The following is a 58,797-nucleotide window of genomic DNA, read 5'->3' as shown; positions in this document are numbered from 1 at the left end:
TGTTTGAAACTCATGGACCCTTACATATTGAAAGGACAAAACGTGATCACTGACAACTTCTTCACATCACTCAAACTGGAGGAGAAATTAGAAGCAAGGGAAAACTAGTATAGTAGGAACAATGAACAAAAACAGGAGAAAAATTCAACAAGCTATCAAGATGATGAAAATTTTGCGCCATGGTATAGTAGGAACAATGAACAAAATCAGGAGAAAAATTCAACAAGCCATCAAGATGATGAAAACTGCGCCATTCGACAATGATATTACGAACAAGAAATACGACTCTGAGGGTATATCAGGCAAAGACTTCAAAGAATGTTCTTTGGCAAAGACTTCAAAGAATGTGCTCAGCAATCTTCCTAACTCAGTATTTTGCTGTGACAACCGTAAGAAAACTCCAGGAGTCGATGTCCTAGACCAGAAGGCACGTCATTATCCATGCAAAGTCCCATCAAGACGGTGGCCGCTGCAAGTGTTGTATAATGTTTTGGACTTTACTGTAATAAATGCTGTTATTGTTTACAATAAAGTCCTTGGAACTAGAGTGAACAGGTGCAACATTTTGTTGATGCTCATAGTAGAACTTCACAAAACCCAACACCAGACACTGCAAAAAAAAATCATTCGACAACAATTTTGATGCGGAAATAGAAGAATTACAGCTTCCAGGATCAACAGTGACAGAACTGTGCTGTGAAATGTACAAAGACAAGCAAACACTGCGACAAATGCAAGCGTCCCATATGCGGGCAGTGCATCGCCACCAAGAAAAAGATAATAACTTACAAAGTTTGTAAGGCGTGATAATAATGACATTATTATGCTACAAGTCATTATTATACATAGTTGAATGATACTACAAGTATTTGGTATAATTGAATTAAAAAATTCAATGGAATTATTAGTCATTATGTCACCATTGTGTTTTATGTACATTTGTGTGACAGGTACTTCTTTAATTACTTCAACCTGGATTTTCGAGTATTTTAAATTTTATCACAGTGAAATTAGCTAATTTACATTGGATTTTATTCATTAAATGGAGTTGGGGGAAAAAGAGACTTATTTAACTATTTGTAACGCATGAGGTCAAATGATCTCACGCAGTGATCCTAGGTATTGCACAACCGCGGTGCTTCTAACAGTAACTATCATACCTGTAACGCCTTCCTCGAAGGACGCTCCGCCTAGAACGGTTCGGCACTAGTTACACCTCCTGACGTACTGAGCTCTAGGCTTGAAAGGAGGTTCAATAATTTTATATTAATCAAGTTCCTTCATTTAATAGTGAAGAAACTGAACAGTTGCAATTATTCAATATATCTGAAAAAACACGAAAAATGAATGCATAAATACATAATACAAACTCTGGCACGGTTATGACAATTATAAGAGAATCTCAAAAAATACACCAGAAAATACACAAAAAGCTTATGAACTAGGAACACCAAACAGGTAAAGCGACCCTAGTCGCGGACAGAGTAAAAGTGGCCGGCGGAGATACGTGTCCGCAATTGCTAATTCTAGCAAGTGTTGCCATATGGGCATTTCGCACTACATAATCCCTAAATTAATGAGCTGCGGCTACAATACCCCATCACCTACACGGCGATAACAGGGTTCAAAAATACTAAGAATTTCCTAGAAGCTATTACTGCTAAAATTGACACGCTCAATTCGTGACCGACCCAGAACTACTGAACATTACGTATAAAGTTGGCGTATTAGAAAATGATGATACAATATTACCATAAAAATGTTCTTCTTTTAAATAAAACAAGTTTCAACTTCATAACGTTCTTAGTTTTTTATTTATTAACAAATTAAAAGGGTCAGTTAATTCTAGTACACCCTGTACTACAGCATGATTACATTCTTATCCAGCCGCTTTAATAGCGGTACCAGAGATCGAAAATATTATAAGCTCTAACAGGCCACGCATACTATTCGGAGGAAAGTAATAATGACTCGCACCCGACCCGTAGCTACTGAACACTGAGTTGAAAATCCTGGTAACAAAAAATGTTTACATCACCAACTAATTTATGCTCGAATAACGACGTACACATACCTGCATGTGACTTGCCTCGCTAGTTTACGCATATATGCACATTTGCTGCTCATATAATACATGTAGCTTATTTCAGTAGAATATTGTATATGATGGCATTTTGTATATGATAATGTTGAAATTCATTAAAGAGCATGTATACGTAGCAACTGAAAATTTGCCGATGAAACTTGCACGGAGCTGTGTTGAACATACAAATTCTCATGAGCTAATCCAAGCACTCGCGTCAAAATTGCAAAACTCGCCACGTAAAATGAATAAAACGCTCATTTGAGGATTTTATATCAAGAATCCCAGTGATCAATTTGTGTTTCTTCGGTAAATTAAAGACAACATAAATGCACATTAATTACCCAACAAGTTTGGGCATTTCTTTAAAACATTCTTCGTTCAGGTATTGCATTCGAACTCATATTTCTGTAATTTTTGTTCATATTTTATATATTGCAAGTTGTGTCCAGCCAATAGCTTAAGTAACTATACAACTGCCAAAGATACTTGCATGTAATTGTGTCAGCCGTGATCTACGTGTCAAATTTTTCATTGATCCATTTATATTGCTTTAGTATTAGATGGCAGAATTTTCTTATTAAAACATGTACTATTATTGATTAAAGAAAGCATCATATTACAATTTTCAGGAAGCCAAAAATTTTTTAGATGACGTTAATAGATCAGAAGGCAGGTATATAGATCACCAATCCAATTGATTTCATCGATGATTTTGAGGTAAAGTTGCTCGTTTGTAGTTACTCACAGTCGAATAATAGTCCAATATTATTCCAATGTGGTCCTGATGATGTAGAAGTCTACAACCTTCTTTGCAGAAAAATTTACAGACTATATCGTCCAAGAGAAAACTGAAGAATTTTTGGCTCCCTGAAAATTTTTTCGGTTTCTGCAACATTTATACTACCGGCCAGATGCCTACCATAAAATATAAATAAATGAAAATATTTTAGAAATTAAATAAAATGAGTGGCGGATGTAATAGTTTTCTTGACTTGCGAAAAACGATTCAGGCTCTCAGGACAGTGGGTAATTTCTACGTTATTCTGGTAATCTATATTCTTTCTTCAATGCTAGACGGTCGCATTTGGGACCACATAATATCTCTATCAATTATTACGAGGATTCCATACGATGCCAATAAAACGTTAAAAGCAGAATAATTTCAATGCATTGTCTTGAAATCTTTCGTCATCGTACGTCGAGGCAAGATTGTAACCTGTTAACAGATGCTTAAATAGAAGTCTACAACTAATTATGCTTTGAATCGTGTTTAGTCACAGCAAATTAGATCAGGATCTAAAGTTTCCATTCCAGAAAGTTATTGATCTTGATATAATCTATGCACAAACACGACCGACATTCAACAACCACTTTGCACATTTTTGTGGGTGACTATTACAATGTTCAAACTTATTCCACAATGTCCACAATTTGATCATTTAACGACGTTCATGTTCGTTTCAGTTGAAGTTCTTGGATTAATCTAATATTCGTTGAATATTCTTTCATCATAGATGATATGTATGCATTTTTTATGATGCTCGAAAACGATAACTGTTGATTAAGACGACAAAAACCGGAATTTATTTACAGGGTTTAACTTTTCTGTTGATAAATAACTATTTTCTTAATAAGGATTTTATTTCTGGGTAGTGAATGGTCACTACCCAGAAGTGAGCTAGTGAATTTTGGGGCATAATCCATTGGCGTTTGCTACTCAATGATTTTGTGATGGCAATGATTACTCGGCTCCGCTCTGCTGTATATTATCTGTGAAGCACTGGAGCGCCGTGAATTTGTTACACCTCAGTGTCCCTCGGAAAGTTTTCTTGTGCCCAGTGCTAGAGTGGTGGGTTCCGCTTGGAACGGAAAATAGCGTAATTAAGTGATAAAAGCAATAGAGTAATAATTATGGCGGTTGCCCTAGGGACTGGCTAAGGATTGCACACCGGTGTTACTGACCATGGCGAGAATTAATTTTGATGAGGCTGCAGCGTAATTTTAGTTAGCGGAGGACGTCGTTCGCACTATCCCCCATATAAAAAATGACGGGTAAAATAGAGGGGATTCGACCTGAACTAAATCGTATGAGTTGTTTATCGTGTTGGAGAATTTGCTAGAATCGTTCATAATCGCTGTATAATATCTTTCGCAGTATCGCTCAGTCGAAATTTCGTTTCTCTGTCATTTTCAAAATATAGGTGATTACAATTATTATGTGTGAGCGTCATCCTATAAAAAGTTTCTTTGATACTTGATACCAAATGACATCAGATTTTTTTCTCGGAAATAAAATTCAGCTTTTTTGAAATAGGTAGTATAATGCTGTTGAGAATCCGACCTTGATTATGCGCTAGCTTGAAGTGTCTTTTGTGAGGGAAGAGCATGAAACATTGAAAGGAAGAAAATTCATTTTGAAGACGGGACAGAAATAGAATGTTTTTGAATTTCTCGCCTAGTGAAGTTTACTTTACTACATGTTTATTACTGATTATTGCTAGGTCTTCATAACCGAGCTATAAGATGAGTGAAAACATGTACAAAGAATTTACTGAAAGTGATTCAGGTTTACAAGATAATAGGTGATAATTCCAACGTAATACTGGTATTATTGAAATTTTCTACTCTGACACGTTAGGGTTAGATTATCGCATTTAGGACCACAAAATCTCGAAGTCGATTATCACAAGGATTTAATCCGATACTACTCTAACTTCATAAAGCTTTGAATGAAATTCAAGTAGCATGGAAGCTTTCGCCACCGTATTTCGAGGCAGGAACGTAACTCGTCAACAAATACTTGAATAGAAGTTCACAACTTATTTCGCCTTGAATTGAATTTAATTACATCAAATAAGGTCAGAATCCAAATTTCCCACAACAGAGAATATTAATCTTTATGCATTCTATGTTCAAATTCGCTTGACATTTTCTAACCACTCTGCAGATTTTTGTGGGTGACTTATACAATTGTAAACTACATATCACAATGTCCACAATTTCATTATTCAAAGACGTACATGTTCGTTTCAGGTGAAATCATGAAACTAATCTAATATTTTATCTGATCATCTTTACTAACGGATGATAGTAATGCATTATTTATGATGCTCGAAAGCTATAACTGTTAATTAAAACGTTGAAAACCGAAATTTATTTAATGGGATCAAACTTTCTTTGTGGTTAAAGTTCCGAGTACCAAGATTGGAGCAGAGAGGCGCGGGTTCGATCCCAGCTCTGTGCGCCAGCTTCTGGTCAGAATCGGCAAGGAGGCCGGGCGGTTAAGCACAGCAGAATTGTAGCAGTGAGTTGTGAGTTCGAGACCGCAACAAGGTGTGGATATTCATCGATGTTAAGAATCGGCGACAGGCCTACGGCCTAACAAACGATGAAACCGCTGTTATTATAATTATTATAAATGAATATTTTCTTGATAAGGACTTAATTTTTGCTACTATTGAACATAACACCTACGCTGCATATCTCTACCATGCTTAACATCGCTAAAACAGTACCTCATCCTTATAAGCCTATTTACCCAATAGGTAAATTTAGGCTACACAAATACACTGCAACCTTGCAGAACAACAAACTCTCCACTTAGGAAAAGAAGTGGTACTCGTACCGCAACTACTGAGCATGAACGACTTTCATCTGATTTGAAGCATAACTGAAATATTAACATAATCAGGTCAACTGTCGCTGAACACTACCTACAGTAAACGCACTATGTACGTTCAGTGGCTGTTGCATGTAGTAGAAAACTTGTAATCTAAAATATGCCTAAAAGCGTAATGGAATTCATTTGTTATTTTTTATTGATAATAATCAGACATCTATTTTAAAAATTCAACTGACATACAAGGATACAGCGACTGTGAGTCTGTGATGTATGAATGGGACTCACCACTTATTTCAATCACATGCAAATATTCAACAAAGCAGTAACTGTGCATTGAAATACGTTTGAATTTACCTGAAATTTTCCTGACTCGCTAAACTGTGAAATACTTCACGTGTTTCATAGTAATAAGGTCTAGATGGTGGATAGATGTTACCTGCATGCAGGTTTAAATATGTTACTCCGTCACCACAATCCGTGGCCGTGTGCTCTATGATCAGGAGAAACCTCCACGAAGTCTACGGATAACTTTTATGAATTTTAGACCTATTTGCATGGACCAATTTTCTTCTCCAGGTTAACGCCATACAGCAACCTCCATCCTCCTTCCAAAATGAGGTGAAGAATATGAATCCTGTTATAAATGATCAATTAAAAGTGTTATTTGCTTAGCAGCACAAACTATTTACAGACTAATTGTTTGATACAAACCACTTTAATAAAGTACTGCCGGAAGCGTACGTAAAGCCCTATATATAGTTATCACATAAATACGATCGAAAAGATTAGTAATTGATGAGGCTGGTCTCAATAACTTAATAACAGCACATATAACTAATTATGAGGATTTTGTTTATTAATAAGGTCGAGAAATATCCCCAACACAAAGATGCTATCGGACACACAGTGAGATCCAGCGGAACTGCTTGCCGAATGCATGGAAAACAATTTTTTACATTACACTTCACAATTACAGTATTTTACATTAACATCACATTGCGTTCGGTCCTTNGCTAAAACTAACCCGGAAAATGCTGGCAAAAGGTTTACTGTCGGGAGGCTGTCTCTTATACACATCTAGATGTGTATAAGAGACAGGTTTTAAGCACAGCAGAATTGTAGCAGTGAGTTGCGAGTTTGAGACCGCAAAATGCTGTGAATGTTCTGCGATGTTAAGAATCGGCGACAGACCTATGGCCTACTAAACGCTGAAACCGCTAATATCTGACATGAATAGAGTTTTTGAGAAACACAATTAAGCTTCGAATGCACCCATATACATGTATGTATACATTGATTTAGTTTCTTAAAATTTGTTCTATAGTGTAGCATCTTCATGCTTAATATACGAATAATATACATAAATGCGCTCGAGCTTTCATTTTTGTTAATGACGCATGTCGTCAAGGTTAATTAAAGGGCTATAGTTGTGTCAGTTATTATTTTCTTGATGAATATTGTTACTATATACATGCGCGTGAATAGCAATCTTCGGCTCAATTATATGATATCGTAAATTGAAATTTCTTGCATTATGGAACATAGTAGAGTGAACGAACAACTCTCACTTATGGACTCATTTTAGGGCGTACAAGTCGTTACAATATTTATTCGTATTGTTTCTAAAAAATATTGTATACGTTTTTGCGAAATATATTGGAAGAGCGACGAATTTAGTGCTCCTGCCACGTGTGCGGCGAAACAGGGATATAATGCAACGTCCTTCATTAATGCTTATACTAAATTTTCTCATTTATATCTAGGTATCTTTAAAAAGGTTTCATTGAAGACCAGAGAAAACGTTTTATTGACAATTTTCTTATTAGCTTTTTCAATATATCGAACAATATATTTGGTTTGCACTGGTAAATCGAAAATCAGCCTACCGATGGACATTTTTATTTCTTCGACGACTTTTTGAGTGTATCAATCATTCGTTATCAAGTTACAAGGGGCATTGAGTGATGAAATTTTAGTCGACATATATACAAAATCATGTAAATAGGATACTGCTAAAAAACAGAATTGTTAGAAATAATTACAAAATAACAAAAATGCTGAAATTATCAAGAATTAACACCAAAAATCACTCCGAAACAGACTCAAGGTTCTGACAAATCCAGTAATTGAATGTTGATGGCTGGGGTCTCATCCTTAATGATGAGGGCCTCAGCTATCGCGAGTGGTGTCCTGTATGGAAGGTGATAACTTTAATTTTCTGAGGACAAAGCTAGTGAAGGCACTGAAGCTAGTGCCTTTGTCTGAAGACAATTAAAGACACACTGCTCTCCTTGACTCCTTCCGCAGCTTATGGCATGACATTGTCGAAGTTGAAATTGTGATAACTTGATTATTAATGATTGATGCATTCCAAACGTTGTTAAACAGATAAAAATGTCCATTGGAACGCTGTTTCGATTTACCAGTGCAAACGAAAAATATTGTTAGATCTATTGAAAAACTAATAAGAAATTTGTCAATAATAATAATAAAAATAGCTGTTTCGCCGTTTAGTATGCCGTAGGCCTATCGCCGATTCTTAACACCGCAGAACATTCACACTATTTTGCGGTCTCAAACTCGCAACTCACTGCTACAATTCTGCTGTGCTTAAGCGCCCGGCCTCCTTGCCGATTCTGATCAGGAACTGGCGTTCACAGCATTTTGCGGTCTCAAACTCGCAACTCACTGCTACAATTATGCTGTGCTTAAGCGCCCGGCCTCCTTGCCGATTCTGATCAGGAACTGGCGCACAGAGCTGGGATCAAACCCGCACCTCTCTGCGACAATCCAAGTACTCTGAACTTTAAACACTGGGCCACCCTGCCCAGTGGTTAATAATACTTCAATAAAATTAACGAACTCTCTGGTCTTCAATGAAACCTGCTTAAAGGAACAAATTTTGCCAACCTATGCTAGTATCTTTAAAATGGCAGTGGCATACAAAATTAACTGTATAAATATTTGAATTTATCATATACGTTAACTATATAGTGCGTTGCTCAAAATTACCTGCGCGTTCAAAATTATCTTTATGTAATTAGTTTCATTTCGATCGAACTTTAGGATACTGCTAAAAAACAGAATTGTTAGAAATAATTACAAAATAACAAAAATGCTGAAATTATCAAGAATTAACACCAAAAATCACTCCGAAAACAGTCTCAAGGTTCTGACAAATCCAGTAGTTTGAAGGTTGATGGCTGGGGTCTCATCCTTAATGATGAGGGCCTCAGCTATCGCGAGTGGTGTCCTGTATGGAAGATGATTACTTTCATTGTCTGAAGATAAAGCTAGTGCTTTGAAAGCTAGTGAAGGCACTGAAGCTAGTGCCTTTGTCTGAAGACAATTAAAGACACACTGCTCTCCTTGACTCCTTCCGCCGCTTATGGCATGACATTGTCGAAGTTGATAACTTGATAATTAATGATTGATGCATTCGAAACGTTGTTAAAGAGATAAAAATGTCCATCGGAACGCTGATTTTCGATTTACCAGTGCAAACGAAAAATATTGTTAGACCTATTGAAAAACTAATAAGAAAATTGTCAATAAAATTAGCGAACTCTCTGGTCTTCAATGAAACCTGCTTAAAGGAACAAATTTTGCCAACCTATACTAGTATTTTTAAAATGGCAGTGGCATACAAAATTAACTGTATAAATATTTAAATTTATCATATACTGTACCTATATAGTGCGTTACTCAAAATTACCTGCGCGTTCAAAATTGTCTTTATTTATTTTAGTTTCATTTCGATTGAACTTTAAATAAAATGCTAGATTGATTGTTAAAAAGATCATTGATTATAATTTTGAGGTGACAATGAGCGGCCTAAAGACACTTAAGAGAAATTTAAGCGACTTGAAGAGAATATCACTTAATTTATAGCTAGATTATACGTATATCTATCAGTATCTATATCTTATAAATTCAGGGGCGTGTAAAAATTTCAAAATAATGAAAAATTTGTAATCAAAAAACGTAGGGAAATAGTGTGTGTCTACAAGTATTATATTATGTTAAAGTATATTAAAGTACATTTAAGTATTGAACTCTGCAAAAAAACTCGTGCCTTATATACCTAGCGTTCTTATTACTTTCATTTATTATCGAGAGGCTGAAACATATGTGATTTTTTCTGCCAATTATGGATTTACTTATGCCGTTGAGCTAATGAAAATGATGTTTTCTTGACTTACATTACTGAATTCATGCTCAAAACATGATATTCTATTGCATTTAAAATGAGAATGTTGATGGTGATTTTTTCTATTAGTTTTGGGTGACATTTAGGGATAGCGAACGCTCATAGCCGAAGCCACCAGGGAGCGCACTGTGCGATACTTGTGAGCAAAAAGACTTCAATCGCGGCCATCCTTATCGTGCGAGTCAATCGCTTTGTTGGACGAGCCCTGGTTCTTTGTGGTGAGCAGCCTGCCTTTAGTGACACCTGGCGCCATCCGATAATGGTTTTATCCTCTGCCAATCAGAAGTGATTTGCTCCATTTGGACACCAAAAATTTCATGACTATTAAATTTGCACACTAAATTTCATGCCTATTTCACATCATAACATCAAATATTTGTAATCAGCCCCAGGCCACGCTGTTAGTAGCAGCACCAGGCCTTGCTGGACGTAGCAGCCCCAGGCCACGCTGGACGTAGCAGCCCCAGGCCACGCTGGACCTGGACGTAGCAGCCTAAGGCGCCCAGGAGAGCTTCCTCAGCCTCATAGCAGCTGGCTTGTGACTATGGCTGTGTTGTGTGCTTTTTAATATACGCTGAAACCTCTATTTTATTATGATAGTACGTTACACACTTTCCATAGTTAATTCCAGTTTCTATAAAGCGATGCTTGGAATATGAAACGTTAGTGGACGGCAAGATTTCGATACAGTTAGAACAAGGATTGCGATGATATCTTCTCTTGCTTACATACTCTGTACCCCCTAAATACTCTTAACATGTTCCCGAGCGTAGAAATCTTCATTACTCGTTGTCGGCGGGCAACGTTAATTTTAACTTTTAAGTTAATTTGACTCGCTTAGGACTGAGCAGCGCCGATCATAATCGGCCGATGAGCTAGGCTAGATGAACGAGAGAGACGAAGCTTGACCTTTTGAGTTCTGATGCCGTATTCCAAACTATTCCAATCTAAAGGACGAGTCATCGTTTTAAGACAAACTGATAAGCCAAGTGTATGGCAATTCATCTGGTGAAGTGGAAACCCGTCACTATTGTATATGTCGAAGTTGTATAGTTATTACCTAGGTCCTAAAAACATCGCAACTCGTTTCTCTGAAGGGTTCGAATGTGATTAGGTTGTGCACTGAGCCAAGACTAGCCGTTCTAATAGTATATGTATAACGTAGAGTGCACTAGTACTGCGCTACCCTACCTACTAATAAGTTGAAATAAAATAAAGTCGCTTTGTTTTAAAAGCATTCATGCCACCTGCGTAAAGAGCTGTACCGGTATGTTTAAATACGAATTAATGCGGTCAATGCGAATGTGCGGTGAAGACTGCGTGATTAACATCTAAGGATTGAAAAGCTTATAGGTTGCCAATGCCATTGTTGTTATATTGCGTTGTTGATTTTTAAAGAATATCAGGTTCACAGCATATATAATTGTGATCAATTATTAAGCTGAGGCGTACAAATTCTCCGAAACGTTAATAAAATTTACTGCCCGATTTTTACTGGGAAGCTAGCCTGTGGCCGTGGGCATAAATATTACCTTGAGAATGAGAAATAGATTAAAATCAAAACGTATGGACAACTCACAGACCACCGACGTGGAAATAGATTATTCAGAAATGAAAAAGCCCGAACACAGAAGTGTGTAATAGAATCTAATTATGCATTGTCTTGAATATCAAATGTTACTTTTACACATGTCGAATCACGAACTACCGAACTGCAGTTCAACGTATGCAAGTGTTGCCCATACATAAAATAGTTAACTATGCAAGCCTTGCTTATGTACCCAAGGCGTTCTCAGCAGCCGGGCGCAATCGATGTTAAACCTATCTAAACATTTTCTGCATCCTTCAAGTATTTCTCCAGGCTTTTGTACTCAATGAAGCCCACGAGATTTTTTAGGAGCCAAGATCCGTAGGGTAAAGGTTTACCAGACGGCAGGAGCACCACGGTGTCTTTCGTCTTGGTTAGGCAGGCGGGAGGCGTCAGTGTTACGTTGACGTTTGCGTCAAATCTTGGCTCCAGGAAAAACGGAACCGAAAATCTGAAATATTATTCATACTAATTTATCACAGTTCATCAGAGCACAGGATTTGCTAGCTATTAGCACCCGAAAAAAGACAACGTACTCGAAAGAACCTGTTGCTGACCGAACGTTTGCGAAGTTAGCTACCTGAATATATGAACATTAATACACCACACTGACCACAGTCACTACTCTTTCTTTCACAATCTAAGGTTAATGTTTGGGCTAGGTTTTTTATGAGCCTTTTGTGATCGTGAAGAGGAACGTATGTTAAATTATTAGCCGAGTTAGGCACTGAACCATACCTCTCTGCACCGCAGTCGACCACTCGATGGTGCGTAGCCTTGATAAGCCCACCAGAAATCTTAGAAAGCAACAGCCCGATGTTGACGATGAGCGAACCCTTGCGGTACTCTACGTCTTGCCAGGTCCCCTCCGCGGTCTGCAGCTGCAGCCCTGGGTACCCGAACGTCTCCAGCATAGTCACAAAACCGGAGTCCTGATGTTCATCGCACTGAAGGACTGACAAAAATAAAGAATAGTATTTTTTATTTGATGCTATCCAATTGCTCATTCTGTTCTTGATTTAGGATGAATTTATAACTAATGTATTTACAGTATTGACGTATCAATGATCAATATCAATATTGGAATGATGTATCAATAGTCGCTAATGTATTACAGAAAAATCAATATAATAAGCAGATCTCTCACCGTTTTTCACTATACGATATCTATTATCTCAAGAATGAAAATGTTTGCATAAAATATACATACCAAACTATTGTTAGAGAAGTTTAAAGGGAAGTGTGTATTTTTTAATGTTAGTTGGTTTCTAATATGTTTGCCGTTTACTCATGTGCGTCAAAGTGACAATGATCTGCATGTTAATGAACGCATTGGCAAGAAACGTAAGAATCTAATTTATCCTCTACCCAGCAGACAATTCAAATAATGTTATTAAGAGCATGATATTTATAGTAATAATAATTCATAACAGCTCAACTCAGATCAAGATTGATATAATATACTGGTAAAGTATTTGTCGGTATATCTAATCTATTATCAACGAAAACAAAGTAAGTGCACACCGATGTCGTCTTTGAGGGCACACTCAGGCAGGTCCGACCCTCTCGAAGGGTAGCGAATGAGCCTGAAGGTGGAGAGATGGGTTGACCCGAACAGTTTTGTGAGTGTATCCTTCTCTGCCCCCCAAGCTCCTGCCACAAGCTGCAGTAGTGTCATGCCGGCGTCGGTGAACACTTGGTAGTATTTTTCCATTCGCTCCTGAAAATTTTATAGTGGAAAGATGAAAATAAAAATATTTCGTCAGTATATACTGAAGAAATTATTGTCGAATATTGGTAAAAAGTTTGATGATAGATTATATAATTTAGTACAATTTTACCTACCATAAGTCCGATCGAACAGCTTCTATATGGCGTCGATGAGTTGTTCTTGAGCATCACATTAATTATGCATGTATTACAACGGCGGTATTTTCGCATCCGCTCACTAAAAATTTTTAATTGGAAATTGAATTTGACAAGGTAGGAAATTGAAATGTTCCGCCATATGAGCGGCTCCATCTAAAATTATCAGCTTAAGAGACTTCACAGTTTCGCAATGAATAAGAGGCATTTCTTGCTAAGGAAGTTGAGTGAACGGATCTAATAGCATTCAAGAATTTGGCTTTAGCCTCATTTTCCTAATAGGCTATTAAATCAAAAGGCTAAAAAATTTACCGCCTGCTAAAACTAACCCGGAAAATTCTGGCAAAAGGTTTACTGTCGGGAGGATCTCTGGGCCACTGGTTGTCTTCGAAGAAGAACTTGGCCCACTCATACGGGGACGACCCTGGCCCCTCCATGAATGAGCCGACCTCAAATGCTGCCACAAATTTAGTGAGAATTATTATCGTTTGTTTAACAATAATTCCTCTATGTTCATCTAGGCAATCGAACTTAGCCGAATGGCTCACATACGATATATGTGTGAAAAATCTTACGTGCAATGGCTTATCTGCGTTACATGATAGAAAGCATATAGAGTAGCTCATTCTTCTTAGAAGAAAGAAAGGAAAGCTATTACTCATTCTCTTTATAATTTAAAACGATTTTACTTCTAAATTATTTACAGTATTAAATTCAATCATCTATATTTTCGTAAACTTTTATCCTCCAGAATTTATATTTTATTAACGTAGTAATGTAAGCTTAGAGTCCCCAGTTCGCTGACATGGCCATCCCAACATTTTATTACCGGGGCTAAGCAATACCTTTGCTATATCAAACACGTACACAAAAAATAGCATTCATGCGTTTTGCGGTAATTCGTTTCTCTCATTTCCGCGCAACTTTTTAGCGCATTTTCTTATTTATGGAAAAAATTCGCTATTGTGCTCGCCATGCCCGTCTGTCTGTCTGTCCGTCTGTCCATCCGTCTGTCCGTGACCTCAAGTTTTCGTCGACGAGAAAATGCGCTCTCTGTCACTCACTGCAGTGAGTACTGAGTTATATTTTTTTCATTTGCGTTCAACCTCATGAAATTGAATGTCAGAAAAAGAATGCCATCTAATGAAGGAATTGTCATACGAGTGCACACCTCGCATAGTCACGCTCCTGCTGAATTCGATCGTAGATTCAATAGTCTTTATTTCAGATATGAAACACGAGAAAATATGACATAATATATGACACACGAGAAAAGAAACTAGAAGCAATTAATATGCCTATTTGGGTCACCATGAGGATATAGCGTTGAGACAACGATCGCGCATATGTTTCAGTAGAATCCTGCGTTGAAAAAGTCAACGCCAGTCAACAATTGTCATCGCTATCAAACCCGATGCATAGACAATATATAAATCAGCGGAAGTCGAGGTTGAAATTGAACCATGTCGAGGTTGAAATTGAACCATGTCGAGGTTGAAATTGAACCATGTCAGCGTCGCAAAATGTGGGTGACTATTTCCCAAGCAGCTGGACATTAAAGTATTTCTTGGCGTTTTAGAATCTAATAAGCTGTTGAGCACTTTTCAGTAATCTCGTTAAACTACAGAAAATCTAATAATTAAAGGACTTTATTACGAGTAAACAGAGCTGAAAGATGAAATACCAGGTTTAGGTTCATAAATCGGTTAAAGTAGAACGGTTTTAGGAACGTAAAAACCTTTAACCACTGTAAAATATTGAGCCATGTTCGACTAAGCAACCCTAGTAACGATGCAGTGAATTTTTCCCCAGTGTGATGCAGTCTGAAACCCCGAGTTCAGTAACGATGCAGTAAGAACTCGGGGTTGCAGTGAAGTTCATTGGAGTTCTTAAGGTTGCACGAACACAAGATAAAACAAATTTACTATCCAATAAGAGATTCCAGTACTGTCTGGCCTTTTAAAAGTGACGGGAGTAAACTCATCAACTGAAATTCCCAGACAGATACGATCACGAACTAAGAACACAACGACCTATAAGGAGTTATAGCTTGCACCTTAATTATCATCGCCAAAAAAAAAACATGTAAGAAGCAAGGTTCGGCGGACCAAATCGTTAAACGTGTTGTCGTGACGACGTCGGATAAAGTTGTGATAGCGGGACCGCTTATGGCAATTGAAGCCTCTTGAATCGGGCTGGGTACTCCAACATATTGTTGCTCTGGAGAAGCCTGGATCATACAACGCAGATACGTGTAGGAAATATCTGGTCAGCTTATCACCACTTGCGAAGATGAGTAGGGTTTTTCAGTTAGGATTTTTGTAAGATTTATTAAACTATAAATATCTGGGTCCGAACAAAATAGAATAAATTATACACGATGTAAGAAAATATCCTACGAAGCTTCTTTCACAAATTAAATCATTGGTAGTAGAGAAAGAGAGTTTTATTATACAAATTTCTATTGGCGCCAGCATTTTGTAGATGATAAGTCATGCAAATGTTCTAACGTGCAGGGTATAAACTATACCAATGTCTATTACATGATGCACTGGATCTCGAGTAGAGTAGTAGAGATAAGCCAAGTTGTTTTCGAGAATGGATGTCACTTATAAATGTTAATAAGTACAGATATTACGCTGTACCATTAGGAAGGCGAGGAGAATACAAGATGTGGCACAGAGTGGCCAGGAATATTAAGAAGGAAAGGAAATGACATGAGATGAATTAAAGCTCTTAGTACGTAACAAGGTTTTATTGAAAACGTTTCGGAGTCTAGCTGCATCGTCAGGTCGAAAATCTTGAAAAATGAAAACAATCATCACAATCACTACATATCTTCATATGAAAACTATATCTCAGTAATACACACAGTTCCTATCCTCTTGAAATAGTGAATCGCTAGGCATTTATTTTCAAGCTTTTATATTTTCTAATGCTCCGCGAGTGTTTGTTTTAGATTTTAGTGTTGATTTCTCTCTTATTTGTCAATTTTAGGTTTAAATGTCCGACTTTGGAATTTGAATTACGATGATTGTTTTTATTTTCATGATTTTCAAACTGACGATGGAGCTAGACTCCGAAACATTTCCAATATCGATATGGTGAATTTACTTGGCGTTCTCTTTGCTTTTAAATTCCTTGGTAACTTGCGTTTTAAGCAGACTAAGGAGACAGGGTTTTATTTTTACAGGTTTTTGAAATTTGGTTAAAATAACACTTTCATCGGCAATGACATAGACTCAAGATAGGAATGGTTTTGGCCTTGAATGATAGTGGCAATACGGACGATGAGGCTTACCGTGGCAGTGCCATACTGCTTCTCTGACCTTAACGCTTATCAGTAGCTGCAAGATGAAGTGTTGTGATCTGAATAGATCACACAGCTATTTTTTTAACCTAATTCTATAGTGATTGACTAGGTTATCACGGTATTCCCTAGTAAACAACCGGCATTTCTTGACATATGATCCTGGTTCATGAAGGGCATGATGCTGTAAAAGATTGTCTTGTGCATGTATAGGAGTTAGATCGAATTAGCCTAAACTATATATAAGATGCAAATACTTTTGGAAACCGGTATCCATGATGCAGTTGAAGTACAAACCGGGGCAAAAAAAATATTTTCATCAAATTGCCCTGACGATTCAAATGAAAGATCCTAATAACTAAAAGTTGTACATGTGTTACATGTAAACAATTTGGGTATTACTTAAAAAAAAAAACTTTAGAAAGTGCATCCAAAAAAAAGGGTGTTTTTTTAATTATATGTTTTTTGGGGTGTAGATTAAGAATCTGAAATCCGTTTTTGAAGGTCGGCATCGGAAATTTTTAATGGAACCTGTTCCTAACTGGACCTAACCTGCGAGGTTTTCGTTGATCGGCTAGGTTTTTTCTATGTTTGGAGTCCGTCCGGCGGCCGGAAAAAACTAGCCAATAGGTTTTTTCTATGTTTGGAGTCCGTCCGGCGGCCGGAAAAACCTAGCCAATAGTTTTTTTTCTATGTTTGGAGTCCGTCCGGCGGCCGGAAAAAACTAGCCAATCAACGAAAACCTCGCAGGTTAGGTCCAGTTAGGAACAGGTTCCATTAAAAATTTCTGATGCCGACCGCCAAAAACGGATTTCAGATTCCTAATCTACACCCCAAAAAACATATAATTAAAAAAACACCCTTTTATTTGGATGCACCTATAATAATAATAATAATAACAATAATAATAATAGCGGTTTCAGCGTTTATTAGGCCGTAGGCCTGTCGCCGATTCTTAACATCGCAGAACATCCACAGCTTGTTGCGGGCTTGAACTCGCAACTCACTGCTAACTATATATAAGATGCAAATACTTTTGGAAACCGGTATCCATGATGCAGCTGAAGTGTTATACCGGGGTAACAAAAATATTTTCATCAAAATTGCCCTGATGATTCACGTGAAAGATTCTAATAACTAAAAGTTGTACATGTGTTACATGTAAACAATTTGTTTGTGATATATTTTTCGATTAGATTTTGTTTAATTTCGCTATTTCCCCTTATTTTTTTGCTGTGTTTTAATGGCCGAGCTTATCTAGAAGGCGTATGAGTTAGATTACAAGTTGCGCAGTACAGAAAATTCTCAGGGATTGTAATCACCTATCTATACAAGTTCGCTATCAAACCGTCAGTCACTATACGGCAATCTGATGAACTCTTGACCAAAATAATATTTAAATGTAAACATAATTTCAAGCTTCACTGTAACAAAAAAGGCAAATTTTCTAATATAATAGAAAAATGCATTCCATATCGCTCTTAAATTGAGCAAGTTGAAAAATAAATTACATTTCATAATCTGATCGATTTTTTACAACATTGTGTAATTACGTTCCGTATCCGCCCATCCATCACCCTTGGGGTAACTGCCAGTCATTATCCAACACAGGAAGCCAGATTGGAAATGAAAAGTGACTGGATATGGCTTTTATTTCAGTGGAAATTTACAATAATATGGTATTGGGAAATATATCTCACGTGCAAGAATAATAGTGTTAATAATACCCATGGCAACGTTAACAAATGTTGAGGAGTAAATCTAAAATATAATAAAATTGACATTTAGGAAACGAACAAAAAAATTTAATATAATGTAACAATTATTAAGATTATTACAAAGAAACTTATTCAAAAAACCCAGATTTAAACTAACTAACCGGCATTGAGCATCGCCCTGAAGACAACTACTAATGACGAAAGGTGAAAATGGCGTAAACTTCCTAAACATTGCCAGGGTGAATGGAAAAAGAACAATTTATCGAAATAAAACTCGTAATTTTGCTAATTTACAACAGCATCGCGCTACAAACACACCCACGAACACTCTATAACAGTGGTTCCCAAACTTTTTCTGCCGGCTGGCGCCCCTTTGGCTCCCCAGTGAATCTTTAGCGCGCCCCGGCCCCTCCCGACAGACACATATAAAAACAAACGCCTCTCTTGATATTTTGTACGCTGCAATTTTAAAAGAGAAAAGATAAACACAAATGTGTATTTCACAAATAGAACCCCACATAGCAAACAAATATATTTTTACAGTTTCAACTGTTTCAGCACTAGAAATTCAAGACAGCTCGGACAAATTTACGGCCGGACTCGTGGCCGGTCTCGCAGCCGGTCTCACGGCCAATCTTCAAATTCAGTGACCAAGGAATATCTCCCAAACTAATGAACGCAGCTCGATAAAACTTGGAACACGTATTCATTAGGACCTAACGGTAATGTTTAGCTTCTGAAAAAATTTTCAATTCGTGAAATTCACCTTCATTCGAGAGTTATATGGATGTATGGGCCGAAATTCGCAGTGATCAAAGAATTTCTTCCAAACTACTGAACAGATTCGAATGAAATTTTGAATATAAATTCATAACTACCAAACGGTGATTTTAAGCTCGTGAAAATTTATTTGAGTCGGAGTCATATTCTGTATACGTGTTGTGTACAAATCGTCAAACAAACGTACGAACTTCTGACTTCGACTTCGCGGACTGTCGCCCCCTATACCGCCCCTTTCTTCCTCACCGCCATCCCAGATCTTTCACCGCCCCCAAGGGGGCGATATGTCCCACTTTGGGAACCACTGCTCTATAATAAAAATCTTGGATTAAATTTCAGAATATCAGATTAAGTTTGGATGCTGTGCAGTGCGCAGCTGTAAAATTAATTTATTACTCGAATTATTATTTTGAATTATTCGAAATTGCACCATCACAATTTACTCTCCAACAAAATACATTCGATATCGCGGGCCGTGTTGTTTATTTAATTTTACACGTGATTATAATTCATTGTTAGAAAAACTTACTGACATCACTCATTCATTCACTAAACATTCACATACAAAAGAATTTAAGTGCGGCTTAATTATTGTTTTGTTATGAAGATTGTGTTACTTGCATATCTCTTCGTGAACAATTATATAGCTGAGGTGTGAGGAACGTTCAAGAATTTAGTTCAAAATTGTTGTGGGACAGCTCAAAGCATAAATATTTACACCACGTGATAGATCACGCGATCAAGACCTTAGTTGTAGGTGGAAGCGAAGGCTATATAAGGGCTAGCAACCTTAAGTATAAGACCCCGCGCAGTAGTCGATGAGCGCTCCGCGATGTAACGCGTTGTATAGCGGATCTCGCTACATAGAACTAATTTTATGTTTATCATAATAATGTTAATACCCATAACATTATGTTTATCGTATTAATGATTAGCATATCATCATAAGTCTGGAAAAAACATATTTCCGTCGTTTTGGCAACATCCTACTTCCGTCAACCCTCCCTCCTTCCATAGACTCCTATTCTAGCGTCCATTTGCTTCTCTGACATCGGGCTGCCAGCATCTCTCGTAAGTTCTCTAACTAAGAAACACTGCCCTTAGAATAGCTCTTGTATTCAGTTGTGTTAAATGCAAGTGTAAAGTTAGTTCAGAGACATTGAATTGAAAGTTTTTGAGTAATTAATTTTGTCATCCGTATTAGCTCACGTGATAACTTGCGTACTCATCAAATGGTGTCGTGAATAGTGAGTGTATTAACATAGCCCTATTTCGCAGTGACCCCCCAATCGGCGAACGAGCCATCATCACCAAACCCTGGAACGTGCAAACTCCCGTCTCTGTCTGCGTAACGACATCATCCCTGTCGGCTGAACAACATTCTCCACGTACATTTAGTGACTTTCTCCAAGTGCATTTAGTGATTTTGTCCACGTGCATTTAGTGACTTTCTCCACGTGCATTTAGTGATTTTGTCCACGTGCATTTACTGACTTTCTCCACGCGTCCACAACTCCACGTGTCCACATCTCCACGTGTCCACATCTCCACGTGCCTACGTTGCCACATACCTCCAGTAACCTCTAAACGTGACGCCGACAACACCACGCACCACTCACTACACGTGTCTTCACGCAGCCTCGAGATCTTCCCAAGCCAAGCCTCGTTTCCACCACCGGCCTCATCTTCAAATTCCATCGGGATCATCACCTTCGAGCAGGTCACGTAAGCTTAACAAAAATAAATTCATATTATCAATTGCTGTTGCGTTTATTTTAACCCGACCAGTTTTATCTTGCCGCACCTAAAGTTTCTATCTGATTTTAGTGAATTTTACAAGTTGCCTTGGCCTTCAAATCCATTGACTCATTGGAGTCAAATGTAGTAAATGTGGGCAAAGTCCCCTCAGCGTCGGTTGAGTACTCCGACATTACGGTCGACACTGTAGCTTATACCTCTGTATCGTAACTCATGTATAACCACCCCGTATATAAGATATGTTAGCTAGACAGATGTGTCTTACTTATCCCTCTCTACCTTAGTCACGTAACCCGATCTTCAGGTAGAGCTTAATCTAAAATGATCTGGGACATTAAGACATTAATCCTACATGTATAAATATAGGAGCCGAAGCACAAGTTTCATTGGCAGTCGATCGAAGTGGAAACAGATCGTTCAATAGCGAAAAAGACCGAATATTAATTTTTACTTGTTTATGTTCAATGATACTGTATCAAGTTAACGACTGTTGCTTAAACTCGATGCTTCCGCCCCGCAAAATATCAAACTGCGATTAAACGTAAGAAAGTATTGCTCATGAATATGCGAAAGGTTGATCAAACTAAGACTTCCTCGTGAGCCGCGGTGTTCTCAGTAGCTGGATGTAATCTGTGTAAGCCAAATGCTACACGTTTTCTGCATCCTTCAAGTATTTCTTTAGGCTTGTGTACTCGATGAAGCCCACGAGGTTTTTCAGTTGCCAAACTCCGTAGGTTAGAGGTTTACCAGACGGCACGAGTGCCGCCACGTAGTCCTTAATCTTGGTCATGGAGGCGGGCGGTGTCAGCGTCACGTTGACGTTCCCGTCAAATCTCGGCTCGAAGAAAAATGGGACCGAAAACCTGGAAGAAAATGATTATTCTGAAATGAATAGAATGATTATTTTGAAATGAATAGAATGGTTATTCTGAAATGAACAGAATGATTATTCCGGAATGAACAGAATAATTATTCTAGAATGAGCAGAATGATTATTCATGATCATTTGTTGGAGGTCACTTGAACATAGTATTTACTATTTATTTCCTGATAAATTTAAGAACACTTAAAAAAAAAAAGAGCTAGGTTTAAGGTGTATGCACGCAAAGGAATATGTCTGAAAGGAACCATTATTTTTAAAATTTACTTTGATTTATCTGGAAGTGAATGTACATGCGCATTCATTCATTAACGTAGTTTAAGGTTCGGGCTCCAAAGTTTTTGTTGACAGGGAAAGTGAGGCGGCAAGTACAACTATCAAGTGCCCTAGCTGACCACGTGTATAGGCCTCTTGGTCCCCGTGTATAAGGGCCTTATGTAGAAGGCGGCTGAAGGCCACTTGGTCCAACACGAAACGACTAGCACGGTTAACAGTGGTGGTTAGTACTATAAAGTCGTACTTGCCGCAACTTCTTTCCCCCGTGTACGAGCACCTCAATATATTTATGGATCAGCATATACCTTTCTATGTGAAGTCAAGCACGCTAGGAGCTTAGTAGCTTATGAAGATTAGTGCTTAAAGCCATAGTGCCGAAAATCCAGCCAATTTTCCAGTCTGTTTTGTCTCCATTGACGTACAACCCCAGTATAGTCCTACTTCTACACTTACTCCGCGACTTTCCATTTAATTAAATATGTGACTGACCTGAGCTGTAGCTGTGGAGTTGCGGCGCAAGGGCTTTTAGCAGTTCTAAACTTGCGTGGCTTGCAGTGTTTCCAGCCTGGTAGCATTTAAATACACAAACCTAGAATATTAATGTCCAAAGAATAAGTTTGCAGAACATAGGTTTAATTATATTAGTTAAGTTAGGCGCTGAACCATACCTCTCCGCACCACAGTCGACCACACGATGGTGCGTGGCCTTGATAAGCCCGCCGGATATGTTAGAGAGCAGCAGCCCGATGTTGACTATAAGCGAACCCTTGCGGTACTCTACGTCTTGCCAGGTCCCCTCCGCGGTCTGCAGCTGCAGCCCTGGGTACCCGAACGTCTCCAGCATCGTCACAATAGGCAAGTCCTGGTGTTCATCGCACAGCAGCACTAGGAGATATAAGGATATATGTGTTTGATTCCACGTTTTCAGTGTAATGAAGAATCAACAACATCATATATATTACAGAGCATGCATATTAACATCAGACGTCTCAAAACTTAATCTCGCTGTGTTTGACATTTTTTCGATCATGAAACCGCACTAACTGGTATCAAATTTACCTTAGATGATCGCAAGAGATTCTGGGTTTTTGGAGTGGCTATAACCCGGTAAAAATGCATTCGAATCAAGCTGAAGTAAACAAACTTGTCACAACCAAAATACCAGCTCTGAGGCTGAGTAAAGTTAATGCATGATGAAGCTGGGCGTTGGCTCCAGGGCTTATTTAAGAGTACAATTAGAGGCCTACGGCTGCACCCCTATTTTCATGATGAAACTGAGCTTAGACCTTGACTCGTTATATGCTGAAAAAAATCTGAGTCTTTATGTGCTCACCAACGTCGTCTTTGAGGGCACACTCAGGCAGATCTGACCCTCGTAAAGGGTAGTGAAGGAGCCTGAAGGTGGAGAGATGGGTTGACCCGAATAGTTTTGTGAGTGTATCCTTCTCTGCTCCCCAAGCTCCTGCCAAAAGCTGCAGTAGTGTCATGCCGGCGTCGGTGAACACTTTAGTATTTTTCCATCTTCTCCTGAAAATTTTATATTGGAAAGTTGGCAGTACAAATATTCCGTCAGAATATAATTATTAAATTTCCGTCAATCATGGCTGAGAATTTTAATTATAGATACTTCACTTCAATAACATTTTGCTACAAACCCGAGTGAACAGTTTTAATGGCATAACAGAGTTCTGTTTAGCCTCACATTTATTGGATCACTCAATCGTTTACCGCCAACTAAAACTAACCCGGAAAATGCTGGCAAAAGGTTTACTGTCGGGAGGATCTCTGGGCCACTGGTTGTCTTCGAAGAAGAACTTGGCCCACTCATACGGGGCCGACCCTGGCCCCTCCATGAACGAGCCCATCTCAAACCCTGCCAGGATTGAGGGAGGAATTGTAAAAATTTATTTCTCCATGTTCTTCCAGGAAATTTAACGTAAGCGAATAGCTCAAATATACCCGGGTAAAATCTCAAAGGCGATGCCTCAGTTGAAAAATTATATAAGGAAATTAAATTATTAAAGGAGCCTCCATCGCAGGATTGAACCGATAGTTCTTGCGAGCAAATAAGCCTGAGAAGCAGCATGCAATAGTTAATTCGGTTCCTAATTCACAACAAAATAACTACTGTTAGCATTTAGTAAATAACTACTGTTTGGTAAATAACTATATACTGTCAGTATTTACATGAATCATCTAGATTATCGTAGACTTTATTACATGGAATGTTAATTTTAATCTGATTGATGTGTTACATTGAACCTGGAATCTCCGTTTTGTTGTCCTCGCCATCGCAATTTTTTGTTTCCGGTTTGAACATAGCATTCTAAATTACTAACACGGAACTTATATACTATGAATGAAATTCATGCTTTGTACTTTATTTCGGTTCTCGCATTTCATAGAGATCGGTTATTCCGCTTCTTTTTTATTCAACATATGAACAGACGAACAGATGTTACAAAACTTATTACCGAGTCCCGCAGTTTATAGTCTGAAACAACATCAGAAGCAGAAAGGAAAATCACAAATCAAACTTCTGATTTACTACACAAATTAAAAGTCAACATCTTTGTTCTAAATAATAATCCTCGTAAAAAATCGGGACTCCTGCAAGAAACTAATGTTGTTAAGGAATTTTCTGGTAATAAAGAAGGTTGGACGCTTCTTCGAAACATAAACTAAATTGGTTTGATTAAAAATACCTTTAGCTGCTGCCTCACTTGACAAGTACAATCGGAGGGCCAAAGAACCAATCAAAGGATGCTCATAGCAAGACCATCACTCGCGTTACATTTGAAGCTTGCACCAGCATTGTCATGCGGTGCCCTGATGCAACAGAACTGGCTGAAGCCCTCATAATCAACAGTGAATCTCTAGCAATTAACTTCCAAACCACCGGATTCGTCAGGACGTTGAAATCAATTGCCGTGTAACCCCAAGTTATAATTTTTAAATCATATCCACAATATGCTATGTTAATTTGTACTTATGTCATTCCGAAATTTCAAAGTTAAGAGTTGCAAGATCTTCAATTACTTCGGTAAAATTGTGGTTTCTAAGCGCTGTGTATTAAAATGTCTTGGTAACCTACAATTTGATCTCCCAACGCTAGCAAGAAACATCGTTCGACTTACAAAAAATACAAATAAGATTATTATTCATAAAATGCAGTCTCAGGTTTGCAATAAAGTATAATAAAGTAATAAAGTAAAGGTCTCCGGTTTGCAAGACAAATTTGCTAATTTTTTCCTTACATGAAAAGTTGTATGATACACAGCTGTGCATCGTCTTACCTTCCTCATGCGACTGTTTACCAAACTGGACTGGAAAGTACTCGCCTTGTAGGGACCTCCAATGTTACTTAGTTATAATTCGTTAAATCTTCAATTTTCTAAAAAATCAATCCTTTCGCGAACGTCCGAACTACTTCTAAAATGACTTTTTCTTTCTTCGTTAGTTCAGTTAACTGTAACCTCAATACAACATTGTCCTCTAACGTTTGGGGTACAAATTACTGATACCTACAATTAAATACACTTTCCTAGCACTCTTAATTCTCTCTCGATTAATTCTCGTCTAAATCCCTCTTAGCGTTTAACTTGGCTTATAGCGGTGCTGAACCACCCTACCGCTATAACCTTTCATTATGCGAGCTGTTATCCCAGGCTGGACAGGAAAGTACTTGCCTTCCTTATGCGACTGTTTACCAAGCTGGACAGGAAAGAATCCCCTGTACGTGTAGGAACTGCTGGGCACGAACATTTTCTTGCTGATCCTCATCCGTTCTTCCAGCGGAAGCCTGTTGACGGAGGTACGATGTTATTTGAAGGAAGCTAAATTTTCGGCATTAAATGCATTTGGAAAATACTCACTTCTCTATAATGCCATTCCTCTAAATATAACTTCAAGAAAATTAGTAATCGCCCAGAGCGGTATATTCATGTTACTTTTCATCTGCCGAATTGCAAGTAAAAATGCCGAAGAAAGTTCATTTAAAAATTAGGATAAACTTTTCATTGATATTGAGATAAAGAGGCAGATATTAGAGATGGTGGAGCTGAAGTTACGTGTTAATTCTAAGTTCCATAAAGCAATTACTCATTCAGATTTTTATTCAAAATGAAAGAAATTTTTCTGAGTCCAATCCTAAGTTTTTTTAACTGCAGTGAAATTCTATCCCAAGTAATACAATAAAAATCCTATATTCCCTCACTTGAAGAACCATTGGGTGCACTCGTGCAGTTCGTCAGGATCGTAAGCAGGCACCCCCTGCAGGTACAGGAACCCTGGTCCTGTGAGTGCGTCGTACACCTGCTGGTGCAGCGTCTCCCTGCCCTCTGGGCTCGACAGCAAGCCTAAGTCTATCACCGGTAGACTTCCTGGCGACATGGCTTGATGGTTTAGATCGCGGTCTGGAACTTACTTGCAGTTTTTGAATTAAGTAAGCTTTCGGGCAATTAATAATAGTTTCGTTAATTTTCAGACAATTATGGATTAGAAAATGTCCTGACGGTTAAACAAACCTGAAATATGAGTTTCGACTTCACAGTATAATTTCGTTGTTTTGAACAATTTCTATGCTGGAAAGATAGATTAAAATTGGAAAAAACCTATATGGCATATCAATTTCTTATGACTCCTCATAAAACTTTTTACCACATAAATTTTTTTATGACTCATCATAAATATTAATTCCCAGACAGGTACTAGCACGAATGAAGAAAACAAGGGCCTATGATGGATTATGTCGTGTAACGAACCTTCGGAACAACTAACACTCAGACAAATGAGTGAGACACTGTCCAAACAGCATTGCACTTTCCGCCTTTGTGTGGTCCATCCTGATCCGATTCCCTATCAGCAATAGAGCGTATTAGTACTGCGTGCAGGAAGTGTATCGTTATCTCTGGACAACATGACCAAGTATTGTATTTGAGTGAAGCAATTCTAGATTTGAGGTTCGGAAGGACCAATTCGCTGAACGTGTTGTCGTGACGATGTCTGGCTATTCTATTCTGATAGAATAGCCAATATTATTGTATATTGACAATAGTCAATCTACAATATGTATATTGACTTTAATTTCAGACTGCGCTATGCCCAGGTGAAGGTTTTTTTCGCCTGTCAGTTTTTTTAATAAATAAATTTCGCCATTTAGGTATGGAGAATTTAGAGGTATGGAGGTATTTTTGGAGGTATGGATACAATGTAGTATTCTGCACTCGCAAGGCAGCTGGCCGTTGATCGGATATCTATTGAGGCTGAAGAGGTAGCAGGTAGCAACATATACTCTAACTTGTTGGGATTTTTGTGGGATTTAAAAGCGTAATAAGCTACTAGTATCTGAGTCATCATAAATTAGAACAATGTTATGGACGATTTATGAAACTATTCATCGAAGATGAATAGTTTCGGTCCACCACGACTTTAAGATTATAGTGCAGCCTTCAGATGAAACCGAACCCCTTTCCCCGTAGCGCACATGGCACCGACAGGTTGTGGCATAGTACGCTATACATTTACTTGCAGCCGGTGCACGCAAACGAACTGAAATTGCATTATTCGACACGCAAATCCCTCCACCTGTTGCCTATACTCTCTAATTGAAGCATTTTAGTATTGAAATAGCTATGCTGTACTAATTTCTATTTTATTTTGACGTAATAGTATGTTATAAAGTATTTAGAAATTATATTGTGTCTATGGGATTATTAAGTACTGATAGGACATAAATTTTACCGATGTATAGGGTATTCTTGAGCGCCTGTTTGATATAGAATATAGAAGATAATTTATAAGAATAATCCAAGTACAAAGATTGTTTAGAGTATAAACTATACATATATGTGTTTTGGATGATGCACTGGATCTCAAGTACTATATAAAAAATAAGTTTCTTCTAATAATAATTGCCAATTGTAGGTGTTGACAAGCATTGATTGATTAACCCAATAAATGGACAGACTTTTGAATTATATTTGTGGTGGTGTTAAGACGTCACTATAGGAAAGTGAGGGAAACGCAAGATATGGCCCAGTGTGGCCATTAAACAGAAATATAAATGACATTACGTGACGAAAATAGAGCACTTAGCGCATAATAAGGTTTAATAGGGCTTCAGAATTGGGAAAAATTGAACTTCCAACTGCTCGTACATCGACTAAAGATAGGAATGGTTTTGACCTTGCAGGATGGTGGCAAACGGACAGTGAAGCTCGTCGTCGCAGCACGTTCAACGGGAGACTGACTGCAGGAGTGCCAAGCAATTTAATTAAGTGACCTTCACGCTTATCAGTCAGATGAACTGCTAAGATCAAGCTACATTGAGTACGTTTTATACTCTATTATATTCTGATTGAATGTTTTTTCTTTTGTTATTCCAGCCAGTCTTCGTTCTCTCATGCTTCTAGTACATGCTTGGCTTGATGCTGCAATACATTTTCTGGGAAATGGATGAATTACGTTTAGATGCATTAAATCGATGAATTAAATTTAAATGCACGAAATGGATGAATTAGGTTTAGTTTAAACTAGTTAAACAGCATTTTAGGAACTAGGTTTCTAAGATGCAGATATTCCGCTGTCGATTCACGGTACTCGTAATGTAGTTGCAGGGGCACGATTAAGTTGGAATGTTTGTTTCGAATATCAGACCAGGTTCAAGTATCAGGTTGGGTGGGGTCTTTGTGCGTTGAATCTTTTTAAAAATTCATTTACTTCCCGTGTATTTAAAAAACAAAACAATAATGTTTGTTTCTCGTTCATTTCGCCTACATTTCAGAATTTTTCGTACACTTTCATTTATATAAAAAGCTTCTCGTTTCAATAATTTTTGCTTATCTTTTCGAGCATGTAATAATATTCTATGTATCTTACTACTACTTACTACTATCTTTCTCATTCTATTTTCCTGGATTTTTCCCCACATCTATTCACACATAATTCAAGAATTTATCGGTCAATTTTCAGACATTCTACTTTTTACTTTTTCCATAATAATTTTCAGTCATTCCGTATTCTGTTCAGTGTGTAAGAAATTTGTATTCATTAAAAAAATTCGGGATAAATTTTTCCTTTAACTTGTCCATTTTCCTTAAGAGAGGGAAAATTTTTCCGATAAAGTTCTGAAAAATGTTATATACCAGTTATATTAACTTTTGTTCCGTGATGTATAGAAATTATTTAAGGATTTGAATTTTGTGCATTAGTTGTCCATGCTGTGCATTAGTTACCCGTGCTGTGCACTAGTTACCCGTGCTGTGCACTAGTTACCCGTGCTGTGCACTAGTTACCCGTGCTGTGCATTAGTTATCCGTGCTGTGCACTAGCTGTCTCTTATACACATCTAGATGTGTATAAGAGACAGATATACGGTACTCATAATGTAGTTGCAGGAGTTTGAATGTTTGAATGTTTGTTTCGAATATCAGACTGGGTTCNTGCTGCGCAATTAATTATTCGTGCTGCGCAATTAATTATTCGTGCTGCGCAATTAATTATTCGTGCTGCGCAATTAATTATTCATGCTGCGCATTGTCTACACGTGATGCGATTGTGATTATGTTGCTCGTGCGGTGCAATAATTATTCGTGCAGTGCATTATTATCTTGAAGCATATTCCAGTTGTTCATGTAACAGCATTTCATCACATAGATGTGTGATTTTTGATTTAGCAACTGTACTTATTTTTGTTTATTTAATTATATATTTAAAATTTTTCTTTATATAATTACACAGGTCAACAGAGAAAATGTTCGGACATCATTTTGTGTGGATTGGGAAGCATTTTGGCTCAAAATTATAAAACTCTCTTTTTGTTCTTTCTGTAACTCGTTTAGTTTTTGAAATATTCGCCTTTTTGTGAAATATATTTGATATTTATATATGTATATAGATATTTATAATTATTACCTCAATGCTTGCGGCCCGAAAGGCTCAATATACTTGCAGTTATGGTCTATCTAATCGCCCTCTCATGTGATAGATAACAAGGATAAGGACAGTTGTGCAATTGGCTAGAATGATAAGTGCAATTTTGTACGGGATAATAATTATTTTATACACAATATTAATATTTATATCTTGTACTTTGCGTTCGTTTCTTCGCAATATTTTGTCTTTCGCGTGCATTCCTCTCTCCTTAGTAAAAAAAATTAGCACAGGGACAGGGCCGGCTGCTGCAGGCCATATCTAAGATCTATGCTCGCTAATTTTGTATATATCAAAGATTTTTTGCTAATTTCAGCTGACGCCAATAAGGGCATCAGCTGAAATTACCCGGTAATACGATTCACAAATTATATTTATCTTCATGGCGATCTAATAAACAATGGTTGGTCACAAATTGGTTGGTCACAGTTACTATTAATCATCACAATAATTGGAGTGCGAATACTCGCAGCTAATACTACCCCCGTATATAAGCTTTAGATCAATGGCAGTTTTGGATAGATATGGTCTGTAAGAGACAAGTAAAAAAAAAGACGAGTAAAGAGATTTATAAAGATCGGAGGAAAGCCAACTCGGTCTATTGTTAAACGCCGATATTTCTACGTTAAGTTTTGATATATGGGGACTGCCTCCTTCTCGAGCCATTAGTGGGCGGCAGCCAGTAAATAAAAACACGGTTGAAGTCAGCGTTGCCAGATGGTATATTTCTATACCAGATTTCACAAATCTGGTATTTTCCGAAGGTGTCTGGTATGAAAATTTAAGATCTGGTATATTTGCCTAAATCTGGTATTTTTATAAGCACCTTCGGCTTCAATAGCAGTTTTGGATAGATATGGCCTATAAGAGACAACTAAAAAAAGAGGCAAGTAAGGAGCATTATAAGGATCGGAGAAAAGCCAACTCGGCCTATTGTTAAACGCCGATATTTCTACGTTAAGTTTTGATATACAGGGACTGCCTCCTTCTCGGGCCATAAGTGGGCGGCGGCCAGGAAATACAAACATGGTTGAACGTTGAAGGTGGTGCCGGTGATGCGGCCAGTAGCTGGACACATGACCCCGCAACTGCCTCCTGAACGGAAATCATTATTTCATCATAACACCTTAAGCAATATAACAATTATTCGCCTTGTGCCTGCATCCTCTCCTCAAGCATAAAACTATTAATCAACCTCAGCTGTAATGGGGGACAAAATTCAATTTTATGACCAAATTGAGCAGTTATCCAAACATTTAGACTGAAGTGAATATTACTTGATAATTTTAACCCGTACATTTAGTAAACTCTAGAAGTGAGCAAAGATAGTTCGTCTCATTTTTTTTCACTGATGTGCACTGTTTGATGTGACCACAGCTCATTCACACTGTCCAGGGTCATCAGGTGTGTTCGGTGTTGGTGTTCATGGATTGCTCCTTTCCGTCATTGTAAATGTAATGGAATTACGAATTTGATACCTAGCTAGATCGCGCATAAAAAAATTCCTAATGAAATTTATTGAGGTAGAAACTTTTAGCTGGCGGTGGCGGGTATTGAGGCTTAGACCTTAGAGCCATAACCGATTCCTGTTAAGTCTTAGGATTTCAAATGAATTGCAAATATCACTTTTGGAGCCAGGAGCAGAGGAGCTGAAAGATTTAGTTAGGTATATGTAACAATTTTCACATCAAGCATTCAAGCTGATCACAGACACCAAGACACATTAGTTGCTAATGTGTTGCAAATTAGCCACTATGGTTGCAACTTGCAATTACTTATCTCATAATCATATCTGTAATCAAAACCTGAAATAAATAATACGATATTTGTAAAAAAAAGTTTAGGTAGGGTAAACGCGGTATATTCCGACACATTAAGGACGCATCTAGAAATGAAAAACTATAAAAAAAAAAACGTATGCGTTACGTAAGTTCTGTTGCCTTCACATGACTCTCAAAACACTTCACTACGCGTCAGCAACGATGAAACGTCACAAAATGTTGCCATATTTATTAAAAAGCCTTTAGAATGGAAACCTACCAAATCCCTATATTCCGTCACTTTGTGTGGCAACATCCGACACGTGGTTATTTCGACACGCAAATGTATGACGTCGCCATTTCAACCATCAATGAACGCATGGAACTAAAACAAAGCTTAATATAAAGGAAAAGCTGGAGAGGTGACGGAATTACCTACAATGTCGGAATATACCGCGTTTACGGGTAAACGTGGTATATTCCGACATCGTGGATAATTCCGACACTTCTCAACTTTTTTCCTTTATATTGAGCTTTTTCTTAGTTCCACACATTTGTTATTAACTTGTTGGTTGAAATAGTGATGTCGGTCGTCGACCGACATCACCGACCAACATGGTAGGTTTGCATTGTAAGGGCTTTTAAATAAATATGGCAACATTTTGTGACGTTTCATTGTTGCTGGCGCGTAGTGCGGTGTTTGGAGAGTGACGTAAGGCAAACAGAACTTTCATTCATTCATTCAGCCATTCATTTTTTGCTACATCCTTAAAGTGTCAGAATATACCGCATTTACCCTAGTTGATTAAAATTCTTTATTGAACTCCAATTTGGAATATCTGGCAGAAGGTCTCTACAAATCACTGGTGAAAGCTATTATTTCATGGGTAATTTTCTAAAATCAGGCATAAAAAATTATATTTTTCTTATTTTTCATTGAATAAATTGGGGGAAGGGACATAGGAATGGGTGGCCATATTCACGGGCATTTTTTGGCCCATTATTGGTTGGATTCTGCCTAATACTCCAATTAGAATTAGGTCTAGAACCAGTTTTTATTTGTTTTTCAGTTTTACACCATAAGTGCAAAAAATAGAGGAAAATATCTTAGGTACGTAGTTATTAGAGCTTTGCAAAATATATTAAGGCATTTTATTAACATCTGTCATTTTGGAAAAATTGGCAGTAGATATTTTTGTTGAAAGATGTTTTCATTGAAGAAAAAGAATGTCCAGAATGAAGAGAAAGAAGAGACCAGTGATTCACATTCGCACATTGGTGGACCAGAAAGTAATTCACACCGTGGCAGTGGTGAGCATAATTATTGCAAAATATCACTTGTGTTTACATAGTTGTGATTGTTCAGTTCAAATTATTTTAGTGATGTTTTATGTTCACTCAATTTTTAGTTGATAACACCTAGTTGCTGAAACAAGCTAATAGTCTGACATAGTTAGCTGGGCTGAGCCTGCTGTGTTTAAATTATTAAGCTTCAGCAGACCTGTTAGTGAGCAGTTCTAAGAACTGTATTGAATCTGTTAGCTAGAGCTGTGCTGGGTCTCACTTCAACAGATGTGGCAGTGAGCAGCTCTGGGGACCAAGAAAGTGATGCAGCATCATTAGCCAGTTCAGCGTGTCCTCCTTCGGAGTCACCCCCACACCCAAACAAATATGGCTTCATTGGAGGCGCTCAATATACTATAGATGGGTAAATTCTCTAGACCAATGATGGAGAGATAAACTCTGAAGTAGGGCAATCTCAAGTTGAAATTAAAACTTCGACAATGAATGAACAGCTGTTAAAACTTGTTTAATTTAATTGATTGAATAACTAGTAAACTTATTGAATAATATTTTCCTAATTTATTCTTTTTTTTTTTCAGGGAAGAAAACATCCCTGTTAATGTGATACGAAAGCGTGAGAGCAAATGGCTTGAGATGCTCAATCATTGGGACAGCTTCATGATGAAGAAGTATGAGAAGGTGCGGGACCGCTGCAGGAAAGGCATTCCTTCCGCCATCAGAGCTAGGGCCTGGCAACATCTCTGTGGAGCTGACAGGTGGATAAAAATTCATGAAGACATCAATGTCTTTGGAAGAGTTTGTGTTTACAAGTAAAATTAAAAGCTCTCATACCTATTCTAATCTCAGTGAAATATTTAAGAAATATCAAAAATCACTTTAAAGAGAGCTGTAGCCTTGCACTGTATGGCATCATTAACAGCAGAGAAATTATTATCTTCATGATACATGCATAAAAATGAGCATAAATGAAGTATAAAAAAGTGCAAAATAAAGCGAGCTGAAGCTTTGAGTTTTGTCAGTGGTGATCCTGAGTGATTTATCATGTGTGCAGGAGAAACCATTGTTGCAAAGCTATAGTGAATTAATATTTTTAGGTATTGCAGCAATATGGACTTGTTTGTGTTAACTATGTCACAATTTTATTACTCTACCTATTTATCTTAATTCTTTAATTTCCATTACATTTTAGAATGGCAGAGCTGAAGACATTAAGTAGTAGTGCTTCTCCCCAGGGTACTCGAGAACAACGTGGGTGTCTTCCAGCAGCTCGCCAACGCTCCTCTGGACCCGCGCACTGAAGACGAGATAAGAAAAGATCTTCACCGACAGTTTCCTCTGCACGAGATGTTCCTGAGGCGTGGCGGCCAGGGGTGGGTAGTGTGGTGGTAGGAGTGGGTGCCAGGAGTGGGACTTGATTGGTATGTTTGATGGTTGGTTTGTGCAGGAAAGCTCTTACTTACACTAGGTAAGGTTCTACTAAACTCCCTAAAGCATCATATCTGTCTTCTATACTTCCAATTTGTGACATAAGTGTGTAAAAAGAACAGCAAGATTCATTTAAATGTAACTGAAATTAATTTCTTAAAAGATAAGTTAACCTCTTAAATATATTTACCTTTAGCTTTTTCCCCTGATTTCATTGTTTATTATTATTATACAGTGCTCTTTCTAAATATTTTATACAAAACATAGTAAACGCAAATGACATACCTTAATTTATTGTGAGAACTCCTAAGATGCTGGTCTGAGCTCTCAAGTTGCAGACAGGAGGACCTGTTCACGGTGCTGAAGGTTCACTCGCTGGTGTGCGGCGATGGCTACTGCCAGGCGCACGCCCCTGTGTTCTTATTTTTACATTTTACGTATGTATGTGAATTTTCATGATGATCGGATAATAACTGTAGAAGTTTTTCCGGAGGGTAGCCGGTCCCCTTAACATGTGTGCAGTAGAAACTGTTTATGCAAAGCTATAGGGAATTAATATTTTTAGGTATTGCAGCAATATGTACTTGTTTGTGTTTACTGTGGGCTGGTTCTTTTCAGCAAATTTTAGTAAATTTATCACTTTTGACTTTTGAGGAAAAGCTTTCCTGTACAATGTTTCAATTTTTAATTATTATGAAACAATGCATGCAAGGTTTGATGTAACTATGCAATTATAATTAATACTAACTTGATTTCCATTGAATTACACTATTTTATTACTCTAGGTACCTATTACCTTAATCCTTTAATTTCCATTACATTTTAACCTAATGGCAGAGCTTAAGACTCATTAAGTAGTGCTTCTGCCGTCTCCCCAGGGTACTCGAGAACAACGTGGGCGTCTTCCAGCAGCTCGCCAACGCTCCTCTGGACCCGCGCACTGAAGACGAGATAAGAAAAGATCTTCACCGACAGTTTCCTCTGCACGAGATGTTCCTGAGGCGTGGCGGCCAGGGGTGGGTAGTGTGATGGTAGGAGTGGGGGCCAGGGGTGGGTAGTGTGATGGTAGGAGTGGGGGCCATGGGTGGGTAGTGTGATGGTAGGAGTGGGGGCCANAAAAAAAAAAAAAAAAAAAAAAAAAAAAAAAAAAAAAAAAAAAAAAAAAAAAAAAAAAAAAAAAAAAAAAAAAAAAAAAAAAAAAAAAAAAAAAAAAAAAAAAAAAAAAAAAAAAAAAAAAAAAAAAAAAAAAAAAAAAAAAAAAAAAAAAAAAAAAAAAAAAAAAAAAAAAAAAAAAAAAAAAAAAAAAAAAAAAAAAAAAAAAAAAAAAAAAAAAAAAAAAAAAAAAAAAAAAAAAAAAAAAAAAAAAAAAAAAAAAAAAAAAAAAAAAAAAAAAAAAAAAAAAAAAAAAAAAAAAAAAAAAAAAAAAAAAAAAAAAAAAAAAAAAAAAAAAAAAAAAAAAAAAAAAAAAAAAAAAAAAAAAAAAAAAAAAAAAAAAAAAAAAAAAAAAAAAAAAAAAAAAAAAAAAAAAAAAAAAAAAAAAAAAAAAAAAAAAAAAAAAAAAAAAAAAAAAAAAAAAAAAAAAAAAAAAAAAAAAAAAAAAAAAAAAAAAAAAAAAAAAAAAAAAAAAAAAAAAAAAAAAAAAAAAAAAAAAAGGACTGACAAACCTCTGAGGGAGAAAGCCAGTTGAGTTTTTCCAGGAGCAGACTGAATTCACTGAAAATTATATTTATTAGGTGTGGATATGATAAGTATTAAGTTTGGCTCACAATGAATCACCGGTTACTTTAGAGAACGCAATTTAACACACGTGCTTTCGCCGTGAACGCAACTGACTTTCTCCCCTTGTCGACATAAAGTCCGAGATCTTTTCCACACTAGCTGACCTCAGCTGTAAAGGGGGACAAAATTTAATTTTTTGACCAAAATTGAGCAGTTCTTCAAACATTTAGACTGAAGTGAATGGTACTTTATGAGTTTAACCCGTACATTTCGTAAACTCTAGAAGTGAGCAAAGATAGTTCATCTCATTTTTTTCGTGGATGTGCACTGTTAGATGTGACCTCAGCTCATTCACACTGTTCAGGGTCATCAGGTGTGTTCTGTGTTGGTGTTCGGGGATTGCTCCATTCCGTCATTGTAGCTAGGCTAAATGTCATGTTTAAGCCAAGGAATAACGACTTTGATATCTAGCCTAGCTAGATCGCGCATAAAAAAGTTAATAATGAAATTTATTGATGTAGAAACTTTTAGCTGCCGGGTATTTGAGGCTTAGTCTAAGCCTCAAATACCTCTAAGCCGCTTAGAGGTTAGAGCCATAACCGATTCCTGCTAGTCAGCTAGTGTTAATTAAGTCTTAAGATTTCAAATGAATTGCAATTTTACAAATATCACTTTTGGAGCCAGGAGCTGAAAGATTTTAGTTCTATGTAACAATTTTCACATCAAGCTGTTCACAGACACCAAAACACATCTAGTTGCTAATGTGTTGCAATCATAGTGGCAACTGGCAATTTGGCAAACCAGGGCTTTTTTAGAATCAGTTCATTTTTAATTTCCTCATTTACTCAAGATTTAGGCCAATTTCTTAAGTATGATAATGCTGGTATCCATGATACTTAACTGGTTTACAAATAGGACTCAAAAGTGAACTTGAGGGAGAGTCTAAAAAACTTACTGCTTTGTCACTATGGTTGCAATTAGGTACATGTGTTGGCAGTGTTGCTTTAGTGATTACCTAGTAGGCTAGTAGCCTAGTAGTAGGTAGGAGTAGGACCATTCTGTCCAGTGTCCACTCACCACCAGTCACACTGTCACAGTCACCACTCACCAGCACTGGTTAAAGTAGGCTAATCACCCCTTGAATTACATCCTGTAGCATAGTGGCAAAGCAGAGAGTTTTTTAGACTCTCCCTCAAGTTCAGTTTTGAGTCCTATAAGTAGACCAGTAAAGTATCCTGGATACCAGCATCATCATGCATAAGAAATTGGTTTAAATCCTTCCGCGCACTGAAGACGAGATAAGAAAAGATCTTCACCGACAGTTTCCTCTGCACGAGATGTTCCTGAGGCGTGGCGGCCAGGGGTGGGTAGTGTGGTGGTAGGAGTGGGTGCCAGGAGTGGGACTTGATTGGTATGTTTGATGGTTGGTTTGTGCAGGAAAGCTCTTACTTACACTAGGTAAGGTTCTACTAAACTCCCTAAAGCATCATATCTGTCTTCTATACTTCCAATTTGTGACATAAGTGTGTAAAAAGAACAGCAAGATTCATTTAAATGTAACTGAAATTAATTTCTTAAAAGATAAGTTAACCTCTTAAATATATTTACCTTTAGCTTTTTCCCCTGATTTCATTGTTTATTATTATTATACAGTGCTCTTTCTAAATATTTTATACAAAACATAGTAAACGCAAATGACATACCTTAATTTATTGTGAGAACTCCTAAGATGCTGGTCTGAGCTCTCAAGTTGCAGACAGGAGGACCTGTTCACGGTGCTGAAGGTTCACTCGCTGGTGTGCGGCGATGGCTACTGCCAGGCGCACGCCCCTGTAGCCGCGGTGCTGCTCATGCAGATGCCGGCCGAGCACGCCTTCTGGTGCCTCCGCTCCATCTGTGATAAATACGTGCCTGGATATTATTCACACGGTCTCGTGAGTTCACAATGCATCAAATATCTATCAAAATATATCTAAAAAAGGGTATCCCTGCAGGCTGTGTGTGTATCGTATCCAAATATGTTATCCACTAGCGGGCCCGTGAGTATACACAGCCTGCAGATAATGTCAATCAAAATATTGTATCCAAAATCTAGATATGTTATTGACACGTTTCTGTTTGTAGTTAGTTCAGATATTCCTCCTTTATAAAATTTATTTATGGTATCTTCACATTGATGTATGCTTTCACGAGGAAAAAATTTGAGAAATCGTAGATAATTCCATGAGTTGACGTTATTTCTAGTATTTATTTCGCACTTATTGCAGGAAGCCATTCAGATGGATGGACTGATTCTCTACAAGCTGGTCAAGAAAGTATCCCCGTCAGTCTACAAAATTTTGGTTTGTAACTTCTTATTTTCTTTCCCTGGGCTTTTTAAAATATAACGTAGTAATTTATCCATGGCATTTCTGAACCCATTTACAAAGAAAAAAACTCCATGATACACCCATATCGATCCCATATTGCTGAAGCCGGATAATAATTAGCTGTTACTCAATTTCAGCACCACTATCTTCTCTCTTCCGAAATGAGCTCCTGTTTTCCCCAAGTGCAGATTGTTATTAATGAGCGCATTGCCTTATTTTCATTAGAGACTATCTAATTGCTTTACCAAAATCTGCTGTGAAGTAAAAGGCATGAATTAAATAATTCTATGTAAACAAAATTTATCAATAAAGATTTCTCGTTCATTGAGAATTGCATTGAAGTTATTGAATTGGATTATGGTACACTGATTTCAATTTTCAAATTGCATAACCTGTATCAATATGTCTTTGGAACGTTAATTTCACCAGTCGTGTATAAAAGAAATAAAATAGTCTCCCAGCGCGCAAGGCCTCACAGAAAGCTGGCTTTGGTGTTGCTTGGATATTTTAATTTTATCCTTTGGATATTGCAGAATTCAGATACAGTTTTATTTAAATAAAAGTTTTGCATCAAATTTTGAAACACCAGTTGCCTTTATGTGAACTTAAGCAACAATTATGTTTATGTGTGAAGAACTTGGAGGGCTCTGATAAAACGGTGCCCAGTCTTGAGACACGATAAATATTCATTCTCTTACATGATAAACGATTAATTAATTATCTTGTGAAGTGTTGAATTTTTAATTATCTTGTTACATAATATTACAGAAGAAGCAGAAAATCGACCCCGTGCTGTACATGACCGAGTGGTTCATGTGCCTCTACTCCCGCACCCTGCCGTGGGCCAGCGTGCTCAGGGTCTGGGACATGTTCTTCTGTGAGGGTCAGTCTAGTGGGGGCCAGTGTGCTCAGGGTATTTATTCAGGACATGTTTGTGGAGGAGTTCTTGTTAGCTCTCATAGCACTGTCGGTTGTTAAGGTCTCATAAAATTTCCTTTATATTCTGAAAATTCTAGCAGTAGTTCATTTGTGATGTCATGTCTACTTTTCACACTCATTTGTCTCAGGATAGTATTTGTCTACTCTGAGTATTGCTCTTAGAGAGCCAAAATTCAGCTATCAGGAGAGAATGAAAGCAATTATTTGTCCAAGTCAATAAATGCTGGAGTTTTTCTTTGTCAGTAAAATTCCCGATATTAGTTGCTGTAATGAGAGGCGCGACTACAGCTCCCTATTTATGGCCCCCTGACTGGCAGGGCCCCGGAGTTGAGGCCCTACTGCACCCTGACTAAAATGTATCAGTGGCCTCAACTGGCGCAGAAATTTAGAAGGCATCTCCTAGACGCTGAGCTCCAGAGACTTGGAATCTTTGGTAGTCTCAGCGTCAATAATTGTAATCAAATGCTGATACTTGTTTTTGCCTGTGAATGCTGTATGTGTATACTGATGTGCAGGAGTGAAGGTATTGTTCCGCGTGGGTTTGGTGCTACTCAAGTTCGGGCTGCGTCCTGAGGTGCGGGCGAAATGCCCCTCCATGTACGAGACGCTCCAGGCGCTCAGGAATATCGCGCCTGGCATCATGGCCGAGGACTTCCTCCTCATGCAGGTTGTGTCATCATCATAATTTACGTTCATAAACACACTTTTAGCTTTCCTCATAATTGCTGCCTATTGATTCACTCTGTACCTCCGACGGAGACGTGATCTCTCAAACACAGTTCAGTTTGCTATCAAATAACATATTCATACGCATAATTTCAATCATAATAATCAAAGGATTTCAAACTGATTTTTTTTGCGCCGTAGGGCAACTTATTGATTTGCCTCACTTTTTCTTTGAATTTTTCCAGACATTGACTGCATTATATTTACATGCAAAACAATTCAATTTAATGTTTATAATGCCTCGTATCACAGTTGCAGAGACTGGACATATCGGAAGAAGATCTGCAGAAGGAACATATCAGGCAAACCAACAAGAAGGAGCTCGAGAAGACACAGCGAGAAAAACAAGCTCAAAAGGCCAAAGACAGATAGCATTGATGTGTTCCAAACTCGTAAGCAGTTCAGCTGAGAATGGAAATGGCAGCTCTGAAAAGGCGCGCGTGTGTGTGTGTGTGTGTGTGAAGTTGTCACCTTATTTGCTCTGCAGCATTCAAGTCTGAGCTGAGAAGTGAGATGGCAGCTCTGAATTGGAGTGTGTGCAGTCGCCTTATTAGCTCTCCAGCAGTCAGGTCGTTATCACATTTATAAATTATATTGCGTTGTCTACGATGTAACAATAATTATAAGCTTCTCTTTATTCCGAGGCATGCTGTCAGAAAATTCTGAATGCCTATAATGCGGGATTTAAGGAAGTTGGTCTCCTTTCAAACTTCCAAATCTGTAACTAGAATTTCTCTATCAATTAACTCTCTACTACTTTGTTAGTGATGATAAAAGATATATTGATTGTACGTTTATGGTTAGTTTTTCCGCCATATATTTTATTTTCTCTTGTGTGAGTGGATATTTTACATATTTAGGATAGTTTCTAATTTTGTACTCGTTGCCTTGTATGAGTGGAGGAAGCAATTTATGCAGCTTAAATTGGAATTGGTTTTGACTTGGTGTTCTTTAAAATATACAACTAATAATTTATGGATGTATGAAATGATTAATATCTACCATAAGTAATTTGGATTTGAACAATCCAACTTTTCTCGAATTTAAATTCGTGAAGCAGGACTAAAATAAGTGTAGAAGTTGCTTAGCTTTACTAAGCTCACGGTTTCGGAAGAGATCTGATAACAATCTCAAAAACACGTTTTTTACTGTGTGATTGTCATATCATATTTAATTTAATACGCGTGTGTACTTTGAGTATTTAGTAATGCAAACGTTTGTATTATCTGTTTCTAACCAAAGTATAATAATTTATGTAAGCCTGTGTCGCCTACACACCGGTCGCAGCTAAATAATTTGCAGGATTATTACTGTATTCTAAGTCGTGATTTTTATTTATCCCTGGGCCGACTTCTCATCGATTGGAAATCGAACGCAAGTTGTGAAACTTGTCGCAGTTAATGTCATATTTTGTATACATTGTTACCATGGAATAAGCTTCTCTCGAAACGAAGCTAGATACGTAATATATTCATAGGTTAGGTTAGGTACGTGTCAGGGTTGGCAATGATTAAATCAAAATGATTAAATCATGTGATTAAATCACTTGATTTTTTTATAAAAAAATCATGATTTTTTTTATTTTTTCGCTTTTTTTTTATTTATTTTTTTATTTTTTTCATATATTTTAAAATATTGAGTGGCAGTCTTTAATTTATATTGAGGTATTGTTATTTATGGTTTAGTATAAATGTACTATGAATGACAAATTGGTATATAAACTTGTTGCCTTTAGTGTGTATTAGGTTCCAATAATCAAGGGATCCGGCCTTTGGAACCCGATCTTTCCATAACTGACGATTGATTGAGATAGCTGCTAGACTTATTGCCTGGTCCGTAATTTGCTGGGCATTTTAAGACTGAACATATGCTCCTGCATAGCTTCGTCTAGTCTGTTTTTGAAGATGTTCATACTCGGAGCTTCAACGATGCCATGAGGAAGGTATTTCGTGTTGCTTGAATATTTTAATTTTACCATTCGGATAATACACAATTTATAAACAGTTTTGTTTAAATAAGAGTTTTGCGTGAAAATTTAAACCCCAGTTGCCTTTGTTTGAAAATATTGACTTCTCTCAATGATTCGTATAGTCATGGCATTGAAATGAACAGCCAAATAATCGAAAGTACGCATTCCTAATGAACGCTTACTCGCACATAATTCATCGAAATCCCAGATTGCGGAATCTACAATTAATTTTTTACTAACGAAAAGTTTTCAGAAAACTTGGTTCAAGGTCGCGACTTCCAGAAAAAGTTGTGAGTCTTCGTTATTCAGCGACCCACGGCATATAGGGAACAGAAGAAAGCTGCTCTATACGTAGTTGTATGTCTAGCCCTTCAACTTTTTATTAGGGGTTTGTACTAAAAATACAATAAACAATCTGTATTTATTTAATTTAATGCTGTATTTCCGCAAGGAACGTTTGGCCTCAGCATGGCCTCAGCATAGTTTAGACCTATGAACAAGGCACGAAAAGGAAAAGAATCGGCGACAGGCCACATCAGGCCTACACTTCAGCGCCGACATCACTATGTTATGTTATGTTATTAGCTGTGATCTTTTGTCACTGGACTTTAGCATCATACGTCGTCATTATTTACTGCACTATAGCGAGGCGTTCCTACTTCGTTTAGCAAATTTTTTATTATGTTTAACGCGATATAACAGCTGCTATTCGAGCTCACAATTTTGAAAAATTACGAGTCTTTAAAATTCCTATTATCAAACATCGAAAAATGTTCCCCATACAACCCATATAAAACATCGACGTTCGACTTACTTGAAACGCTCAATAAATAACGTTAGCAGAGTGTTCATATAAATACAACAGTATACAGAACCTTCGCTTTACCTCCTTACACAGGAGCTCTCAATCTCATTTACACATGTGCCCACAGTACACACGTTTCTCACAACCGACATCAATTTGTGTTCATGTTATTGCGCTGCTATAAAGTTTTGATTTGTTAGTTTTCATATGGCTTCTGATATGGCGAAAAACTGAATTCTGCATCAAAAAAGTATAATGTTATGAGATCACCATGGTGCATTATATTCTCGCTCAATCCAACATATTATTTAATTCAAAATAAAAAAGTGGTATTATTTTATTAAGTTGCTGGAGATTCCTCTGGCAGCTTTGTCCCATAAAGACAGCTACCCTCACATCAGGGCTCGTGCTCTCTCTCATTCACTGGCGCACCGCCGCCAAGCGAGGATGGGAGTGTGTCGGTCTTTCGCATCATTTTTTCAGCGAAAACTTTCTCCCGAGTCGAAATGTTTTTCGTTAAGCTTCCATTTACTCTGAATATTCTGATTCATTTCGCTCTCAATTCATATTGAATGTTTAGCCCCAATTATTCATTAACCTTCAATAATCTTTTGGTGAAAACTAATGCGAACTCTGGTAGGTATATAGAAATTGGCAAAATGGGTGGACTTATATTCTATTATATTTTTCTGACTCTCATTTTACGGTCCTTGTCGTTATCTATTGTGCGGTGATCGTCGCTATCAATTCCATTGTCACTGTCGATTTTTACGACAATCTTCCAGCCGGAATACGGATTACGATTTAATTACGTAATCATGCAAGCTTTAGTCATTAGTCAACGTTGTTCATCGGAGGGTCTCAGTAATACAAAATACCGCAATGATCAGTGTTAGGTGAAGCGTAATTACTCATTTACTAAACTTATATTTAACATTGAATTGAGTAGGATTATTCTGAAGCATTACAAAGGCTACAATTAGGCTGTAACAAAAATTATTCCTTATTAAATCTGAAACTAATGAACCATAACAATTAATTTTGTATACCTGTTTTCCCATTTACGATAGTAATAAAATTACAGGCTTGTATAGGCACAATAATGATAAGCAGAAGCCTGGTAGTGGCAGTAGCTGCCCTCTGGTGTGTAGGGCAGCCAATAGGTGCCTTGCATCCTAAGTCACGCGTGGGTTCGAGCCTCATGCTGGAGGAAAACTCCGGTCTTCAGGGCAACGCCGGTCCTGAAGTGTTCAGGGTGCGACGCCAGCAGCAGGCAAGACCAGCCAGCCAAAACACTGGGTGAGCCATTAATATATTTTTTTAATTATTAAATTTATTTAATTAGGTATGGATGCAATGAGGTATTTTGCTTTCGCAAGAAAATTGGTAGCTAAAGGTTAACGTGAATTTCGACAGTGTTTTGTCTTGAGTGCCACGCCATTAGGCATTTGACTGTGAAACAACGTTAGTTAACCGTTGTTTAAACGAAATCAAATCGTAATTAACTTTGTTTTGTGTAAGTACGTTGCGTACGTTTTTCGTAAGTTTGCGAACGTTTCGCACTTGTTATTTTCGTACATTTTTCTCGCGCCTGGAAAATTTGAACTTCCAGCATAAATTTAACAATGAAAGTGAACATTGCCGCTAGTTTGATCCTTAGCTTTAGCTCGATTACTAGGACTCGTTTAAAATGCGTTGTCAACAGCCCTTCTAGTAAGCTCGCAAGATTATCCAGTTAATATTTGATATGTGAATTTTTAGCAGTTGTAAATTTCCAAATCATCGTGATCTAAGAAGGGCCTAATATTTAAGGTAATTTTTTACATTTTAGAACAAATTTTGAAAGCAAACAAGTGTTCAAACGATTCCGTTCAATATTAAAATTAATTGACAAATCTTGGAGGAGAATCAATCATCACGCGTTATCACACAGTGTAAATTAAAGAGAATTTACAGTTTAATTTTCAGCACTGCTTACGCATTTAAACATATTATTAAAACATATTATACCTTTTTAACCATAGAACTACGGGGACCGTTGATATAGTTTAAAATTTTCCAAAAAATGCCAGTCAAGAAATATTAAGTCAAACGCTTAATTTTTTTCACCAGTCAAGACCCCAACGTATGGGGTCTTCACAATCAAGCGTCGGAAACGCTCAGCTCCTTCAGAGGATGAGATGCTTTGCTTGAACAATAACTGCGCTCTTGGGACTTTTTACGACACTCGCTCCCTAGGCATGTTTGTCGGGTTCTAACAGATGACTGTTAGTCCCTAGTTTAAACAGATGGACCGTTAGTCCCTAATTCTAACAGATGAATTGNTGCTATTTATATACACTCAACGCGATGATGAGTACCGAGACTTTGCTATTTATATACACTCAACGCGATGATGAGTACCGAGACTTTGCTATTTATATACACTCAACGCGATGATGAGTACCGAGACTTTGCTATTTATATACACTCAACGCGATGATGAGTACCGAGACTTTGCTATTTATATACACTCAACGCGATGATGAGTACCGAGACTTTGCTATTTATATACACTCAACGCGACGATTATTACCGGGACTTCGTTATTCATGTACAGTCAACGCGACGATTAGTACCGGGACTTCGTTATTACACTCAAAGCGACGGTGAGTACCGGGACTTAGTTACACTAAGAGCGACTATGGAGCTTTGTTCTGTAAGAGGTCCCAATTTGCTGTCATCAACAACCGGCAAAAGTTTTAAGATAACGTGGTGTAATGTTCAGCCGGAAGCAAACTTCGTTCTCCATACAAATTATTTTTAGGGTTCATCTTCTTTCCGTTTTTCAACATTTGTGGCACCAAGTGAAAAAACGCTGCTTAACATGATGGCTTTTACTTCAAGCTTGAAAGAAACATTCTGTATTGAAACTCATTAGACCTTGTCAACTCCACAGTAATGATCCAAAATCCCACTGATAATTGAATAAACTCTAATTTCATTCTCTTCTGAGTACAGGTAACTACAGTATTCCTTTTTCAGTGTTGAGAGGTCAAAGTTAGAGCTGAAATCATTTCCATCTATCAAATTCTCACAGTCGTCGGGATTAAGCTCGTCCGCTATCATGTCGTTCATGATAAAAACTTGGTCGTAGTCTTTTGTTGTGAAGCTTTTGTCTGGATTGTTTTGAAGAAGTTTTTCGCCAGGCTGAGCATTTCCACCTGATTGAGTTTCGTGTTTATGAAGCAGCTGGCTTCTATCATTTTGAAAACGCTGGTACATTAAGGTGTTAAATTTATTTTTTAATCGTCGCACGTCGCTGTCATTCATGTCGTGGAAACATTTCAGCGTGGGGCCCAACACGTTGTTTACGTTGTCCTGGAAGAAAATTGTACAAATAAAAGCAAGCGATTCATGTTTAGACCTCCTTTCGATCCGGTAAGTTGTATGAAGAATCCCTAAAAATTTGAGTTCAACTTCAAATTTTAGCATGCGATTTTCGAGCATGACTTCCCGTAAACCAAGCATTACTTTCCGTTAATCAACGTCAGTTTAAAAGATCTTGTCAAAAGGCCGGATTTTAGATTTACATATGAACAAGTCACGAAAAGTACAAGAATCGGCTATAGGCCTAAATAGAGGCATATTTCTTCAACGCCGAAAATGCTATGCTATGCTATGTGTTGTGTGCATCCATCGTCTTTCCATTCTTAATGATACAATGTTAGAGAGTGTTTTCGGAAGTGTCTTTCATTGCAAGCCTTTGTTGGGGTCCACGTTAAAGTACTATAAGTACGGCTGGACGAACCTGGGTGACCCCAGCAGCGTAACTTCGTACACACACACAAGTTCCCTGCTGTTAGTATGACAGGATCTAAATGAACTAAACTTTCGAGTTTTGGCTAATTTGGAATTAACTTCATCTGGTATCAGGCAGAGAAAATATATCTAATCTGAGAGGGTGAACTTGATTGGCATCAGACGACTGAGTTTTTTAACCGTTTTAAAGACAGGAATATGAAGCAACTCCTTAATATTAGTCACCTGCTGCTACCCCAGCAATTTGGTTTACTGCTCACCTGTAGTTCGCGGCACGACTTCTCACTCTCAAGATCGTACGCCGCCCCCCATACAACGGTGCCCTGAGCTCCGTAGATTTTCATGAGCCATAGCAGCCGCTGTAGGGACAGCCGCTCTAGGAACAGGTTGACGTCTGTGAACCTGCAAAATCCATAAAATATTTTAACTTTTGACGGCGGTAAAGCGATCGCGTAGCATGTATTCGATGCTTCAGTTTCAAAATGCGAAGATTTGCGAAGCGGATCTCCCGGAATAGAAATTGACAGAGTTACAAAAGACTGCTGTATCTTTTTATTGGGAGCTCTGTCCAGTAAGTGGACAGAGATCCTTCAAATGGAACCAGTATCCATGCACTTACTGGATCTCTGTGTTTTACATGTGTAAAACACAGAGTGTATTCCGGCGTAACACAAAATATTCCCGCATGTTTTGCGCGTGCATTTTTTTCCGGGCTGAGTCCCTTAATTGCATATGAAAATATGCAAAATAAGTACTTAACGAACCAACCGTGCATCTATTAAGCCTATTGCAGTTTTTTTACCGGTATCGAATATATGGCAGGACAGGAACGTCTGCGTTCTTCATTCTTAGAGCTTCGCGCAGTTTCGCCATTTGAGCGTTCCACCTCCTGTAGATAGGATACTCCAGGTGCAGGTAGAGTGAAGGATAAAAAGCTGAGGATCTGTCCAGCAGCCAGGGTCGTATCTCGTCGTTCATATTTTGGACCTGGATGAGATGAATAAAGCATTAGCGATGGTGCGGCAATTAACTGTATTTACGCCATTTGGAAATTGCTTAACATTAGCAAATACGAAAATAGGTTCAAATTAAGTTCTTGTGATTAGAACGTACCTCGTTTTCAGAACTAATTTGTATAGACATACGTTAAAATATAGAGGATAGTGGATGGATAACTTATTTTCCTTAATGTGACAAACTGTGGAAACTGTATCATTCTTTTTCCCAAGGAATTTCAAGAGGTCTGTAATTTTATTCTGATATACACTCAGAGGGGTTTAATTCTACAGTTTAATTAAAGCGCATCTGCTGATCAGTCCATTTAATTTTTGTTAAAAATTACCCTTTTATCATCTCTGTAAGAAAGCAACAATTAACTCTCATGTTAATGTCTCTGCTAGAATATATTAACAAAAGTTTTGAAGTAAATGAACATTTCATGAAAAAATCACAAACGAAATTCGAGACTTCTTTTGCCTCATGCCCTCTAAATTGGACGCAGTATGACGAGGTACAGAGACTGATTACTCAAGTTTTTTAGTAAACATATAATATAACCGAATATGAGAGAAGTAGAATGCTTTGCTTAAGCCTAACAAATTGACGTTTACTTTCGCCAGGACGACTCAATCAATGAGCACTCAAAAGAAACGCAGCGCCCTCACGCCAGATGGGCGGCGAGGACAATCGCACATTCATCGTCAATTACTCAATGAATTATCCTTTTTACACCCTTAATCGTCCTCATCATTGACGCCTGGGCCTCTTTTAGCCCTCACTTGCATTTTATTTTCTTGTCTCCGCGAGGAGATGGGTGCTGACTAGGCGACAGATGGTTTTATGGTTTGGTCTGGGAACGAGGCTGTAGGTTTGGCAATAAACTATATAAGGCTAACGCTGGTGAAGAGCCCACGGACATACAAGTGAATTGGAAGTACAGTATTAAATAGATGTAATTTGTTAGTACGGAGGTCAATATTTGCAGGACCTCATGTTGTCCATCTCAACACTCGTGAACATATATAGAAGCTCTAAAAAATTCACTCAGCAAGTACAATTCTTCTTGTCTAAATGACTTTAAACGTTGTACATAATGATTGTTTCCCAGAAATTGATTTTATCACCAATAATTTCACGCACTTCTCTAAATGTTCGACGCCTGGTAGATTGAATGTACCTTATTTGACTGTATAAAAGGAGAACTTGATTGCGAGAAAGTAGCATGGTTTTTATTTTAGCAGGCAAAGGATTGCCGATATTTACCGTTTTATCGCATGTAAGGTAGGGGGGCGTGTAGGCGTTGCAGTAAGGGTAGTGGTAGTAACCAACCCGCGCTCCGGGGAAACTGGCGGCCGCCTCATCCAGCAATAACTGCTTAGAAAATAATGGAGGGGAAATGAATGAAAAAGGGCCAACCGAACATGTCAAAACACCAAAAATGCGTAAGATTTTCTGGACGGGCGTTTTCACAATAACATGTTACCGTAGTAATAACATGTTTTACACTTTGCTATCTCCAACGTAATTTTACGATTCATCGCGGTGCAAATGCAATTTCCATTGCATTTCTTAGCGATAATTTTCAGAAAGTTCAATTTCATGTTATAAACGCTCTATTTAACATTTTCTCTTCTGGGATAACCATCAGGGTGCATGTCTCAGACCTGGAAGAATGGCTTGGCAGTTTCGTCAAAGCTTCTCGCAGCCTCGCGCTCAATAACTTGCTCGTCGGTCCAGTTAGGATGAGTTTCTCGCACCCACTGGAGCGACTGTTTGCGGTATACTTTAGGAAGGAATTCATTGTATCTCGGAAAGTAGTCTTCAAAGTCTAGTACCAGTAAACCTGCCGTAGAAATAATGGTGTATATAAGATTATGAAATGTATAAAGTATATGATTCACGATCGCCGTCGCTCTTTAAACGCCCACACTAGGAACGGGTTTGTTGCACAACTATTTTTCTGGTTACTGGTATCCGAATAATTTCTATAAGCGTCTAATGCTCATTATAATATGAAATACACAGACATAATATAGGCTAAAGCGTGCCCTTTTTGCATAGCTTCATAGTATAAAAAAGTTATTCCAATGTAGAGATACCAGAGAAGTTCGACTGCACGAAGTTTGAGAGCTGCTGCTTGAAGGAGAGACTATGTAGGCTGATGTTCCCCCTTTGTGGTATGCCTCCGTTGATGGGTTGGCCATCAGGCGTGTAGTGGGGGAACGATCCTGGTTCATATATTATCACCATCTGCAAGAAATATTCGTGATTCCAATATAGACCCATTGTTTAAACGGGTTAAAGAATTCAACAGGATGACGGAAACTTTAGTGAATGAATAAAATGGCAAGCATATAGAATTTGGACCAAATGAATGATCCTGGACCATTATCACCATCTGCAGAAAATGATCGGGACGCCAGTATGGACTCTCATTATGTATACGAAATAAACAATTTAGTAGCACTTCAGTGAAGAATTAAGCTTATAAAATTTAAGAAAATGTTCAGAAAATATGGAAAGTATGAGAACGAATGGGCGGAAAGGATCAATAGCTCTGTAGTATTCCATAATTAGATTGTCCCGGTGGAGCCCCGGGAATTAAAAATTATTGAAATTTTCACAAACCTATCCCTATCCGTTTTGGTCACAATTTTTACAGAACCGAATGCTTGAGTTACCTACAGGTTCGTCATAATTTCTCTAATGAACCTAACCCTAACTTGGACTTCACCAAATAGGTGACGCAAAGCATTTACTACGTTTTGACTAAATCCTTCAGCAATCATCTTGTCAATGAATACCGCAATCCTGTTTTGGCAGACGCAAATTCTTAAATTTTAACTCACTTTATCTCCTCTGAAGACATTGCCGCGGTTGTGCACTATATCGAACTTGTCCAGGTCGAAATTAACACCTAATTTAGTGCAGGTTTCCAGGGGCACGTTCCAATAGGCTGTAAATGGCTCACTGACAAATCCTGATATACGAGTCAGTATAGCGAGGTACGTTATGGGAAATAATATACCGTACATTTTTCTTATGGCGCTTCGTTGTATTTAATTAGAATGAGAAATTTCTGTGCAGGTTCTGTGAAAGGTTGGTTATTTAGATATTATTAGATATTATATTATTAGATATTATTATTGATAGATATATTATTATTATCGTTATTGGAAAGCATTAATATTTCTTATTAATCCAGAGGGAACACTTTATAGAAGCAACGTGCCTGATAGTTCTCAGGCAGTGGTCTATGCGCAATAGAATACAGATGAGCTTGCGTAAAACGACAATTAGTGCAGGGATTGCACGCACAATCGAGAAGTAAAGAGCAAGCATGCACAAGTCAATCAAGAGCTTGTGTACTTAGAGGAATAACCCGCCAAACGATTTCGTGCTAACTAATCAGAACGCTACTGTCGCTACATAATTAACAAAATTGCGAATAAAATCGACACTCCAACTTAGGACACATTTGGACCTCTGGTAATCGAGACCTGCGATTGCACGAGCGCTCTCACGCACTACAGGGCAATCGAGCCCGCCATGCCTGTGGGGCCGATAAGTCAAGTGCCGCCGTTATCGCCACCTCGAGAGCCGCGCATCCTTTGCTTACTACGCCAATTTTATGCTCGGGTTGTGCAGGCCGGAAGTTTGATGTTTTATCTTCATTGTGAAGCTTTATAAATTTCAGCGACCGACTTTTGCCCACAGTGAACAGACAATAATTGAACCCTCGTCAGACTTAGTTTTGTAAAGTTACCATAGTACTTTGTCCTTATGGTTCTTTGTACCTAAAGTAAATTTGTACCTAAGCTGTCCGATAAGGGTTAAATGACGGTAGCTCGTGGGCGTAAAGCCTGTGCAAACTGATGCAATAGATATAGACTACAGTTAATGCATCTCATGAGCAACGTTAGCCTACAAGGTTGAACTTTTAATCAGTTTGTACCTGCATAAGCCAAGTTCAACTAATGTTATAACACTCTTGCAAGAGGTTCGAGGTAAATCTTCTTAAATCAGATCACCAGGAACTTTTTGAGGTTGTCTGAATAAATTACAACTCAAGTCACCTTCACAGTTTAATCAACAAGAAACAAATGCCAGACGTAATTTCAGCGTTACTCGAGAGGTCAGATTGATCTAAACTTCTAAAGGTTGTATCAAAAATTTCCAAAACCCAGCTTCAATAATTGAGCTAATAATTGATATCATGGACCGTAGGGATCTAGTTGAAGTTTATAAGCATACGTACTTTGATGTGAGGCCTGCAAGAGATAATTAAGGATATTTGTGTGTTTACGCTGGGCCACGAGATGTCACTCTAGCTTGCACTGTACGGCACTGTACTAAAGTAAATATTTGCTGGGGCCAGCATCTGGCCTGAATTTCCCGTCACAAAGACCGGCAAAAACGTCCAATAATACAAACAAAACCAAACACCACACGACGACAGCTGCGAACTGTCTGCTTCATCAGTATTGGTCTGCTGTGCTCAGTTTTTTTACTGCTCTGGATTTTTCACGCCTGGGAGTGGAGAAACAGGAAGCTATAAATTATTATTAGACCGTTATTTCTTACGTTGACAATACAATCATAGGCACAGCGCATCGTAAATTTAACTTACACGAGTTGATCACACTCTACATAAACATATTCAACAAATAAAGTTACGCATTTAATTCTCATTGACATGAATTTTGTTTCTACACTATATATAAATATCACTCTAAAATTTCCAGCTTGTGACAATATTGCTCCGGTTACTTATGTCAGACGGTAGAGGGTTAATACCTCGTAGTCCCTTACAACCTTATTCGATTGTGCCAAAAAATAAAAAATAGCGAAGCTGCCTTTAATAACTTGATGGACATTCAAGTTTACATACATAAATTTGAACTTAATGCCTACATTTGCACATGCCGTATTTGTACTGCTATGCTCCCACTATAGATAAAACTTGAACTGAAATTTATCGACAAGCGATAATTAGTCTTAATTTCAGGATAGACTGAAAACTTTGAGAGAAAATGCCTTGGCTGTATTTTAGAATTCGAATTTCGACATTATCATAAGAATACACTATGATATGTCTATTTCGAGTGAATTGCGTCTACGGAGATTGTCGGCTAACGTCGGGCTCAATCAACTGGTTGAACCAACAAATTCCCTTTCAATACATAGAGAAACAGAATCGCGAACCATCGTTGCGTGCTGCAGGGCCATCATAACGTCATTTTTGCGCACAACAATTTTTGGACGCCTGTCTTCTGCCATTGTTTCGTTTATAAAATGAATTTGCGAGCTATGATAAATGCGGGCGACGAAGAATAAATTCAGTATTACTTTCTTATTGTCCGTGTAGTGCATTTTGCATTGTTGAACTTTATTTGAATTTTTTTAAGTATTACACATGATATTAAATTATTTACAGGCAGCTACAAAAAAGATTGAAGTTATTTTTTTCCGCACGAACGAGGAAAATTCATTTTAAAATTTGACAAATTCCTGGTTTTCTCCTAGCATAAATTCATGGATTTGAATTCATTATTATTCACATAGTAGAAAAATTTTGCCATGGCATCGGCTATCGTCACCATGATAAGATTGGTTAACTATTCAAACACATAATTTTTTGTTTGGAAAAAATGGTCAAACACTTGATGATTTCTTAGTATCAAAGTCGTTGAGGTCCACGCATGCTCCCTGAAGGCTGCGCTACTCGAACGCAAGAGGAAGTTCGCAATCTAAGCCGACCATTTAATGAACATTTGACTGTTGCGTCTGTTGCTGAAGCTGTGTTCTAGAGAGGCGCAATCCACGGGCACCATCAGGTCATCCATCAGAGCCGTCAGAGGCTCGAGTGCTCGGCCTGCCTCACTGAGGGCCCATTATGCGTAGCGTCAATGGACCGTGTTCGGGGGCTTGTTCCCCTGACCATTACGCTGCGCTTGGTTTATGCTCCTGAGTCTTTAAGTGCTTTGGCAAAGTCCAGTCACTGGGGCTCAGAACTGCCGTCCCAATAGCTTAGATCTGTGATAGGGAAACAAGCTTATTGAACCCAGAACTATATTACGAATTCACTCTCCTCAGACTATAGAATAGAATATAATAGAATAGAAGTGTCGGCATTGAAGAAATAGGCCCATGGCCTGTTGCCGATTCTTGAATTTTTCGTGACTTGATTCACAAGGGATCCGGCCTTTCGAACCAAATCTTTCCGTAATTGACGATTGATTGAGATAGCTGGTTTTGTCAAGGAAACCGCGTTTTTTGATCCTTAAACTGTGCTGTAAATACCCGTTTCCTTGGGACCAGAACTGTGTTGCAGATGCCCAGCTCAATGTTCCGTGAACTGTATCAGGGATATCTAGTCTCCACAGCCCAGAACTGTGTCAGGGATTTGCAGGCTTCTGAACTCGAACTGTGTGAAGGATGCTCAGTCCTCTCAAACGCTCAGCTGCGCGCTATCTAAAGTGATAAATGACAGTGATGCCCATTTGGGTCCCCGATGATCTTGTTAAGGCTTGTGAGACCTCACTAAGAGGCCTTACTTCAATTTCCGTCTGAATTAATCTAAGATTTACAATTAAAAACATTTTTTTCTTCTCCAATGCGTGGCATAAATGCACATTAACATGTCGTCAGTGCAGAAATTAACGTATTTGTTTATACATGTGTCACGACAGTGAGTTTTCTTCATCGCAGATGCTCACGTGCTTAGCGTTAGTAGATTGATAAAGCAAGCGCATTGCGGGTATACAGTCCTTTTCGCTATACTAGTCGCTGCCAAAAGGGTTTTCTATACGTTTCTAATGATGTTCTGTTTTCAGTCTCAGTGAGCAATGACTATTTATGTCGGAATTGTATATTGGCCATGATAATTGTCATCGAGTTCTGGAACCGATATCCTTTTCCTTCATGGTTATATATTAAATAATATTTGCCATTAATCTTTATTGAACAATTCCCTTTATTGTCAATGATATACTGTAACTCACTTATCCTTATCATGTGGGTTTCTTTTCAACGTTTCACGCTATCACTTTGCTACTCATAGTGTTTTACCAATGAGAAACTCAGCCCCTTTATTTGCTGCAACCCTAGCGCAGCATGCTGATGTGTTTTATTACTGAAAAACTCAGCCCCTTTATTTGCTGCAACCCTAGCGCAGCATGCTGATGTGTTTTATTACTGAAAAACTCTGCCCCTTTATTTACTGCAACCTCAGCGCAGCATGCTGATGGCTGCCGTATAGCGTTTTACTACTGAGAAACTCAGCCACTTTATTTACTGAAACTTCAGCGCAGAATGCTGATGGCTGCTATAGTGTTTTATTGCTGAGAAACTCAGCCTGTTTATTTATTGCAACCCCAGGCTGACGAGCGTCAGCGCAACATGCTGACGAAGATCAGCGAGGGGCTGGATCGCTTGCTGCTGGCAGCTGTTGAACCATCCCTTGGCCGCAACCCCGGCGTGCTGCCGGACCTACCGAGGGACGTGGCGCTCCCCAGCACCGGTGAGGTCGAGCGTGACGTCAAGACCATCATCAGGAAGATGGACGAGCTCGAGGGTAGTCTGGTCACCCACTTCAGGGGCGTGTCATCAGAGGTAAATTCTTAGTTTCTTTTCTCCGATTCTGAGTGAGCCGACCTCGGGTTCTGTAATTATGACTTAATTAAGTAAAGTCTGTGTTGAAAGTCTTTGTTTTTCGAAGCAAAACTTACCAAAGTCTTGGTATTAGTCTTGGTTATTCAAACAAAAACTATTAAACCCTTGGTTAGAGAACCGTTACCAATTAATGATACTAAGTAACGATCAGGACGTGGAGAACTTATACAAGTTGACGGGAAAGATCGGGGGCAGTTAGTTATAGCACTGCAGGGGCGCCCCGCCCTTCTTTCAGAATTAATCTATCCTGTATCACGTAACGAACAAATGAAACTCATTTGAAATTTGGCTAGTTCACGCTTTTATAACACAAAAATATGTGCACAAAATTCAATTATGTCTTATTCAAATTTTCACATCTTTTTACATTAGCACTACCGTCCTTTTCACCTTGATGGACGTTCTATTCTTGCGTTTAGCTTTCATGTTTAAAAAATGGCTCATCGAGACTCCAAGTATCTCACAATGATTTTATTTTTCGGTCTACCAATTTGGGACATTATTCGGTTTTCGCTCAATTCTGAGAAGTTGCAGCGCAGTTTTTTTAGTTTATAGCCGTGGCCCCTGGTGTTGGTTCTTTTTTCAAATTCTAGGAATCCTTCGGGGACCTTGTATAGACCTTGAGTATACTTGTATACTTCAATGAGGTCCCCACGCAGACGTCGATAACTGAGGCTTGGTAGCTTCATAATCTTCAATCTTTCTTCATAGGACTTACCCTTCAAGCCTGGAATTATCCTTGTTGCACGTCTTTGAACATCCTCTTAATGTTCTCTTAATGTTGACGCCCTTAATCTCGTGAATTGTTTTGCTCAGTCGGTTTTATTTATTCGCCTTTGTTCTGATTAATACTAAAGTCGATACGCTGATAGATTACAAGTCTAATAACTGCAATATTCGCCAGGTTCGCACGCTGAACAGCGCCGTCAACCAGCAGTCAGAGCGACTAGTGGGACGTCAAGAAGGCATCCTCAGCGCCGTGCAGTCCTGCCAGCAACGGGAGAACGAAGTGTCCAGGGTGAGACGATGAACTTGACATGAACTCGATTTGTGGTATAGTCAGAAAAATAAGGTAGTTATCTTACGAGTTACGAGGAATATATGTTATCTCCAGTTCTGTGCAGTCCTGCCAGCAACAAGAAAACAACGTGTTCAGGGTGAGGAGATGAAGTTGGGTAGAAATTATTTTTGATATTAGCACAACAATAAGGTATTTATTTATCGAGGAATGCATCTTATGTCTAGCACCGTGCAGTCCTGCCAGCTACATGAAAACAAAGTGTACAGGTGAAGCGATAAACTTGACATGAACCTTGCTCGTGGTATAATCAAAACAATAAAGTATTTATTTGGCGAGGAGAGTGTTTGTTGGAAAGTTTTGTATGATCGAATCCTTTAACAATAAACAGAAAAACGTCTCTTAACCCGAAAGTTCGAAAAATCGTTTAATCAACGCAGGAGATTTTTTGTTCACATTTTTTTGGAGGAATATTATTTTGGTGTTAGGAACTCTGAGTGCGATTTGTATTTGATTTGTCGGACTGAACCCAAGTGTTCAATAGGCATATTTCCCACAGAGTGAAGGATGTGAGAGCTGTCAGACGCTGGAGGCGGAGGTTGTTAGTCGGCTAGAACACCTCACTCGCCTCACGCGCAACCAAGACCTCGTGCTGCAAGACCTCAAAATGTCCACTACTTCCGTAAGTCGTAAATATTTGCATCTAGTAATCGGATAAACTGAACTGGTGAAGGTGGATTTTTTGCGGAGTTAAAATTCATAATGTTGACTTGTATGTGGACAGAGGGTTTTGAGTGTCGGAAAATCATGTTGTAAATTTTTGATCTAAGACTTACTCTTTGTTTGTACTCAAATGAACGGTAAAATGCGATGTTTCCAAATGGGACATAGATTAAATTTGTAGCATTGTTTCTACCACTTTATTGCGAGTGCAACGTAAATTTTGAAACTTGGTTGTTTATATTTTAAGTTCGCTTCGCATGACCACCAGCAGAATGTGCCAAGATCCAAAAAGTTCTGGTGATTTTAAGTGTCAAATGTTATTACAGGGTTTAGAACAGCAGCAGACTGGCCTGCTATCCGTCCTTCGCGAAATCCAGGAAGAAGAAGCAACTTCAAACGGGTCGCTTTCTACTGTTCTGGAAGGTCTCCGTTCTCTGGAAGAAGCGTCGCGTCAGAACTTGGGCACACTGCACTCCAATTTGAAGACTGTTGTAGACCAGAACAGCGCTCTTATTCAAGAGAAAATTGAGACCATGGCCGGGGCTGTCAAAGAGGGACATGCTAACATCATGGGAGCTCTGGATGACTCAGCCTCTATGACCGACAACTTGCAATCCACGGTGGCCGACAACTACGAGCTTTTGTCCAAGGAAATCAGCGGCCTGAATAAGGTAGAGCAGGTGATGATCAACACTGCAGACGCTGTCCTCGATACCAAGCGAAGTATCGAGTTTGGCATTCAGCAGATCATTCTCGAACTCAGTGAAATTGTCAGCAAGAGTGGCAGTAACATCAATTCAACGCTGTCTGATCAAATCAACAGCATTTCATTCAATATCCTCAAGAACCAAACCTCAGCTCTCACGAACATGACCCAAAGAATGGAGGACGAGATTTCGCAGGTATGGAGGCAAATCGGCATCATGTACCAACAAGTGGAACAATCGGTGCACATGTTAGATGATTTGAAAGATACAACAAGCCAGCACATGAACGTGTCTTTGAGTCGCGTAGGGAACATGGATGGAACTGTCGGCGAAATTAACAACAAAGTTGCGGACGTTGAAGGCAATCTGAACTACCTCCTTGGACGTCTTTCCCTCGTTGTGTCAGAATTCAACCACATGAAGGTGGGTGTTGGCAACGAGCTGGACAGACTCCGGGAAATGGCCACTCAAGAAATAACGATTCCAAATGGTAACCAAGACAGTCTGAAGTACAACATTAACAGGAAGCGACACATTCCTCAAGAATATGAATGAACATCACTGGAATCCTCAACTATGAACTGAAATATCAACTATTTCCTGACAAAATTTGTTCACCAAAAAGCTCTCGGAGATTTTATTTGTATGATTTAGATTATAAGTATCTTTCGATCTTTTTTATTTAAATATTGGTATGGCAATCAAGATAATTTAGTTGTCACATTTTTTTGCGGGAAAATTTTTAGATGACGGGAAACAACGATGTTAAAATTCATACATTGAAATTGAATGGGTGTGCAATTTTATTAGATTGGATCAAATATTCAACATC

General features: G+C 38.1%; 4 protein-coding genes across 6 annotated transcripts; 2 read left to right on the top strand and 2 right to left on the bottom strand.

Moving 5' to 3' along the window:
• Positions 1-11,270: 11,270 nt before the first annotated feature.
• LOC108669954 (2-oxoglutarate-dependent dioxygenase tropC-like) lies at positions 11,271-28,318 on the bottom strand. 2 transcript variants are annotated; one of them, XM_018157400.2, is made up of 7 exons: positions 28,281-28,318; positions 26,311-26,620; positions 25,784-25,896; positions 23,840-23,967; positions 13,031-13,226; positions 12,245-12,461; positions 11,271-11,957 (listed from the first exon to the last, which is right to left on the bottom strand). In XM_018157400.2, the coding sequence occupies exons 2-7, from the start codon at positions 26,484-26,486 to the stop codon at positions 11,744-11,746; spliced, it is 1,044 nt and encodes a 347-aa protein (XP_018012889.1). In that variant the 5' UTR covers positions 26,487-26,620; positions 28,281-28,318; the 3' UTR covers positions 11,271-11,743. The 2 variants fall into 2 exon arrangements, with proteins under 2 accessions (XP_018012889.1, XP_047737586.1); XM_047881630.1 differs by lacking the exons at positions 23,840-23,967; positions 28,281-28,318 and adding an exon at positions 13,702-13,829 and having other exon boundaries at positions 26,311-26,678.
• A 4,335-nt stretch (positions 28,319-32,653) lies between these two features.
• Positions 32,654-41,590, top strand: LOC108669955 (TBC1 domain family member 10A). The gene is made up of 10 exons (XM_018157401.2): positions 32,654-33,097; positions 33,359-33,494; positions 33,670-33,846; positions 34,324-34,396; positions 37,534-37,598; positions 37,992-38,169; positions 38,503-38,577; positions 39,373-39,487; positions 40,059-40,210; positions 40,522-41,590. The coding sequence occupies exons 1-10, from the start codon at positions 32,992-32,994 to the stop codon at positions 40,639-40,641; spliced, it is 1,197 nt and encodes a 398-aa protein (XP_018012890.1). The 5' UTR covers positions 32,654-32,991; the 3' UTR covers positions 40,642-41,590.
• Positions 41,591-45,904: 4,314 nt separating this feature from the next.
• LOC108669953 (hyaluronidase B) lies at positions 45,905-52,298 on the bottom strand. Of its 2 annotated transcripts, none has more exons than XM_047881631.1 (7): positions 52,102-52,298; positions 49,943-50,093; positions 49,508-49,686; positions 49,107-49,214; positions 47,647-47,831; positions 47,105-47,246; positions 45,905-46,403 (listed from the first exon to the last, which is right to left on the bottom strand). In XM_047881631.1, the coding sequence occupies exons 2-7, from the start codon at positions 50,091-50,093 to the stop codon at positions 45,960-45,962; spliced, it is 1,209 nt and encodes a 402-aa protein (XP_047737587.1). In that variant the 5' UTR covers positions 52,102-52,298; the 3' UTR covers positions 45,905-45,959. The 2 variants fall into 2 exon arrangements, with proteins under 2 accessions (XP_047737587.1, XP_018012888.1); XM_018157399.2 differs by lacking the exon at positions 52,102-52,298 and adding an exon at positions 50,693-50,935.
• A 2,040-nt stretch (positions 52,299-54,338) lies between these two features.
• LOC108669952 lies at positions 54,339-58,779 on the top strand. The gene is made up of 6 exons (XM_018157398.2): positions 54,339-54,375; positions 54,680-54,684; positions 55,224-55,457; positions 56,422-56,535; positions 57,095-57,217; positions 57,585-58,779. Exons 1-6 carry the CDS (start codon positions 54,339-54,341, stop codon positions 58,518-58,520), a joined length of 1,449 nt encoding a protein of 482 aa, XP_018012887.2. The 3' UTR covers positions 58,521-58,779.
• Positions 58,780-58,797: the final 18 nt, after the last annotated feature.

The sequence above is a fragment of the Hyalella azteca genome, unplaced genomic scaffold (assembly GCF_000764305.2).
Source record: "Hyalella azteca isolate HAZT.00-mixed unplaced genomic scaffold, Hazt_2.0.2 contig8415, whole genome shotgun sequence".
Taxonomy (NCBI): domain Eukaryota; kingdom Metazoa; phylum Arthropoda; class Malacostraca; order Amphipoda; family Hyalellidae; genus Hyalella; species Hyalella azteca.
The sequence above is the reverse complement of the archived record's forward strand: the minus strand, read 5'-3'. Positions and strand labels throughout refer to the sequence as shown.

Coding starts and splice junctions, on each gene's coding strand:
- LOC108669954 (XM_018157400.2), bottom strand. CDS start 26,486: ATGTCGCCAGGAAGTCTACCGGTGATAGACTTAGGCTTGCTGTCGAGC. Junction 25,897..26,310: donor TGCACCCAATGGTTCTTCAA/GTGAGGGAATAT, acceptor CTCCGTCAACAG/GCTTCCGCTGGAAGAACGGA. Junction 12,462..13,030: donor TGCCCTCAAAGACGACATCG/GTGTGCACTTAC, acceptor TATTTTTGTCAG/TCCTTCAGTGCGATGAACAT.
- LOC108669952 (XM_018157398.2), top strand. CDS start 54,339: ATGCCCATTTGGGTCCCCGATGATCTTGTTAAGGCTT. Junction 56,536..57,094: donor GGGAGAACGAAGTGTCCAGG/GTGAGACGATGA, acceptor TATTTCCCACAG/AGTGAAGGATGTGAGAGCTG. Junction 57,218..57,584: donor TCAAAATGTCCACTACTTCC/GTAAGTCGTAAA, acceptor ATGTTATTACAG/GGTTTAGAACAGCAGCAGAC.
- LOC108669955 (XM_018157401.2), top strand. CDS start 32,992: ATGTTTTCATTGAAGAAAAAGAATGTCCAGAATGAAGAGAAAGAAGAG. Junction 33,847..34,323: donor CATCTCTGTGGAGCTGACAG/GTGGATAAAAAT, acceptor GCTTCTCCCCAG/GGTACTCGAGAACAACGTGG. Junction 40,211..40,521: donor AGGACTTCCTCCTCATGCAG/GTTGTGTCATCA, acceptor CTCGTATCACAG/TTGCAGAGACTGGACATATC.
- LOC108669953 (XM_018157399.2), bottom strand. CDS start 50,878: ATGTACGGTATATTATTTCCCATAACGTACCTCGCTATACTGACTCGT. Junction 49,215..49,507: donor CTGCCAAGCCATTCTTCCAG/GTCTGAGACATG, acceptor TTTTCTAAGCAG/TTATTGCTGGATGAGGCGGC. Junction 47,247..47,646: donor CTGCCATATATTCGATACCG/GTAAAAAAACTG, acceptor TGGATTTTGCAG/GTTCACAGACGTCAACCTGT.